The sequence below is a fragment of the Rosa rugosa genome, chromosome 7 (assembly GCF_958449725.1).
Source record: "Rosa rugosa chromosome 7, drRosRugo1.1, whole genome shotgun sequence".
In the NCBI taxonomy this organism is placed as follows: Eukaryota; Viridiplantae; Streptophyta; class Magnoliopsida; order Rosales; family Rosaceae; genus Rosa; species Rosa rugosa.
Genome location: NC_084826.1, coordinates 18729442 through 18801530, shown reverse-complemented (window position 1 = coordinate 18801530; position 72089 = coordinate 18729442). Strand labels below are relative to the sequence as shown.

At 38.4% G+C, this 72089-nt stretch overlaps 2 protein-coding genes and 2 long non-coding RNA genes across 5 annotated transcripts; 2 read left to right on the top strand and 2 right to left on the bottom strand.

Annotated features, from left to right (window-relative positions):
• The first annotated feature begins 11692 nt into the window (after positions 1-11692).
• LOC133723468 (uncharacterized) lies at positions 11693-15685 on the top strand. Of its 2 annotated transcripts, XR_009853059.1 has the most exons (6): positions 11693-12040; positions 12259-12340; positions 12622-12743; positions 13291-13376; positions 15208-15303; positions 15472-15685. It is a non-coding gene; the product is annotated as an uncharacterized LOC133723468 (long non-coding RNA). The 2 variants fall into 2 exon arrangements; XR_009853058.1 differs by lacking the exons at positions 13291-13376; positions 15208-15303; positions 15472-15685 and adding an exon at positions 12970-13213.
• Positions 15686-30495: 14810 nt separating this feature from the next.
• On the top strand, positions 30496-33215 carry LOC133722486 (aluminum-activated malate transporter 8). The gene is made up of 6 exons (XM_062149373.1): positions 30496-31002; positions 31109-31249; positions 31433-31705; positions 31816-31928; positions 32111-32254; positions 32455-33215. Exons 1-6 carry the CDS (start codon positions 30702-30704, stop codon positions 32881-32883), a joined length of 1401 nt encoding a protein of 466 aa, XP_062005357.1. The 5' UTR covers positions 30496-30701; the 3' UTR covers positions 32884-33215.
• An 8624-nt stretch (positions 33216-41839) lies between these two features.
• On the bottom strand, positions 41840-46011 carry LOC133722147 (uncharacterized). Its single transcript, XR_009852501.1, has 8 exons — positions 45561-46011; positions 45236-45470; positions 44990-45112; positions 44223-44280; positions 43850-44061; positions 43294-43410; positions 42988-43048; positions 41840-42198 (listed from the first exon to the last, which is right to left on the bottom strand). It is a non-coding gene; the product is annotated as an uncharacterized LOC133722147 (long non-coding RNA).
• A 15325-nt stretch (positions 46012-61336) lies between these two features.
• On the bottom strand, positions 61337-67036 carry LOC133720307 (digalactosyldiacylglycerol synthase 1, chloroplastic). The gene is made up of 7 exons (XM_062146566.1): positions 66303-67036; positions 65413-65445; positions 64325-64412; positions 63333-63817; positions 62960-63226; positions 62477-62826; positions 61337-62185 (listed from the first exon to the last, which is right to left on the bottom strand). Exons 1-7 carry the CDS (start codon positions 66906-66908, stop codon positions 61651-61653), a joined length of 2364 nt encoding a protein of 787 aa, XP_062002550.1. The 5' UTR covers positions 66909-67036; the 3' UTR covers positions 61337-61650.
• Between the last annotated feature and the right edge of the window lie 5053 nt (positions 67037-72089).

Sequence of the window (72089 nt, the reverse complement as noted above, 5' to 3'; positions counted from 1 at the left end):
CTGCTAAAATAAATAAAAAGCTAAACATGCTCTCCAAAATAGCTAAGGAGCCAAAATAGAGAGTCTGCTAAAGATGCTCAATAAACTATCTCAAATTAGCCAAAATTTTAACTTTTTGTTGAAAAAGTTAGTCCGTTGGAGATGCCCTCAGAAAAGAAAACAATTTTTTGTATATTATAATTATTAGTTTAAAATTGCCGAGGGAAAGGATTAAGGGCTTAAAAAAAAAGGACTAGTTTTTTTTTTTTTTTTTTGAGGGGGGGGGGGGGGGGGAGGAATTAACTCAAATGTGCTAGGTCATCTAACATAACCGAAATAACTGGAGGAATTAACTCAAATGATAGAATCAGCGATCATGTAGGTCAAGCTCAAATTACATGATCCGATGATATCCTTATTTTATTTTTACGTACTTTCTTTCTTTCCAAGTTTACTTGTGTTCGCAAATTTTCTTATATCCCAAGTCAAGCCTCCCATTAAGAGGCCAGTCTCTTGGGATGTAGAATGTACCAGTAGTTTTCGCTTGAGCTATAGTCCAATAATAGTTGAACAAAAATGCCGATCGCGTTCCCCCGGATCACCCTTCAGCACTATACCGCTGTCTGCATAACTGCCATACTTGTTCTCAATGCCAAGGATCCAATAAAGGATTACTGGTATTTCTCCGTCTCTCTCTCTCTATGTCTTCATTAATTATATCTATCTGCTCTTGTATATATATAGGGTTCTGATTACAACATGCATGTATTCTCTCAGGAAAAGAAAGTTTGGTGCTCGTTCTTCATCACATGCCAATGCTATTAGTTCTGCTGCTGTTGTTGCCGATACTGGTGCTGCAGCCGCCACTACTGCTAACAGCTGATTTTTGATTGCTGCGATTTATGGGGAGGAGAAGTACTGTTTCTATAGTTTACGTTCTTTCTAAGAACTATTTAGGATTTTTATAAGAACTATCTAGGAATTTTAATCATTTGTAGTTTTTGACTTATGTTTTTCGATATGCTGCTTTTGTTGGGATCTTAATAGAGAAACAATTGGTTCGTGTAATTTTATGACCCATAGCACTTATTTCTTTTTTTTAGTTCTTTGCTTTTTATTCAGATATGAAATATAATTCATAAGCACGCTATTAAACCAACAATGTTATTTAGACTCCAATCATATCTTAATTAACCAAAAAGATGAAAAACTCTCTTGAGAGGAGGCGCTCTGGCAATTTAGGTCGGAGGGATTGAATTCTTCGATCTCTATTGACCAATCTGATGAGGATGGTGGTGGGGGAGGAATCCTTCGGCATCATGAGTGGACTTTGGTTGGACTAGCTGGCGGTCGAGCTACGGTTTTTGGTGTGCGACCATGGGAGGTCGGCAAAGGCGGACATCTGGTCATGCCGGGTGCGTGCAGCCGGAAAGAATGGGGGTTAGACGTCATGACGACGGCGGCCCCAGATGTTTGGCGAGGCTCAGATCCGATGATGATCGGGGTCGGATTTGAGTCTTGCGGTGGTGGCGACTTCCCTTTCGTTTCGGGTCGTGGGAACGATGAGGACAGTGGTGGTTTACACGGGTGGCGCGTCGAGGTTTGGCGCTGCTGCTGCAAACCTTGGTGGCATGGATTTGGCTGGGGTATTGCGCGCACAGGTGATGGCGACGGAATCAAGTGTGACTACGGTTTTCATGTTGGCGATCCGATTTTTGGCGGCGGCGGCTCCAAGGCTGGCAGCTACTACGCCGGAGGAGGCTGCATTGGCGCAAGTGACGGCGACGAGGCTATGCTTGGGGTGTACAGTTCTCTCCCTTCTCTGGGTGCCCTGAGTAGCATTGGGTGGGCCTGGGCCTTTTCCACTTTTGTTAGGTTTTGTTTTGTTGTTTTTAATTTCCTTTTTTATTTTGTCAAGATGGATGGAGAATCTGCGACATCTCTACTTGCTTAGACGAGATGTCGTCAAGGTTGGTCATGCTATCCGTGCCTATTTAATTTCCCATGGGTAGTGATGACTTTATTTTGGATGCGCTTTTTTGTCAGTTCCACGTGAGCAAGTCGTTATGTAATTCTGCTTAATTATCAAAAAATTGACAGATCGTTATTAAAAATAAAAAAACCATTTAGACTCCAAAAGAAGCTTAAAGTATATGATTGGTCCCAGTTAAACAATGATTAGGCCTTATTATATCCTACAACATTGTCTTGTGAATTAAAGTTGTGATATGCTCAATCAGGGGTTTAAGTATATGATTAGTCCCAGTTAAACAATGATTAGGCCTTATTATATCCTACAACATTGTCTTGTGAATTAAAGTTGTGATATGCTCAATCGGGGGTTTCCTTACTGCTATCTTGGGTTTAATACTTCCATTGGTTCGTATTTGGCGGGTTCCTCTTTGCTGCCTTAAATTTCTTAGTACGTGAATTTTAGCATATTTACAAAAGGTGGAATTGTTTTTCCCAGTATCATCGACTTTCCTCAGCACCTTTTGTTCTATATATTATATACTTTTTTTTTGATGACTGGAAAAAAGCAAACAACTATAAAACAAACCCACAATCTACGCCCCTTCCCAGCTGATCCAAATGGAACGCTGGGGACACTGAGAGGGGCAAGCGAAAAAAAACAAACGGCAAGATTGGAGGATTGATGAGCTAACGCAGCGAGACGATCAGCAACAAAATTAGCTTCGCGATATATATGCCTAAAGATGATGGACTGGAATGGTTGAGCCAACAGCTTAATATCCTCCACAAGGGTTTTGATTCGCCATGACACTTCAGATTTTCCACGAAGGCACTCAATTAACAACTTTGAATCACCTTCAACTAAGATATGCTGATGCTGGTGTAGAAAAGCCGTATGCAGACCTTCTCTGAGGGCGGTGGCTTCAGCTACAAGTACTCTAGTATGACCTAGCTTCTTATTTGCCGCAAACAATGGATTCCCATCAGAATTTCTAATAACAAATCCAATGGCTGTACCATTCTAGACAGAACCATCAAAGTTCAATTTGAACTGGTTCAAATCCGAAGGTTGCCATTGAATGTGAAGAGACTTAAAAATATGATGAGGTCTAAAGTGCGGGTTGGCTTTGCAGTAATATATATTATATACTATATACTTTGTGAACACAAGTTTATTATAGATCAATGTGGGTTTCCTATGCCTCTATTATTTTAGTACGTAGCTAGGAGCTTTTAAGTTGATTTTTACAAAAAAGGAACAATCACAAAGTCAGGCCTGCCCTAACCAAAACAACAGATCATATGTAAAGTTATAAACAGTTGCAATGAGAGCTAGTCATAGACTACATAGTGGCCGGTTCTTTAGTCTTTATCTATCCTCTATGTTTTATGATTTTTTAATATTTTATTTATTTTAAGTGAATTTATTTGGGTGATTTAATTAAGAATTTATTTTGGAACATTTAAGTTTTTATTAGTGTAACTCATGGTGATTTTATTTTGTATTTATTTCTTGTAACTTATGACTTTTGGTTACTACCCTATTAATTAAGAAGTCCTATGAGCCTATAAATACCACAATTTGTTGCATGCATGAACATCTAACCTTTATTGTAATCAGGGGTTTATGCTCAATGTCCCCCCCTGTATTCGACAGTTTCATTAATGAATGTTTGAGGGCAGCCACACCAGCCCTTTATTTCAAAAAAAAAAAAAAAAAAAAAAAAAAAACATCTAACCTTTATATAACAACTTTACGTATAACTACTCAAACAACAATATTCACCTATCAACTTTCTTTCAAATACCCTCTATAGTGTCTTCTGTATTTTTGTGGCCAAAAAAAGGTGTCATTTGGTGAGGTTTAGGTCATTCCTCCAATTTATACAGATTGGTGTGAGCTTTGCAACTTGTTGTTAGGCTGTGTATCCTGCTAGAGATAAGTCAAGAGATTTCTGATGCACCAGTATTATTCCGTATAGGGCTTGAATCTCCTTAAAGAGTGTGAGATACCCAAGCCTCAACATATGTAGATACCTACTAGCATGACTAGTTTGCTATCTCACCAAGCATAATTAACACCCTCTTTGGGACACCCACAAGCCATGGTGAGGCCCAACCGCTACTTGCATCTTGTAGCCCTATGTTCAAGCTACGCTACGGTATCCGGAAGTCACAAATCCGTCGCCAGGAAGCCACCTTTCCGGCCTTGCCAAGTTGCCTCCACAATATGCTTTTCTAGACTAGAATAGTGACTTTGAGTCCCACATCTAAGAAAATGTAAATGAGGGAGCTTCCTTACCCTATAAAAGGAGACTCCTTCCCAATTACTCATCCATCCCATTACATCTTTTGTAATCCCCTTGGGCCACAAGGCTCAACACACTAGTTAAACATTCAAGTGGACGTAGTCTCCCGCTAAGGCGGAGACGAACCACTATACATCTTGTGTCAATCTCTCTCTCTCTCTCTCTCTCTCTCTCTCTCTCTTAAGCTAACTAGAGACCCCCTCGGTCACTAACGTTAACATTGACGCCGTCTGTGGGAAGCCGATACAATGGCTTTGTCACTTACCATACGTTAAGTCAGCTTAACGAGCTCAAAATTTTTTTTCTCTTCCTTTGAATTATCAAGGTTGCTCACTGGGCATCATCTTCTTGGATTGTCATCCGCTCCCAGTGGTTTTACGTTTTATTTTTTGTCCAACAATGTAATCCCATACTTAGCGGTAACACATTTGGCGGCAACACAAAAAATGTATTTGCCCAATCCTTGGCAATAACACAAAAAAACTCTATATTATAATTGAGTCAATCTCATCTACATCTAGGCGCTAGCCATCCTCATTAATGTCTAAGTGGCATGTCTGGCGGCATATCCCATCCTAGTGCCAAAACAAAACAAATTTTAAGGTGCCAATTTACTGTGGACACCCACAAAATCACTTTCGGCACTCATGACGGCAACTTAAGCAAAAGACGTCCATCACGGTCTTCCGCCAACGCCAATCGCCATTGCACGAGTCCACTAGCCCAAGCCAACACCAGCGTCAGAAGACGCATGCACTCCGCCAGGCATCATCTGTCATCATCATCCCATCCTTGGCAGCAACGAACAACGCCGCTGGGTACCACCGCAGAGCACACCACCGCTAGGGGCCTCCGCCGAGCAAGGTACCGCCAGGGGCCATCTCAACGGGGTCGTTAGGCCTTAGATCGATCCTCCAGCGACAGTCCAGTCCGCTAGGCCTGGCTCTAAGCAACTAGTAACGCACAAACACCAGCATCAGGCTCGCTTAGTGCAAGCAAACTTTTTCCGGTCAGCGGCACCGGCAGAAAGCTTTAGCTCTGCCCAGCGTCAGCTCCCCGCGCTAGCAAGCACCGCCAGCGTCAAGCAACTTTGACACAAAAAAAAAAATTTTGAAAAAGTTGGCGGCAAATCTTCTCTGGACACCCAGAGATTTGCTCTGGACACCGGCCACCTCCAAAGCATCATCCTCCGCCAATTCTTCTCCGCTCCGCTGAGCTCCGGTTCCGCCGGACACCAGTTCTGCCGAACTCCTGTTCCGCCGGACTCCAGTTCTGCAACTCAAAACCTCCGCTGAGTTCCAAGTACCGCCGAACTCGGAGCCTCCGCCTAGCTCCAGGTCACCGCCGAGCACCTAATCCTCCGCTCCGCTAGCCATAGATCCTCCGCCCAACTCCTCCGCTTACTGCAGCTCTCGTCCTCCGCTGGTCCTCTCTGTTCCGCCGAACAAGCTCCGCCAAGCGCTACACCTCCGCTGGACTGTTCACCGCTGAGCTTCACCTCCGCCGGCAAAACTCCGCTCAGCCATGTTTCATGACGCTCACTACCGCTGGGCAAGAACCGCTAAACTTCACCGCTTGGAGTTCAACCTCAACAGTCAAACTTGTGCACCGCCAGCCACAAAACATCAAACTGCAATTGATATGGGCATTCAGCCATTCACTAATGCACCTGCCTTCAAGCATGGCCTCGGGCTCTAAACTTTCAGCTTCTACGCTGATCAGAGCTTCAATAAAAGATGAGTTTTTCTCCATCATGCTTTACCTGCGTACTGAGTTATGTACGAACGATTGAACATTGATAATACTGTCCACGCATGCAGTTGTGCTTATGAGATTGCCGCCACACACACTTATCATGCTTTCTATATATTATATACTGATACACATGCAACGCCACGTATCAGCAACACCACGCACCTATATATCTATCTATATATATATATGTTTTACACAACAGCATGATACATGGTTCTAATGCCACCTATCAAATAGCATGATATATTTGACACTTAATCTACCCGTGCAAATGCCACATATATTTATACTTCACATATGCTCCTCATGCACAATTAGCTACCCTCATTAATTACATGTGTAATTAAGCATGCTAGACTAACTCCATGTTTCTTTGAGGACATGTGTCTATCGCTTATCTCAATCATTAATTACATGGCTATCATGTTAGGCATCGGTGTCAAGTAAACAAGACACATATGTGGTTTGCTGTGATACATATATGTTTCTTATGTGACACATAAGGCATATAATAGATAATTGCATGCATGTGCTACGCAAAGAAGCCTATCACAACTTGTTACTTGTCAGCATGTTTAAAACTTCACTTATGTGCATAAGAGCTATCAAGATGAACATAAGCATTCATGCCTCAGTTCTCCTACTGATGTACTGATTATAATGCCATGCTTTACATCATGCGATAATTACTAGCGGATGCATGTTCTAATCCTGCTATGATCACAAGAACTAGTAAATTTCTAACGTATTTATGCAATCATAAATTCAAGCTAGCGTAACACTTGTTTTACACCTCTCATGAGAAGGTCACATTCTCACAGGTCCATAAGTCACAAAATAATCTTATATGTTTCTCTACCAAGTTCAAATTCAAGGACACATATGGTAGAAATGCATACGCATCCATTCTACACTTGGCGTGGTGGATATATTACTTTGTCCATTTTATCAAAGTATATATGCAAGATACTAGTGTTAATTTTACATACTCATGTACTAATCACCTATCTTGTTTCAAGGAAATCCACCTATTTCTATTCGGCATTCAACCTCAACTACAAGTTGACGTGCATTATCGGAACACTTTATCCGCCAAAGCAATGGACCGGCATGATCGGCATAAGATAAGTCACTATCTTATCTTTTACGCTCGTGCAATTAGAGCTATTGCTACGCCTTCACATGCTTTTACTACTCTAAGCATGCCTACGAATATATCACACTTGATATGCTTTTACATGCTTCCATAAACTTTTGAGCATGCCTAAAACATTTCGTAGATTTGGCAACACTTTCTAGGTCTCACATGCTAGATATGTCGTGCTTCACATACCGATCTCAATGATCCTTTAGCATATCTACAATGTTATTAGCATCCACATCACAAGTACATGCTATACACATATGCCATGTTTCTATTTAATTGCAACCAAATTAAATAAACATGGGACGCTCCTACAAAATATTATTACTTGCTCTATGTGTTTATCATTTTTCATTCAATCCAACCGCCAAGCGGTAAGGCAACGCCTCATAATGACAATGACCGCTACGCGGCATTGCAGTCAAGTTTCTCCTCCGAGAAATAATAAAGGGACTAGTTAACACAGCCCACGGCAGCCATTGATCTGGCAGTTAACCCCGACGCTTGGGTACCAAAGATTGGGCTCGCTACCCAACACCCTCTGCTCCGCGCAGCTCCCCTCATCAAACAATTTTCCGACCATCCGGAGGTCTATAGCCAGGAGTGGGGGACTCCTCGCAGGGCCTAGCAGGGGCCCACCCGAAAGGGCAAAATCGTTCGCTCCAACCAATTCTAGATGGACGACGCACTCGCACTAATTATGCTTGATATACGGCACAAAGCTACGCTTTGGTATCAACCCGCAAGAACACCCTCCTTGACTGGGGACTTCGGGGACTTGTACATACAACCCAGCATAATTAGCAACGGTCACGCTCATGCCTCAGGGCATCACCTCGAGCTACCCGTTAACGCCTCAGCGGCACCGCCGAGCTTTCACGCTCTCGCCTCAGCGGCAACCGCCGAGCTTTCGCACTGCCGAGCTTTTCACGCTCTCGCCTCAGCGGCAACCGCCGAGCTTTCTCACCGCCGAGCTTTTCGCGCTCGTGCCTCAGCGGCACCGCCGAGCTTTTCGCGCTCTCGCCTCAGCGGCAACCGCCGAGCTTTTTGCGCTCGTGCCTCAGCGGCACCGCCGAGCTTTTCGCGCTCTCGCCTCAGCGGCAACAGCCGAGCTTTCGCCCTCGTGCCTCAGCAGCACCGCTGACTTTCGCCCTCGTGCATTCCCGGCACCATGAGCTTCCGCTCACGAGCTTACCGCTCATGCCTTCCCGGTACCCCGAGCTTCCGCTCATGCCTTCCCGGCAACCCTTGAGCTTCCGCTCACGAGCTTCCCGCTCATGCCTTCCCGGCACCCCGAGCTTCCGCTCATGCCTTCCCGGCACCCCGAGCTTTCGCTCATGCCTTCCCGGCACCCACGAGCTTCCCGCTCATGCCTTCCCGGCACCCCGAGCTTCCGCTCACGAGCTTACCGCTCATGCCTTCGCGGCACCCCGAGCTTTCCGCTCATGCCTTCCCGGCACCACGAGCTTCCGCTCATGCCTTCCCGGCACCCCGAGCTTTCGCTCATGCCTTCCCGGCACCCACGAGCTTCCCGCTCATGCCTTCCCGGCACCCCGAGCTTCCGCTCACGAGCTTCCCGCTCTTGCCTTCCAGGCAACCCACGAGCTTCCCGCTCATGCCTTCCCGGCACCCCGAGCTTCCCGCTCTTGCCTTCCCGGCAACCCACGAGCTTCCGCTCATGCCTCCCCGGCAACCCTTGAGCTTCCGCTCATGCCTTCCCAGGCAACCCTTGAGCTTTCGCTCATACCTTCCCGGCAACCCACGAGCTCCCCGCTCATGCCTTCCCGGCAATCCTCGAGCTTTACGCTCATGTCTACTCGACACGCCACACGTTAATGGAACATTGAATTTTTCTACCATTTGTCGTTTACCGACCGCGACAAATCAAATTCTTTTCGCGTTCCATTAATACGAGCGAAAACCAAACAGACACAACCATACGCGCGGTCATCGTTCATGAGTTACAAAAGCATACCTTCGCGGCGCTCATGCAACTTGCATCTCACGAGCATAACCCCGTCAAACTCGACCTCGTTCGTTTCCTTGCGCGCGTCACGCATTTATCATATGCAATTCATTTGCTCACACGACCATATGCGCACTATTACGTTCATATATGCCAACGCATATCAGTGGAACTCACATTTGTTGCCCAATGCAACAAGCATTCTACATATGCCTATTTTTTGTCTTTGTTGTGCAGGTTAACGAGTCCCTTCTTGCTTAGGAGTTCGGGGACTTGTAGGGGCTCCGTACCGCCCGTTTACTTATGCTTGGTGACATCATGTGTATAACTCCCCAACCAAGAAGCTCCTCTTACTTGGGGACTTCGGGGACTTGTAGATACCTACTAGCATGACTAGTTTGCTATCTCACCAAGCATAATTAACACCCTCTTTGGGACACCCACAAGCCATGGTGAGGCCCAACCGCTACTTGCATCTTGTAGCCCTATGTTCAAGCTACGCTACGGTATCCGGAAGTCACAAATCCGTCGCCGGGAAGCCACCTTTCCGGCCTTGCCAAGTTGCCTCCACAATATGCTTTTCTAGACTAGAATAGTGACTTTGAGTCCCACATCTAAGAAAATGTAAATGAGGGAGCCTCCTTCCCCTATAAAAGGAGACTCCTTCCCACTTACTCATCCATCCCATTACATCTTTTGTAATCCCCTTGGGCCATAAGGCTCAACATACTAGTTAAACATTCAAGTGGACGTAGTCTCCCGCTAAGGCGGAGACGAACCACTATACATCTCGTGTCAATCTCTCTCTCTCTCTCTCTCTCTCTCTCGCTCACTTAAGCTAACTAGAGACCCCCTCGGTCACTAATGTTAACAACATATTTGTAAACAAGTGTCTCAATTAGAAATGATAATCTCAAAGATATAGCAATAATAACACCTGCAAAGTAAATTTTGTATCTTCCAATAATAATTTTCCTAACGGGAATTTTCGTAAAAATTATCACATGCAGCCTAAGAAGAAAAATATGAAAGAATTAGGTAAATCTCACTAACAAAATAAAGGAAAACCATGCTATGTAAATAAGAACCAATATTCTCCTTCAGAAAATAAGCAACAATATACATGTTGTTATGTTTGTGGTAAAAGCGAGCATGTTGCTCGAAATTGCAATTTTTGAAAACGTGAGGCTATTCCTTGATCAAGATCATATTACTGAAGAATTATATGTGGCAATGATAACTAATATAAACATGGTTCAAAGTATTAAAGGATGATGGGCAGATTCTGGTGCTAATAGGAATGTCTACAACGACAATCTACTTTTCTTCATAAGAAGGCTGGTTTTTAACAGATTATGGGATTTGACCAATATATAAAAAAAGGTGTATTTGTACGAAAATGTCATGTCTGTGATGGCATGTTCAAATTTAATGTTGAAAATAATAACAAAACATTTACTTCAATTTATATACTCTCTTCTTTGAATTTTTGGCATGCACGTTGTCATTTCAATAGTAGATATGTGGAATCATGAAGCTTGAGTTTAATTCCTTTAGTGCAAAAAGATGTTAAAATGTTAGACCTGCAATAAAGCAAAATTACTAGAGGGCCTCACAAAAATGTTGACATGATTACCGAGCTTTTGGAGTTAATTCATATAGTGTGAATTTAGGGGAATTTCAACTCATGGAGGAAACATTTATTTGATCACTTTTATTGATGATCGTTCTTTATTCGATGAAAAATAAAAGTGATGATTTAAATTCAAAGAGTTCCTCCTTGAGATGAAAATCAATTTGGTAGAAAAATTAATCAATTTGACTTGTGGGTATATGAAATTGATCCAATTCTGAATATCTGAGTGTTCTCGGCCATAACAGCTTTGGCATCGCCCAAGACCCGCCAAAAAGACCACCCCAGCTAAGTATTCATTGACGAAGCCTTGCTGGACAACTTGGACTGGGTCCTTTCCTGGTAAAGGGCGCCGGATAGACGGTCGGGTCGAGCGAGAACACGGACCTGAGATTCTCGTATTGGAATCCGAGAATGGCTATGAAGATTGACATGAAGAGGAAGCCGCCGAGTTGGATCGGGAACTGGCTGATTCGGTCGATGAGGAAGAATGTGAACCAGTAGCCAAGGACGGTGGACTAACTATTTAACAAGGTGTAAGGCAAAGTTTCCTCTGGTTTGATTGGTACTTTTGACAAATCATTGTTTTTCAAGAGAGAGAGTATGAATTTTGACCTACTCACTACTACAGAAATCTTAATTCGGGACACCCACTTAATTTTTACAAGGACACTTAATTTAAAAACTGTCTTTATATATCTACTATGACATGATAGGCTGTTTGCCTTTTAATTAAAGCAAAGGCCCTCTCTCCTTGAACCAAAATCAACGTCCTTATACATGTACAAGGACAAAGTAGTGATTGTCTTATAACATTTAAAATGAGCAAAACACGCTGACACTACACTGGGCTTGAGGACTAGAGTTCGATTCCCCTACAGATCCAAAAGAATTGGGAAATTTGAAGACTTTTTACTTCTATCCCCAAAAAACAAAAACCTCTACCAGCGCCAAATCTTCCCTGTTCATCAAAAGTTTCCCTCTACAATTTTTGAGTATCCCCAGATCTTCTCTCTGCAACACTCGAGATTTGTACCCATATGGCAATATACCAAATTCACTTTCCCTCTAATCCTATTCACTCTATCAAACCTAATATTCATATTTGTGGGCAGAAAAGAAAAAACTTGTGTTCCTCTCTGATCATTCGAACACCCATTATCCATCCATCACTGATGTCGTCATCTTTTTCATAGTCCTTCTTCCGCTGTTCTTAAGTGGTTCTGCTATTGCCAAGCCTCCGGGTTACCTCCGCTTTGAGTACGCAAAGTTCTCGCAAGGTATCGAGTTCCCAGTTTCTCTCTTTTTTATTTATTTTTATATAAGTAATTGCTTTGAATCCCTTTCTGGGTTGTTTATCTCTTGGATTTATTCATGATTTGGATTGGGTATTTTGAGTTCGTCTTTACTTTTCTCCATCTTCATTTTAGGTTTTGTTATATTTCATTACTGTTCTGTTTGTTTGGGAGCTGATATTGACTCTGCAATTAATATCTAGAGATGACTTGATTCTTGAGAATTGGTGAACACGCTTAGAAAGATGAAATAGTTTGTGAGATCAATTTTGAACTTGCGTCTTGGTAAGTCTTCTCTTCTCATGGATATATGGCAGCTAAAGACATGTTCTTTTTTTCTTCTATTCTAAGATGATCCATTTAGAAAATTACAATCATCGCGTTAAATTTCACTGCTTCTGGGACAATATTTCAGTTTCAATGTTAGTCATAAGATATCAATCTTATGGAATAGAGTTTAGGGATTTGTTATTTTGTGCAGTTCTAATGGGGTTCTTTGATTTAAAGTAGACATATTCAGCATGGAGTTTTGTGTAAGGTATGAATTTTGTTATTTTGTTACATAGGTTCCTTTTTTGGAATTTGATTGAGGTGTAAAATCAGATTGCAGATACATACTCAGGAAGACGCTTTCATTTTATGTACTGTGCATCTCCTGCGAGACGGCCCAAATAGTATGTTGAAAGAGGTAGGAGTGTTTTCTTCATGCTTTTCTTTTTATTGCTGTAAGCCTGGCTAAGCTGCTGGCTCTTATATTTCTTATGGTGTATGGGATTTGTTTTTTTTTTTTTTTTCTCTATGAATGTCCCAACTACTTCGTTGTATATGACTAAAGAAGTAGGGTTCATGAAATATGGGAAATAAGAATGCACTCTCAGGTCTTGTTGTGTTTTTAAGTCAAAATTTCATGCTAGGATACTGAAAATTTGAGCTAGCTTTTGGCCAAAAATAAAGAAGAGAGGAAGCAAGTCTTTTGTTGATTAATTGCAACGTGTAACTACGTTGACTCATCAAGTTTTCAGAACACATGACATTATAGAGAAGGTTTTGAGTTGCTTTTGCCCAAAAAAGAAAGTAACTATTTGTGAAAGATAAATTCTTGTAACTTCCTCCATACATGTAAATTTTACAATTATTTTTGTAAATAGATAAGTTATGCACGCTTGTTTATGGCCTTATTGTTCTTGAATGTCATATAGTAAGATTATGATTAGTATTGCTGCTTATGATAGCAGGTCGGTGGCATTGAGAGACGCTTGATTTAGATTACGAGAATCTTTCCATAAAATTTTCTGGAGCAAACTTTGATTGGATTGGAAAGGTATGCTAATTCAATATACTATATATACAGTTTACCTGATTGGCTTATAGGCTTTAATATTAGAGGAATTTGATATATGATTGTACATAGTTGATATTTCATCCCTTATTTTTGCCTTACTTGAATTTCAATGTACTTATGCATCTAACCAGATTGTAGCTGGTTTAGTTTAGTTACTACCTGGGATATGAAAAGCCAAATGGGGTTGTAATGCTTCTTGTATCCTCTTTGTATCCCCTTGTTTACTCTCCAATGTAGTAGCTATTCTTTTGGCTTGTAAGCTAGTTCTTTTTGTTGTGCCTCTCTTGTTTACTCTTAAAACAAACCAACTTTAAAATCAAAACTTCATATTGTGGTTAAAACAGCTTTGCTGAATTTTCTGAGAAAGCTGCTGATCTGTTAACTTTGAGCCTTGTGTTGACCTACTTACTGATCTCCAAATGTCATGAAATTTTGATATGTTTCTGTTCTTCTAGTTAAAAAATGATCTAGAAAGTTTCATCTTATTCCGATGTATAATGAATCTTCAGTGATTTTTCTTTTAAGTCTGGTCTGCTTTTGGCAAAGTTCCAGAATTTTTAGTTTACCCTCTGACTTTCTGCTGAGATTTGAACTTCTATTTGAATCATTTATCCTCTGGTCTTTATATATTAAGAACTAGACATTCCAATAATTGTTTCAAAATTTATTTCTTGTCAATTGGTCTTAAAATGAATTTTTGGTGGATTTTCTAAGTTGACTTTGCTGCTGCAATATTTTCCTAAAGACTGACAGTTCAGTCTATTTGCATCCATCTTTTCCCTTACTTCCCGAACTCCAATTTGCTTGAAATTTTAGTATGTTGTACCTTGTTAGGTCAGCTTTCATTCTGGAAAATTTCACGTTCATTGCTGCACAAATGAATTTTTCAAAAATCCCCAAAGCTGAACTGTTGCTGCCTTAAGGTTACACTTTAATTGTGTCAAATTTGGTCTTTTTCTAAATTTCTCTTACTTGAGAACCCCTTAAGTCTCACACCCCCAGGTTTGGGGTGTGAAAAATTGGTATCACATTTCATATATGTTGTTTTCTCACATATATGTATTAATAGATTAATTATAATCATTCAAAACTTGGTCAAATGAAAGAATAAAATAGTTATAACTCCACAGCATATACTGGTCCCCTTACTACTAAGTGTTAGAGTTGGTCTTGTTATTACTAATAATTAGTCTGTTCATTACTTGTCTTAGAATGGATAGAGCTTGGATCAAAATGGATAGAAGATTACCCGAGTATGAGGTTGGGGATGACATGTTCTAAGATTCATTACTTGTCTTAGATTGTTTGTTTCTTTCAGTTTTAGATGTGTTGTTGTAGCACCTGACTGTTGAATCTATCACTGTTATTGTTAGCAAATGCAAATGTGAGATGGATAATAAATGCCAAAATATGCACGGACCATGTTATATAATTGATTTATATATTTTGTTGCTTATATGTGGAATGATCATTTGACAGGAGATGTTCCATTAATGATGTTTGGAAAGTGTTTATACAAGTACACACACCTTATAAGAGAATCTTCTTTTTGAAATGATATTTATCTTACTTGTTTGTGATTAGGAGTAGGGCCTTTTATTCTGATGATTTGTCACACCCCGGTGATTGTGTTATAAAGCAGCCCAATCCAATGACTGATCACCATCTCTCTGCATGTCTATCTTTAACTCATTATTAGGAGAGAAAAAAAAATGATCTGCCTTCTTTTTGGTATTCCATCTATATGTCTATCTCTATCTCATATAGTGATATGCTTACTTATTACAATTTACTTAACTGAACTTTGTAGTGTCCTACTCAAGCTGGAAAAGTGGAATGTGAATATTATGTAATGAAGTTCATGAAAGCAATCATTGAAGATCCAACCATATTAACTAGAAGCAAGGTTAGCTCTTAAATGATCAGACTAGCTAGCATAATTACTATTGCAATTAAATATTGTTTCTATGTTGGTTTTGGTAAAAATAACAAGACTATTATACATGCTTTGCTGGTATTACTTGTGGAAACAAAGAATAAAAGGAAATTTATTGCTTTATATTGATTGTTGCAGTTCAACAACCAAAGTTACAATCAAGAAGAGATAGATGATGTTCGAGTCGAGTGGGCTGACCTTGTTGAAACATTACTCCAAGATGATGTAGAATAGTTTGGTTAGTATATTTTGCAAAGTATATATTAAGCTGAGTTTTTGTGCATGCCCATGTAAAGTTTTAGATCAACTAGGTTTTTGAAAGCACTAGAAGTACATGTAATATGATCTCACCAAGACTCGTGGTTGGTAATGTGTATTTTGGATGCCATGAGGTTTGGGATAATCTGTACACATTGCTGGGAATCTCCATGACAAAAATAGTGCGTCCTAATAATTAATAGAGGACATTTATTTGCCCTTTTTTTTTAAATTCTATAATGTCTACAATGACATTTTTTTTTTGAATTTAAGGACACACATTGCGTGTCCTCGTATGTAATATATATGACATTTTTTTTGCCTTATAAAGACATCTTATGCTAGTCCTCAAATATGTACAATGACATATTTTTTAGCTAAGAGGACATTTTCAAAATGTCCTAGTAAATATTTGAGGACATTTTTTTGAAGATTTAAGGACACTTTAAATGTGTCCTAATAAACTTTACATGACGTTTTTTTGAGTTTTAAGGACGTTTTTGTCGTGTCTTAGTAGACATTAGACGACATTCTTTGAAAGCTACAAGGACGTTTTTTAAGTGTCCTAATAGACATTTTAGGACGTTTTTCAAACGTCCTAAAAAATGACTTACAATGACTCCTTGATAGATGACGTTTTTTTTGCGTGTCATCTAAAGTTTTCAATGACGTTTTTCGAACGTCCTTAAATGCTTTTTTTGTAGTAGTGACTTCTCTTCAGAAAAGAGAGAGAGAGAGTTTGACTAAAGATAAGAGAGGAAGAGACGGATGAGGGTATTTCTGGAATACAACAATATCATTAATTGTAATAATATTATAAAATCAAATGGGAGTGTGGTTTACAATTCGGGGAGTGTAAATTTCACTCCCCAAAACTAAAAGGCTCCGAAGTGATAGAGGGAGATAATATAATTCTTCTGAATTCAATTCTTTTGTTAAATCTTTAGGAGTAATTCATGAATTACTCCCACCTAATTCACTTGTAATCCTATTGGGCCGTAAGACGCAAAACACTAGTTAAAGCTTTCAGGTGGACGTAGTCTCCTACTAAGGCGGGAGGTGGACTACTATATTTCTCGTGTCTCACTTAATTTCTCCCTCACTCTCTCTCTAAAGCTAACTAGAGCCTTCGGTTCTAACGTTAACAACTCTTTCGGTAGTTTATGAGTAAATGGCAATCACAAAAGCAGACATATTAGCAGTGCTCTGCTTCGAATCCTCCGAATCGTGTCTGTCCTGCATAGAAAACCAATTCACAGCAAAGCATATCATCACTCACTGGGTTACCCAAAGCTCCCTAATGACATGAAACCAATCCATGTTTGAACGGATTTGCAATAGTGAGAAACAAAAAGCATTTGTACACAATTGAAATCCAAATTCGTAGAAATGTGGAACTAGAACAAATCTAAATGGGGAACCTTTTAATTGAAATATGAATTGGAATTTAGAAACCCTAAATAATTTCACAAAATTAGAAAATAAAAGCCAAAGCAAAACAAAAATTGGGGATTGCCATTATTGTGGCGGCGGTGGTTCGGCAGCGGAGGCTTATTTGTAGTGGTGGCTGGGATTGAAGGCGAGGCATGGATGGGTTTGAGGAGGAAGAAGATGAGAAGATGGGCAGCTCCGATTTCTTTTTCGGTTCATTGTACTTGACTGCTTCTTCCTCATCATCGTCTTCTATGTTTGGTAGTGGTACGTGGTAGAGAAGGAGGAGAGAATGTTGAGTCACAAATTACTTATGCAATTGTGCCCCATAATTATGAAAATTGATTTGTCTTCCATGATATTTTACTCTTTTTAATCCATTTCCTTTTATTTGTAGGAAACCATGCATTGAGAATAAAATGACCATATTTGAAGCGTGAAATGCGGAGATTTGAAGCTAGGAGAAGAAGACAAGGAGATTGGAAGAAAATTGCAAATCGACTTTTTCGGTGAGCCGCCGCCATTCATGGATGATCTTTTCTCCAGTAAAAGAGGACCATGGTTATGAGAATCTCCCATAACTTGAAATTCAAATATCTCCCTACACTCTGTCCTTTTGTCACCTTGCAAATTTGGGACCATTTGGGGGACAATGGTGTAAGTGTCTTGCACATCTTGCGACCAAGGGGATATACATAGCTGATCAAAGAGAGGCCAAAGCCTTAATATTCATCATTCTTAATTGACTCCATTTTTTCCATCATCTTCATCCTAGCCAAGACCCATTTTCTCTCTAGAGAACATACCACCATTTCCACCACTACTAATACCACAACTCACCTTAGAGATTCCAAATTTCACCATTCTCACCAATATCAAGAGCTTGGAGAAAGGAGAAGGTGGTGACTACCACCACATCATGTTCTTGAAGACCCATCTTCACCACCTCTTCCGGCATCATCAATAGTCACTCTTTACTCCCTATCTCTTTATGTATTTGATGTTTAATAGAATGTTGAAGTTTGTGTATCTAGCTATGTGTGAGTAGTGAACTAGTTGGGGCTAGGGTTGAAAGGCCTAGCCAAACTTGTTTGTATTGATGCTTTTGTTTATAAATTGATGCAAATTCATGTTGTCATTCTCACATGTCAATTCAATAGTTGAATGCATTACTTAGACCTAATCAATTTGAGTTATGTGTTTTCCATGACATGAAGTTTTGCTTAGAGATTGATTACCTTTAGGCAAAAGGGAGCATGAAAGCACACTATGTGTGCATGTGAGGGTAGTGAGCTAAAATCACCTAGAGATAAGATTGGTTTGCTTGCTTGGTTACCTAAATTCTAAGCTTTATGCATTTAGGGGCAAAGGATTAAGACGTATCCGGTAAGAGTTAGCTCTAAACTTATCCGGTTAGAGTTAATAAAATGAAAGGGGTTTAAGCCTTAGTAGTTCTATCCAAATGCTAAGAGGGTAGTTGGACAATTATCTTTGCATCATTCATATTCAATTACTTTAATGCTTGCTTGGGAGGTAAAAGATGAAACCCAATGCCCTAACTCCCATCCATTTGATAACAACTTGTTTAGCTTAGCTTAGTTTACATTACTTGATTTCGTTGTTTCAATTTGAATTGAAACCATTCTCAAAATCAAAATCAAATCTCTACACACCATCTTGCACATACTCACCATGAACTTTGGTTCACCTGTGAGCCTTTGTTTGTGATTGTATATTTGCATATTTTTTCTAGTTTTCCTCAAGATTTTCCCTAGCTAGAGTGGGATTTACCAATCCCTTGTGTACGATATCCCTTACTCTAAACCCCTACTACACTATAACTTGACCCTTTTACTTGAGGGTGACTTCAAAGCTAACAGAGAGCTTGCTGGTGGTGTTAATCGATGGAGTGGGGACATGGCTGGGATTAGTGAGGATTAAGACATTAAATGACGAAAGTGCCCTTCAAAAATTGTCAACTGGCAACCTTAGTAATGGAGCTAACGGCTCTAGATATCAATGTTCGGTCGGGGTCAGAACCTCATGTACCGTTTTGATATTTTTAAAACGTGAGGTACTAAAATATAATGAGCAAAACATCGAGTACCGTATGAATGATTTTTCCTTTTTTTCTCTATCTTTTTCTTCTCACTTCGAAATTTGGCTTTAGCACTTTTGCTATGGTCAAACAAGAAGTTAGTGAAGTGCAAACACAACATTATTTACCAAACATTTTTGTTGGCAACTCTGCGTACCAAACTCGATCAATTGAAGACCAGGTGTTTTTTTCCCCCTTAATCAAGTAAGAAGTCGTGTTAAGGGTCCTTAGCTTCCAAACTTTCCTTAATGACGTTATCCATAAATGGTCTTTTGACTGGCCTGCACTGAACTCCAAAGCTCCAAATAATTAGTGTACTTTTTTATAATTCACCAAACTTCCTGTGTGTTGAAAAACTGTGCTGTATGTATTCTTTGCGATCAATCCCTATCGATGATTCTTGTTATGTTCTATCGTCCAAAAAAAAAAAAAAAATTCTGTTGATGGTTCTTAATTCAGAGCAAACTAATTGGGTTGGTAATACTATTGCGGCTGTACTAGTCTAAATATCTAAACGTACGATTCCATTATTGGTCTTCCCCATTTTTCCTGATCTAGGAAGTAATATAGCTTGATCATCAGATCCAACATATCGTGAGTCGCTTTTAATTGTTAGGTGTAGAGGATGAAATTTACGGGGTGAGTCCAATGTACAAGTAATTTATTGAGGTAGCTAGGTTGAATAAGGAACTGGTTTTCAAAAAATTTCGCCAAATCAAATGATGGCATGGACGTAGTTATTGTGAGTCTTTAATTTGAAATTCATCACATCAGAATTTGTGCGTTACACTCCTACCAACACCATAAACAGAGGAAAGTTCCTTCGCACATTCTTGAACAAGAGACAACCGACCCTATATTAGTATATTCTTCCCTTTCAAAAAAAAAAAAAAAACCGACCCTATATTCTTCATATATTATGACCTTCTGCGAGGAATCTATAGTTGTTTAGGAATGTTCTTCGTATATCCTTGTTGATAATCTTGATAATTGTTACCAAACATTTGCTCTTACTATTTCCAATTGCTTGCCATGCTAGCTAGTAGTGGTATTTTGAGTGGAAGAAATCGTGGAAAACGGAAGGAGACATATGGAGGTTTATGAAGACTATACATGTAACTTTGGATTAAAAAATGGTACATGTAATGTAAAAGCGTTAATTAAGACTTAAGAGGGCCAAAGTCGGACCTGACATGAGGCCCGTGAATCGGCCGTCTTAGGTCCAGTGTCTCATCAGGGCCTAATTTTTTTTTTTGGCTAAATATTAGTTACTACCCTGCGGTTTAGGTCCAAAATCAATTTAGTTCCTGAACTTCTAATTTCATCAAAAATACCCATGCACTTTCAATTTTGATCTAATAGGTCCAATTCGTTAATATTATACTATGGGTTCAACTTATAGTTGGATTATTTGATGAAAAACTTTTTATTTGATAGATTTCTAATAGTGAGACCCACTCCTAAATTGACTATACATGCCTCCTCAACACCACATCATAAAACATAGGCCATATATGAGCCACATCAACAAGTTAAATGACTCAATTATCGGAAGACTAACAGATTGGACCTATTAGATCAAAATTGAAACTACAGGGGTGTTTTTGATAAAATTAGAAGTCCAGGGACTAAATTGATTTTGGACCTAAACCACAAGGTAGTAACCAGTATTTAGCCTTTTTTTTTTTTTTTTTTCTGGGGATATTTAAACAAATTATTAAGTAAATAAAATGTAAGTCTTTTACTAAACAATGAGATTGGTTGCAAATATTTATTCTTTTATGTTACTTAAAGCCTATGTTCGAATCCCCTTTCTATTATGTATTTATTTTTCTTTTTAATTTTTTCAATATTTTTTGGCGATTTTTTTTTTCTATAAAAAAATGTAGGCCCTTTTTTATTTTTCACCTCAAGCCTCAAGATCTCAAGTCCCGGCCTGAAGAGGGCCAATTGACCCTTCTCAACCATAGCTAGCTATGCCTTTCTTGTGAGTTTACTGTTCTTACATATGTGGTTCTCCTTTATGAGAGCATCTTTACCAATGCTAGTCATTCTTTAGTCAAATTTTAGCCGAAGTAGTTAAAAAGTCATTTTGGCTAGCCACTTTAGAAATAAGTCTGCATCAGTTCTCTCTACTTTAACTATATTTAAATTTAAATTATTTATTTAATGAAGAAAAAATAATTTAAATGTAATTATAAATTACAGCTGAAAGGTACGAGAACGACCTCTCTCTCTCTCTCGTTGTTTTATCGGTAGCGGCAAGGCCATAAGTCGAGTTTTTCAGATCGATCTCTTCGATCAATCTCCTACCTCCCTCTATTTGATCCTCTCCATCTTCGCCTTCTACTTTGGTCCAATCCCTTTTCATCTCCTTCTCTCTTTGGCTCCCTCTCATCCAGATTATGGTGGGAGTTAAGGGGTTCTTGCTCTATTCTTGAAGATGCTGGCGCTCCTGGGCGACGTTGAGCACTCAGTGCTGGTCATGGTGTCGTTGTGCAATTGGATTCCGCCAAGCCAAGACAGATTAGATGGCCTATGCTTTATGTCTTGGCTTCTTGATCCCATGTGTGGCTTTGCTCTTGATCACAGGGTAACTAGCGATGGAACGATCATTGGCAGTGGTATGGTGCTTGTGTAGTTCTTCCCAACGCTAAAGCCTGGCTTGCATTTTTGCATGGCGGCTAGGGTTCCTCCTGTGCCCTAAAGTTTCGCTTGGGACTTGTTGACTTGGTAGTGGGAGTTCGGGTCCATCAGTTACTCAGTTTTTTATTTTCAATTTTTTATTTTCCGCATTTCCCTTTTGTTGTTGGGCTTGGAAGTGATAGGTCGAGCCTCGCACAGTGGGTGTATGTTTTTCTTTTTCCTTAGCTTGTTGTATGCTGGACAATAGTGGGGCGTGTCTTTTTAGTATGACTGTGGTCGGCTTAGACGTACCCACTTATTGTTCTGTATATGTGGACTCTAGGAGTTGTAGTGTTTATTTACTTATTACTACTTAGGGGCTTATTTCCAGACTGTGGTTGGCTTCTTGTAACATTTTATTACTGTTCTACCTAAATTTGTCTAATAAAAGTGTTTTCATTTCTTCTCAAAAAAAAAAAAAAATCTGTCTAGTGAAGAGAGTCGGTGAGTTTCTATTAAACGCTAATTTAATGACATACTTTTAGGCCTAACTAATGGCAAGATAGATGGTGCTCAGCAGCCGCAGCTTGAGTTCCTTAGTGATATTTATTTTTAATTAAGCTTGATATATAATCATGAATTTTTAGTGAAAGTTCATTAAAAGTCCCGGAAGATCGAGAGTGATCTTTCCCTTTTCACATTAAAACAAGTACAAGACAACGTTTCCTCCTTATAAAAAAAGAAAGAAAGAAAAAAGTACAAAACAACGTACACGGAAAGTGCAAATACTAAACAAAGGCTAGCTAGCTAGGACAAGAAGGTGCTAGTTTTGGGTTTAATGCTTTGTCTTAATCAAGAAGATTAGTGGTTGAATAGTATTGGGAAAAGTGTAAGAACCACAGTTTTTCTTCCACTCAAAAATACCACTACTAGCCAGAGATTATAGATGTAGGCGCAAAATTAAATCTTAGCTAAATAGGGCTTTTCTCATCACTCATTATATCATGAAACTTGATACGAAATTTGTCACGACACTCGCTCTTTAGAATAAACTAGAAAAGGAACCCGCGCGATGCCGCGGGGTTTTATTGTCAATTGATCTAATTGTAGTAATACATTCTAGCTAGGTTGTTAATGATGAAAAATTATTGTAACGAAAATATTTATCTACGTTGTGAGCTGCGGTTAGTAACGTGCTCATGTAGATAAATAACATTTTAATTCACTCAACAAAAGTGTAAATAGTACAACCAAGTTTTAATAATTTGACAATTCATTGAGTTCTAGAAACTCTTTAACTGATTCTACATGTAGTTGTCTAAGACTATCCGAAAGCTTACGCAAAAGACTCTCTCGATCTATTTTCATGGACAGAACTGTAGTTTCAATCATCTTCATAATATTCTTTTGACTTTAAGAGCAATATTTGGCTTTAATACGTGTTCTTGTCATAAAAAAAAAAAAAACAAAAACAACAACTCCAAAGATTGAAACAGATTCCTTAAGTTGCTATAAATCAATTGGAATTTATATAACTTTCAAGACAAATGATGCCCTAAACAATATCAGCTATGATAATCACCACCCAAAAGGAGGTTTAGCCTCAATGAGTACAAACAAATAAAGGTAACTATTGACAACTCCATCTTATCGATCTTTAGGTACACATCCAAAAATAGCTCTATCAAAGCATGTTTTTTTTGCCAATGCTCTTAGTGCACATATTGTTGCAGAAAAGGACCAAGGTTAATTCAAAGCCATAAAAAATAAACAGATGAAACAGAGGTTACAGAGCACGAATTTGCTCTCCTTTGCAACACATACTTTTTAATAACGTCCCTAAACAGTCATATGCGTATAAACCCACAAATCTAAACCTGTAAATTCAAACACAGTATAACCTTTGATAGTCAAGAACTATCAAAACGCTCAATTTCCTCAACACAACAGTGGACAAAATGATTCAAAGCCTCACTCTTTATGATTAAGTATTTAATTTTGAAGCATCCAATCCTTGACCCATCAAATACACGACCCAGATAGAATTTCAATCAGAAAATTTGAGATCAAAAAAAGAAAAAGAAGAAGAAGAAACCAACAAATTAGATTTTCACAAATACCTTCCACTCGCTTTTCTTTTCCTCCTTCCGCCACTCTCTCTCTCTCTCTCTCTCTCTTCTCCTTCCTTTCCTTCTTCCCCTGTCCACAAATACCCACCAACGTTTTATCACTGATTCACTATTGACCTTGTAAGAGTTGATGTCGGTGTAGATAGGAAGCAAGGACCTGACACTTATGATTATCCACCCAGCAAGAATGGCAAAGATGCAAATTATTACAAAATAAGGACAGAACCGTAGTTTCACATCGGCTCGGCTGGAGCCTCTACTGTTACTCGGCTTAGTAACAGTAACCATCCCACCAACTTTAGTAGTATGTATAATATTAGGATTTAATACAAACCATGTAGGGCATATATGGTAATTAGTTCTAAAAAAGTGTTAAAAGCTCAATGAAGCTGTTCTTAGAATGGTGCCCAAAGATTTACAACATATATGCTCAAAATGTTCGGTCATCGGAGTTCAATAGTGGTGGAGGGCTTTACATGAATTATATTAATTATATCTATTCTGGGATTTGAGAGCATGCCAGCTGCAATGCAACAGTTTCAAAATCTATGATTTCCACAGAATTTTAATTATGCTATGGAGTGAGACGTCTGCTATAGCAAGGAGCATGTTTTTGTGAACGTACAATAAGCAGTAACTTTTAGGTATTAGTGTTTGATAGATATATTCTGCTGCTAAGCCCCAAGGTAGAAGTACGTACAGTTTGCGTATTTCATATTCAAACTATAAGTGGATCCTTATGTTCACTTGCTCTCATAGTCTATTTACGTGGTCAGTCACTAAGTTGGGATGATGAATTCTCACCTCACCCTTTCATAATCAAAATTGTTCATTTTATAAATTATCTATTAAATATCAACACTACAAAAATCATACTGAAGATTGTCTAATCATCTACTTGTATCTAGAAATTGACAATTTGATAACAATCAATCAAATTGTCCATTTGTTTGATAATCTGTTGTAGACCAATATGTATACACATATCAAAGAAATATTTTACAGTAGGGTAGCTTAAGAAAAAAAGAAAATTGTTCATGAACGATACATTTATGTTAGAGTGCGTATCAGTGTTTTGAAATTTGTTTATATTTTCTGCAATTCGTTTTGTAATTATTTGTGAGTGCATGTGTCCATCAGCATCCTAATTATATATATTGTAATTGCACGTCACATGCTTATACCTGTTTTTTTCATGTATGCATGCATGAGTTGAGGATGATTCTAATTTGACTAGCTATCAATGTTGTTATATATTTTGTATACTTAAACGTTATAGATTAAGTCTCTTTAACCAAAAGAAACCTAACCCTAGGTTTTGCTAATCAGTTTTTGTGAGAATTAATATAATATTTAAAAACATTTTATGTGAACAAATACGAGGCTACCAATTAATGTACTCAACTGTTGGTGAATCTACCAACTAATTATCCTCCGTTCAAAGAAAGAAAAAGAAAAAAAAGGGGGATATCTTGGATTTCCGTATTTGAGCAAAGCTATATGCTGGAAAAGTATTTTCCATTTTAATAGAACTAAGAAATGTACGACCACATATCTAGTAATCCAAATATCTAAACCTGAAATCCTGAATTAAAGACAATGGTGGAAATGCTGCTCTGATCGAATAGGGTTCCATGAAGAAAGCTCAAAAATAGATCAGAGAATATAATTTTAAATCGAAAACAATATATTCTAACTGTCCCGCAGTATTCGAATGTGAAGCCCTCAACATTCCAGCAATCGTTATCAGCTAAAATTGAAGGCACGTAAAATAACCAAAATTTTTGGCAACCACTTCATAGTCAATTTCCAACCATTCAATGATTTTCATAGCTATACACACCACTGTATGTAGAACCAGAAGCATTTAGTTAGTGGATAAGGCATACATAGAACTGATATGGGAGTACTCAAGCATTGCCTTTGCTTTGCTGGTTCCCTCTACAAAATATCTATTTGTCGATGCCTCTGTATATCGTTATTGCAAGTTGCTCGAAACTTTGGCAAATTTTTGAGTATGGGTGGAAGTAAAGTGAAAAGAATGTTTCCGTTTTTTTGATAACATAATTCCCCTTTTCTTTAAAATGGGGAGGGGAAAATCACAACACAGCGACATGACTGATAAAAGGTGATGAAGAAATGAAAAAGGGTTGCAGACACACCACACGTACACTTCAAAATTCAAGACATGTTTTAAAGGCATGCATAGAACCCTATATTTGAGTCTAAGTACCTTCACACATATTACGTATTAGCAACCATGTTGATGTACATGATTTGATCAAGCGTATATTTTTTGTTGTTGGTGAAGTATACTAATTAATTTATCCTATTTTAAGAAAGAAATCTCGGATGACAATAATGCGGGAAATAGTCACACCCCCACAAGAGGTATTAAGGAATTTAGGGAATAGAAGGACTTATAACTCACTTATGTAACCCTTGTTTTCTGTTAGTTAATGAGTGTCAAATCGGCCAAGATAATCATGAGCCGGACATTAAAGTTTGGACAATTCTTAGGTTCACCCCTAGGGTGAACGAGCATATTCACCCCCATTGTTGATTAACATACTTTTATTGAATAAATTTATAATCCAACGGTCCATCTCTTAAATTAGCCTTTAAAGATCATCTCTGTAAAAAATCAATCGAATCGGAAATCGTTTAATTATCTAATTGAATCAAACAAATGGATGGTTCTAACAACACTTACTACTATTATGATGAACCGTCCATGTATTTCATAGAAGTGAATAACTAAAAGGTCTTTAATTTGATTGATTTTTTACAGAGCTAATCTTTGTATTACGTTATACAACATGAATGGTTGGATTAGAAAATTATACATTTATTATGCGTTTATTGCAAGAGACAGTGAATATGATTATTCACCCAAGGGGTGAACCTAAGAATTGTCCTTAAAGTTTTATGGATTTTATCGTTGCCATCCACATTTTGATATCTTAAAATATATCATTATTTAACATGGAAATAATTAATATTCTCATGATAACATCCTTGAACCATAGCTCAAACAATAGCTAACCCTAATCCACTAAAATTATACCATTATTGAAATTGGCCCTTAAACAAATTAAGGAAAAAAAATGCTAACATGAGAATAATTAACTGTAAGCATCTGTGGTCATGCATTTTATGGTTAGCATCCAAATTTCGAAATCTTAAATATGGTATGCTGTTTTCTATTAAGGTACGTAGCTAATAATATATAAGGAGCCAGATGATTGAGTCAGATTCTACTAAACTAGTGGTTGCTGATCGACATTACTAGGTCGATGTATGAGTAAGTTTCTTATCAGTTAATTCTAAGATAATCATGTGAGCATACGTACACCATATAACGTGTATTATATGTATTAGAAATGTCATGTAAAGATCAATATTATGTTTTAAATATTCATGTTATATTTCACAGATCACAAAGATGGTATGGTTCCAGGCATGGAAATTAATTTGTAAAAACATGTAAACCTTCGAGTTCTCTCTTCCCTTCAATTGTTCAGCTTTATCCCTTTTTTCTTTGTCATCATGTTGTCACCATGACCCAACGTAATGATCCTACATGTACCTTAAAAACTCATTGCAGAAGTTAGTGTAGTGGTCATGACCTAATAAATCTATCCTTTTCATCACAGCTCAATGAAGACACTAACTTTTGTTGGATTAGAATTAATATTTAATGATCACTACATTCCTTCTATTTGTTTTAATTTTTTTTACACCCAAATCCCCAAATGCCTAAGCTCTTGCTTTAACTGATCTGTTCTATCAAAGAAGTGTAATCGGTAAGGGCACTGATCGATAAATAGATCCCCGTTTCACTTTTGTTTCTATCATTGTTCTCTTTTTCGTGAGCTGCAAACCCTAGCTTTAACCACATAAGACAGTTTAAAAATTAGCATATATAGGCCTCAATATAGCCTCATCATTCTTCCACTTTCTAAGTTAACAAAAGACCTAATAGAATTGAATTTCAACATCTTATTAAACAAAGCTGTAGTGGCATATATGATGAAAGCACATTCCAATTAGAAATAAAATAAAAGCAAATGTAACAGAAGCGAGAATGTTGGCTGGAGTAATGCAAATATTAGTGAGAATCTAATTTAAGCGCCTACAAATTTCAGTAAGTGAAATGTTTAGGACACCTTTTAGAGCTCTTTGTATTGGTTAGTATGTTGTTAATTCTAAACTTCTCTATTTATCACATTTCATCAAACAATTTGCCATTTCATAAATATAATTTGAATGTGATTCAAAACTATTGAGATTAAGGCCAGAGGGTCAGGTGTGGTATTTAGGGAACGCGCCTCACGCGCGGAAAAGAAATCAGAGATCGAGCGTTTCTCTCCCGGCCGAACGCCGGCGGGCCCCCTGTCGCTGCGTTCCGGTCCGGGAGGGGATGAGGATGGAGGCTAGCGGCGAGGCTCTATGGCGGGGATCCGGTTCGGGGGAGGAGTTCGACAGTTCATACTTGGATCGGGGCGGTGCTTCCAGATCGGCTTCTTCTCTCCGTCGATCGTGGGTGGGTGCAGACAGGGTTTCCTGGAAGCGTGGTCCACGGTGGGTGAAGTCTGGTTTGATCTGGGTGTGGATGGATCTGAGTTCGATCTGGGTTTGGGTTTGGACGTGGGTCTGCAGGCGGGGTTCCGTGTTGTTTCTGGGGCAGTTGGAGTGGTTATGGGACACGGATGGCCAGCGGCGAAACGTTGAGGCTCTGCGGCAACTGGGGGCTGGGGGACGGTGGCTGAGATCTCGATCTCAGGGCGTGGGCTGTGCTTGGTTCTGGTTCTGGTTTCGGGCACCGATATGGTTGAAGAAGGGCCTGCACAGTGTCGTGGTGATGCGGCGGTGCAGGGTTGCTGCGCGGTGGGGGCGGTCTGGTGCCGGCGGTTGGCGTTCGATGCTTGCTTGGACGGCTTCTGCTTTGGGCCATTGGGAGAGATGGTGGATGGGCCGGGCTTCGGCTGTTTGGCTTTGCTGCTGTTTTTTATTTTATGCTTGTTTGTTTGTTCCTTTTTCAGTTGCTGCTTTGTCGGTAATAACCTCCAACCGTGTTCCGGTAGGAGGCAGTGGCCTGTGTGCCAGTCTTTGCACCTTGTGTGCCTACTTTGCTCTAGGTAGGCGGCGAGTTCCTTGCACTTGCAAATGGTCGCTGCCTCTTAGTAGCAGAGGGAATTTAAGTGTCACTGGATGTAGTATCCGGTGGCATCATAATGGGAAAGCTGTGCATATGGTAGTTATGCTTTGCTGCAGTCGGGTTGCAGATCAAGTTATCTTTCCGTTGTGTCACCGCTGCGTTAATGCAGTTAAAGCAAATAGAGTCGCCAGTAGTGCGCTCTTTGCTAGTTGGTGCTTTGTTGAGTACAAGCATTTAGTAGACAATCAGGATAGTATTTCAGGATGTTCTACTTACTGTAATCAGGGGTTTAGGCTCAATGTCCCCCCCTTGTATTCGACAGTTTCTTTAATTAAGGCTATCAGGGCTTGAGGGCTGCCGCACCGCCCTTTTCTCAAAAAAAAAAAAATATATATATAATTTGAATATTAAGAATATTTATTTCATAAACCCTTACGGTCATTAGGAAATATGACCTACTACATATGCGGGCGATTCTCAACCATTTATGTACGGGAACTTAATAATTAAATACGCACCAGCCTAATTCTGCTAACTACCTTGAATATGAGTCGGCTACCTGAGTTTAACTCTGAACAATTAGCTCAAGGAAGCTGATGGATTTGAACAGTGGGATACAGTGCACGTCACAGGCTTTGCAGTGATAGCCATCATGCTATTACGTACGGAAATTCGTTTTTGCAAGGTGGAGAGAGAGAGAGAGAGACCTATAAGTTAGCTAGGTTCATACGCATGGAAACTACTAAAGATCTCCACAGTCCACACTCGCAACTTGACCAAAAGCTGTAGGATTTGTAACCATGGGTGGTGAATTACTTGTGCGACTAGTGCCGGCTGAAATTCTTGATTCCTTTATGTTCTGACTCAGTGGAATAGCAATAAACATTAATAAAACAATATACCAGTTATGCGCTGCAGTAGGAGTTTATGCTTCTTACTATAATAATATTACTAGCTTTTAGACATAAGAGTACAATTTTGTATGTAAATGAAAAATTTAATAAACGTAAAATTCTTACCTTGCCTTGAGTGATAGATGTTGATGGAGGCTTCTCGAGATGAAAAAACAGTAGCGGAGATGTTGATTATATACTCAAACATTCCGGGCAAAATCGTAATCATAGAGATAATATCCCTTTGGACACTGTTGGTGCAATCTGGAAGCTTCACAAACTTTCCTTTTGTCTGGATTCTGGATTTGAACTATTTGGCAGTATATAGAAGTGTTCAACATCGACTTGGCAGTATATACAAAATATCTCAGCTGAGGGCAAGACTGTCTTTCCAACCCTCACGAACTGTTCCCTACTGTAGCACAGTGACACAGTGGAACTCATCTTTAATATATGGTCATAAATGTCAGAACCAAGTAAAAGCCTAGTCAGCCACGCCACCATTCTTTGAAGCATACTCTCTCTCTTACTTTCTCATGGAAAATCTTTGTCTCTCGTCCTACAAGAGACACAAAGACGTGTATCCAGTAAACTATTCTTCACTTGCACCAAACTCTCTCTTTATAAATTGAAGCCCGAATGAGCCAACCAACTCATCAAGCTTGCTAGCTCCTTCATTTTCTCTTCCATTCTCCTATCTTTTTAAAGTACTCAGAGCCCAGAAAAGGAAAACCTTGTGGCAAAAGCTTTAGCCATTTCCAGTTGCTAAAGCCATGGAGATCATCAATGATCAGTTAGCCGGAGGTGAACATCGGAAGGCCAGGGTTTTTGAACGTGCTTGGTCTTGGGTTAAGGCCTTGCCGGGAAAGTTAAAAAACAAAGTTACCAAAGTTGCAAAGAACACTATCAAGCTAGGAAAAGATGATCCGAGAAGAGTCATTCACTCTCTGAAAGTGGCTATGGCTCTCACATTGGTATCCTTATTGTACTATTGGAGAGCCCTTTATGATGGTCTTGGGGTTGCAGGAATGTGGGCGGTTCTAACAGTGGTAGTAGTGTTTGAATTCACTGTAGGTAAGTAATTTCAAAAATAATAAATTAATTAATGAACAAATATTTAAGATATGAAATTGTTTTGTTTAATTAATGAACAATACTTATTTTGTTTTCTTTTGTGCAGGTGCAACACTCAACAAGGGTTTAAACAGAAGCTTTGCCACATTACTTGCCGGTGCTCTAGGAATTGGAGCAAATCACTTGGCTGGTCTGTTCGGGGAGCAAGGAGAGCCCATTATCCTAGGCGTCCTTGTCTTCCTACTAGGTACATACATATTTACGCACCCAAAAAAAAAAAAACAATAATGATAACTCATGATCAAAGTTTAAGAATCACTTTGGTTAAGAAAGATCATGATTCTCATTCTCAGAATACAATAAAAAAACAAACTAACTAATAGAAGAAAGCACTAGGCTAATATATGCGAGTTGTTTTACATGGTTGCAGCTGCAGCATCTACATTTTCGAGGTTTTTCCCAAGGATCAAGGCGAGATATGATTATGGGGTGTTGATATTCATACTGACGTTTAGTATGGTAACTGTATCGGGATATCGGGTTGAGGGGCTTTTGGAGATGGCCGATCAAAGACTAGTTACAGTTTTAATAGGTGGAGGAACCTGCATAATCATAGCAATTTTTTTATGTCCAGTATGGGCTGGTGAAGATTTGCACAATCTTATAGCATCCAACATGGACAAGCTTGCAAACTACCTAGAAGGTAAATGCTACCTAAACATCATACACATTGCAAAGATCTGTAACTAACATGTTTAAAGATTAAATATTATTATATTAATAATATGGCCTGGGAATTAATATTCATTATAGGAATTGGAGGAGGTGAATATTTTCAATTGCCTAAGGATGGAAAGTCTACCAAGGTCACAAAAAATGATGGATATAAAAGTGTCCTAAACTCAAAAACCACTGAAGAATCCTGGGTGAGTACTAATTAAGCATCTTTCTCTCCTTCCACTAAATGTCACCTTGAAATGAAAGCCACTAACATCTCTAGCTAGCCAGCTAGCCATTATCTTATATAGAAACAACTTTTGAATATGCCAAAACCTATATGAATATGCTCATATATTTCATGTTATATTGAATATATATACATGTGCAGGCAAATTTTGCAAGATGGGAACCAGGACATGGACGCTTCAAATTTTGTCATCCATGGAAGCAATATTTGAAGATTGGAGCCCTTGTCAGGCAATGTGCTTATCAGATTGATACTCTAAATGGCCACATCAACTCAGATGTACATGTAATATATCAAATCATTATTCTGTTTTTTGGCACTATTCTTACCATACACACTAGTAATGAATATAAAATATTCAATTTGGAACACGAGAAGCTAATCTGAGACTGCTAACAGCATTATCCGCATCTAATCTATTGTGTAATAGATCTACCTCTATGGTGAAGTGACTGATTAATTAATTTATATCATAATCCTTGCAGGTGCCACAAGAATTTCTACAAATAGTTCAAGCCTCGTGCATAACAATGAGTACTGAGTCTGGCAAAGCCCTAAAAGCTTTAGGCACAGCAATCAAAACCATGAAGGACCCGAAATCTGCCTGTCAACATTTGGAGACCTCCAAAAATGCAGTAGAAGACCTTCACATTGCACTGAAAGCTGCATCACTGGAAAATGCAGACATCCTTGCAATTATACCAGCTGCCACAGTTGCTTCAATACTAGTTGAGATTGTCAAATGTGTGGAGAAAATTTCCATGTCAGTTCATGAGCTTTCCCAACAAGCACATTTCAAAGTGGCGGAGCCAACTGTTTCACCAGAGAATAAGCCGCAATTACTTCACAGAGGAAGCATAAACCCTCTACTCTTGGATGATGGTGATGATAGTCAGAACCGGCCCTGGGCATAGGCTCAACAGGCACAGGCCTAGGGCCCCCAGTTTCAAGGGCCCCAAAAAAATATAACTTCTATTAATATATATATATATATGTAAAAAAAAATTATCTGGAATGTATTTTATTGTTTCATCGTTGTACGCCTGTAGCTCTGTACGTGACTTTTGTTCTTCTCTACTGCTGAATCTCTCTCGTTCTCACTTCTCAAACGAAACTTGTCCAGATAATTAAGTCTATCTTGCTCCAATACCATGCCTCTTCGGCTCTTTCTCCTGTTGAGGAGATAGAAGGAGACGAGTTCTTCTTCAGTTGGGTAGAAACGGAAGCCTGTTGTGAGTTCTTGATCCATTATTGAAGTCTTGTTTTATCTGATTATCTGTAGCAGGAGAGGAGTTCTTTTTCAGTTGGGTAGAAGGGGACGAGTTCTTCAATTTTGTATATGGGTGATCATTGATAGTGCCCATGTTGTGATCACAGTAGATGAAATGGGTTCTCAAGAAAATGACAAAAATTCTCATCAGGCGCCAAAAGTCCCAAAACCAAGTGAAGAAGTGTAAATATTTGTCACTCTAACAAGTGATTTGGTGGAGATTAATTGAATACTCAACTTGCATACTTTTATCTGGTTGAGTATAATGATCAACTCTGCTCTCATTTCACAATTAATGTGGGATTTGTTGGGGAGGAGACATATTAAAAAATCCTTCCTCAATTTTTTATATTCCATGATTTGTAACAAATTGTGCCGCTACTCATTCAGTAGAATTAGGCTGAAGAAGATGATGTAGGACGAGATTTTAGCCAATTTTAACCAAAAATCTCGAAAAAAAAAAAGAAGCGTCTTCACATTAAGAATAATAATTTGAATATTGGAAATTGGTATTCAAATAGGCTTCTTAATGATGGAATTAATCATAAATTACTCTTTTGGATATATCGGGATTCTCGAGCAAAATCTTGATTGGGATTCCAAGCTTAATATTCTTTAGTATCTAGGATTTTATTCTCGATTTTTATTTAATCAGGTTTAATTAGGTTTCCTAGTTTTAGTCTACAATAAATTCTTCTTTATGTTTTCTAGTTGTATTAGGTTTATGCTATGTGCCCTATATAAGGCACCTCTTAGATTGTAATTTTCATTCAAGTTATCAATAAAAAAACCAAATATTAGAGAAGTTTCTCTATGTTTCTTACGGCTGTGCCCGTAATTGCTAGTGGATTCTAGCTCATCTCATATGTCTTTCGACGTTTGACGGAGCCTCTTATTATCGTGTTCACGCTTCCCGCATCATTTGGTATCAGAGCGGGTATCGCCCACTTCTTAGCAGACGACGATCCAAGGGAGAAGTTCACTACTACCAACCTCAACGACGCTGGTCGTAGAGTATCTATCAAAGAAAGTTTCGTTGAAGAAGAACATGCCAAGGGATTCGCCCTAGGACAACCTCATCAATCCAAAAAAAAAAAAAAAAAAGGAAAAAAAAAACATGCAACATTGGATATTCACAACGCCGGATTATGACGACTTCCGAACTACATGTGTCATCAAAGACAAGGTATGCTCTGTAATAATTGACAGTGGTCTACGAGAGAACTTTGTAGCAAACAAAGTTGTGGATTATTTTCAATTACCGACAGTGAAGCTGAGTGATTCATATTGGATTCCATTTGGAGAGGATGAATATGCACAAGTAACAGAGGCTTGTAAAGTTCCTGTCTCTATGGAACAATTTTATAAAGAAGAGATTACTTGTCATGTGATTGACATGGATGACACTAATGTGCTTTTTGGAAGACCATGGCATGAAAGCGCCACAGGTGGTTATTGCAAAGACAACACATATTTATTTAGGTGGGAATCGCACAAAATTAAAATCAAGCCTAGAAGGAAGAACATCAAGAATGACCATCCTGAGGTGTGTGAAAATGAACATAAAGAAGCAACTTTGAAGATTGAAGAGAAACTCATTAAGGATAAGGAAGCTGATTCATTCATCACATCGATATCCATGTCATGCATGCCTAATTGTGTTCAAGATCGATCAACCCAAGGAGAAGTCATTGCCCATTCCTTTTCAAGTGGAGGAGTTCAAGTTTCAAGATGCTTATTCTAAACTTGTCTATGGTATTGGATTCATGGTGATACCTTTTAATTTCGAGAATATTGAAGTTGATGGCTTATCATGTTTTATTCCTACTAATGATCGAGCTGCATACAAGAGGAACTCGAGGTCGAGTTCTTTTCAAGTGGAAGAGACTGATGTAGGACGAGATTTTAGCCAATTTCAACCAAAAATCTCAAAAAGAAAGAAGAGTCTTCACATTAAGAAGAATAATTTGAATATTGGAAATTGGTATTCAAATAGGCTTCTTAATGATGGAATTAATCATAAATTACTCTTTTGGATATATCGGGATTCTCAAGCAAAATTTTGATTGGGATTCCAAGCGTAATATTCTTTAGTATCTAGGATTTTATTTTCGATTTTTATTTAATCAGGTTTAATTAGGTTTTCCTAGTTTTAGTCTACAATAAATTCTTCTTTATGTTTTCTAGTTGTATTAGGTTTATGCTATGTGCCCTATATAAGACACCTCTTAGATTGTAATTTTCATTCAAGTTATCAATAAAAAAAACCAAATATTAGAGAAGTTTCTCTATGTTTCTTACGGCTGTGCCCGTAATTGCTAGTGGATTCTAGCTTATCTCATATGGCTTTCGACGTTTGACGGAGTCTCTTACTATCGTGTTCACGCTTCCCGCATCAGAAGAGAACAAAGTACTATTGCTTTTCGCTCAGGTGGACTATGTTGTGTTTCCTACTTGTAGAAAGGTGCTCATCTTATTCTGATTAGTCAAGCCAGAGAGGATAAAACAAAGTTGAATTTGTCTTGATTCATTGTCTTCCTATGTCTGTGAAACATTAAAAATCGAGGTAGATTGCTGGACCATATATAAGACTTAAATTAGGAGGCCTGGATCTCTCCTTCCATTCAATACAGTCTTGCTCTTCTGTTTAGCAGTCAGATTATTCCTAGAAGAAAAAAAAAAAATCGAACCTAGAAACATTCAATAACTACTAATTTTAATGGGTCTTCCACGAAGCAACTGAATGGAAGACAGATTGTCTCACCAGTTCAATTAAGAAAAGAGAGAAGCTAGTCAAAAATTGAGATGGAGAAGATAAATATTTGTGAGAGAATTTTCTGACATATTATTCACAATTATGTTGGGGGTATATATAACAACCATAAATTACTATACAATCAGTCATACTACAAGTTAATACAACCGAATATAGGAAACCTAATCCTACAAGGTAACTACTCAATACATATATTATACTAATGATTCAAATAATGACTCACAAGTTGACACTCACCATCAAGTTAAGACATAAACATCTCAAAGACCCAACTTGTCCAGTGAGTCATAGAACAACTTGCTTTGGTAAGTATATTTGCTAATTGTTTTTCAGTTGGAACAAAATGAAAGGTGATCAACTTTGCATCCAACTTCTCCTTAATGAAGTGTCGATCAACTTCCACATGCTTTGTTCGATCATGTTGCAGAGGATTCTGAGAGATTTCAATTGCAGCTTGATTGTCACAAAATAGCTACATAGCAAACATGAGTTTAAAGCCTAAATCTCGTAGCAAATTACGAAGCCACAAGAGCTCACACACTCCATGTGCCATACCTCTGTATTCAGCTTCAGCACTTGTTCTTGCAACAACCTTCTGCTTCTAGCTTGCTTCTCTAAGTGACAAGGTTAACTCCTAGAAAGGTGAAGTAACTAGATGTAGACTTCCAGTCAGTGATACAGCCAGCCAAATCTTCATCTGTGTAACCACTAACATCAATGTGTTGATGTTTAGAGTGAAAGAGTTCTTTGAAAAATGAAGAAAAGCATAACAATATAGACGAAGCTGGAAAACGAAATAGAATACTGAGGCTTCAATTGTGTTGATTTATTGTCATGCAAGTACATATATATATATATATATATATATATATATATATATATATATATATATATATATATACAGGCCCGTTCCAAAGCGGACGTCCGCACTTTGCTAAAGTGCGGACGGCGACGCAGCGGAGGCTTTCCAGGTGGCGACGGCGGCTCGGGGCTTGGCGGACGGGTCTGGGCAGCGTTCGAGGTTGGAGGAGGTCTGAGTTGCAGGTTCTGGGCAGCAACCCGACCTGCAACTGCAGGTTTTCTGGGCAGCGCTGCAACGACGTCGCCGGCGACTCCACTGACTGCAGACCTCTCCGCCCAACCCCTGGCATCCTTTCGGCAACCCCCGCCGCTCCGTCGCGCCCCGAGCCGAGCTGCAGCAGCGCCGTCTGCACTTTAACGAAAGTGCGGACATCCTCTTTGGAACGCCTCCGTATATATATATATATATATATATATATATATATATATATATATATATATATATATATATATATAACTTTGCTCAGGTGCGGATACCCGCACCTAAGAAAAAAGGTACGGATTTCCAGTTTTGACCCACTTTTCGATCATATTTTCACTTCCTAACCGTTCAGTTTTTAGGTCCTAATGTATAGATAACCTCTACAAAATTTCAGCCAAATTGGTGATCGTTAAGGCATCAAAAACTGCAATTTACACGAACGAACCGAATCTGCCGAACCGGAACCGTTCGTGTACATTGTTGTAAATTGCAGTTTTGGATGCCTTAACGATCACCAATTTGGCTGAAATTTTGCAGAGGTGATCTATACATTAGGACCTAAAAACTGAAACGGTTAAGATGTGAAAATATGATCGAAAAGTGGGTCAAAACCTAAAATTCGTACCTAAGAAAAACTGCGGACGTCCGCAGTGGAGAAGTGCTGTATATATATATATATATATATATATAACTTGAATAAAAAAGTTATAGTTTTACCCTTAACACCCTCCCTCAAGCTGATGGGGATGAAGCTACCATCAGATTGCATTAGAAAAGGGCTAAAGACTTCAGCAGTACAGTAACCTATAATATTGGTTTCATCCGAGATCAATGAGCAGCAGTGATAGGCATCGCTTTAAAGGATAAGAGGCATGTCTATAATGTAGTTTAGTTTGATATGAAAGAGTAGATAAGAGCCGCCAAGTGCCTTGTATCGGAAAAGCTCCAACTAGAGATTAAGGGCTGTAATCATAATCATCCTGATGTTCACCTCTTACACATTGATCATGAAAATCATGGTGATATTCTCTCCTAAAACCTTATCAAGAGATAAACCAGATTCGAAATTTTTGCATGTGTAAAATTGGAATTCATCATTTATTTGCTTTGCATTCCTTGTTGACTATGTAACAAATGTTTGCTTTACTTGATTGTACTCTTGAGCCTACTCAGATGTCATAAAAGGTGCTTGATCTTTTCCAATTCATAGAACATTAACCCTTTTCCAGGTGCTGACTTCAGATATCTCAAAATTCTTACTACAGCATTCATGTGCCTTTCAATTGGATTATGCATAAACTAACTCACAATACTAACTGCATAAGAAACATCAGGTCTAGTGTGTGATAAGTAAATAAGACATCCCACTAACCTTTGGTATTGAGGTTTATCAGTTGGAACCTGATCAGGGTTTTCTGCTAGTTTGTGATTTTGCTCAATCAAAGTATTTTGGACAACAATCCAACATGCACGTTGTTGCCAAGAGATCAAGTACATAATTTCTTTGACATAGGAAGATGTCATCTCTCTCCCTGGCTATCTCAATCCCTAAAAAATATTTCAAGTCTCCCAAATTCTTCATCTCAAATTCTGACACCAACTTCTTTCAAGGCTTCCAAGTTCTGCAAAATCATCCCCTATAATAACCATATCATCCAAATATATGATGAGTACAGTTACCTTCCCCTTTTGGTGTTTTAGGAACAAGGTGTCATCTGAATTGCTTTGCTAATAACCAAAGCATCTCATGGACTGAGTGAATCTGCCGAACCATGCTCGGGGAGACTGTTTGACTCCATAAAGGGAGTTTTTCAATCTGCACACAACATTACAAGGCGTATCAGATACATAATTAGGAGGCAGGTTCATGGACATTTCTTCAGTGATCTCTCCATGAAGGAAGGGTCTTGAAAATCATGATTGACAAACTCTCTCTCCCCCCACCCACACACACACACAATTATCAAAAAAACTTTGATAAGACCATTGAATTGTGTTTGAATCATTTTCTAAAAAGCTTGAAATGCATAAAACACAGCATCCTTAGAGTTAAGCAATGCAACCCAAGACAATCTAGTACAATCATCAATAAAGAGAACAAAATATTGCATTCTAGACATAATGGGTTCTTTGGAACGCCCTACACATCAAAGTGAATAATTTCAAAAGAAATGAACTTTTATTAGAAAGATTCAACGGATAACTAATTCAATGGCAATATTTCGCCAAAACTGAAGTTTCACAATGTAAACAAGACTCATCAATGCCAACAAATAACGAAGGCATAGTTTTACGCATTACACTGAAAGAAGGATGCCTTGAGCGTTTATGTCTTAACCAAACTTTATTCGGCTATCTAGAATTCAAAGTCAAAGACACTAGGACAGTCTTCTTCGTCTTCTCCCCAGCATATGTTTGATCTAGATGAAACAATCTCCCCCTCAGTTACTCCCTGCCGATTAACTTCCTTGTCAGAAAATCCTGAAAAAGAACATACATGGGAAAGAATGTCATAGAGCACAGAGATTAGGCATTCAGTTGAGAAAAAAAAATTAGGTGATGGGATAGGTCAAGCACATATAAGACATTATGCAATACAAGGTGGGTGTGACTCTCATAGATCCAATAATTAGAACAGAAAATGATTCACCATTAGCATTGGTAACAGGTGACACATCAGGGGTGAATAAGTTGATAAAGTATTTCCTATCATATATCATATGGTTTGAAGCACCTAAATCAATAATCCATGTATCTGAACCTACAAAGTTAGAAATTTTCAAAGCCATACCAATCTTACCAGTACCTCTACCAACCATTAAGACTGAAGGATTGCCAACTTTACCTGAGGTATGATCTTGCTCAGTAACACCAAAGTACTCTGAATTCCGAACAAGATGAACAATAGCCTTCCTTCTCCCTCGAGGTCCAGTTGGCTTGGCTCTACTAAAGTATGCAACGGGATACCTAACCAGCTTACAACAATTCTCCTTGGTATGTCCAACCAAATTGCAATGTTAGCGTACTAACCTACCTGAGTTGGTCCCTGATGAAGGACTTTGAGTCATGAGATGAAGTTTTGATGATGGTGTACAGAAGTCAAGTGGTGAACCTTGAGCCTGTTGGGGGCTTAGCTTGAACGGTCAAGCTAGAGATCTCTGAATGGACTGCTTTTGCATTATCCTGCTAAGATTCATCCTTGCGAATGTAAGTAAAAGCCTCAATAAGAGAATGAGGCTCTTGCCTACGAAGCAGTTTTCCCTTCGCACTGTTATGCCTAGCATCCAATCAACTCAGGCAATGGTGCACTAGCTCCAACTCCTTCTCCTTTTGGTACCAAGAAATATCCTCAGCATTCTTCAATTTGTTCGGTAGCTGCTGATCAATGTCGGCCCAAACGTTCTTCAATTGTGTATAGATTACTGAAACAGCTTGCCAATCTTGCTTCATCCTTATTGCCTTGCATAACAACTCATATATCTGAGAGAAGTCATATTCATTCAAGTAAAGATCATTGAGCGTCTTCCAAACTTCTACAAAATTATCATATCTAATGATCAATTAGACCACGTCATCAGTCATTGCCTTGTACAGAATGGAAAGTACAAGACCATCAACTTCTTCCCACTTAACATAGTCGTCACTCTCCTTATCCTCTAGTGCCTTGATGGTACATGTAACATGAGTCATCTTGTGAATTTCACGAAGATGGGCAGAGATCATCTTCTTCCAAGTGAGATAATTGTTAGGCCCGCTCAACTTTGCTCCTCTAAAAGTACCTGAGGAAGAATCCAGGTTTTGAACAAAAACTTCTACCTTCTGAATACCTGCACCGTTGGTACTCCTGTTGGTGTTTGCTCTAAGAGGGGCATAGCTTGGCATGTCATGGTGGAAGAAGAATAGAATGTGCAGTGAAATTAAGACACCAAAGGGTCATCGACTGGTCGAGAGAGATGATTCGACTAGTCGAAATTTTCAAAATTAGGGTTTTGCTGAACAGAACAAGTTGGTAGCAAATACCCGAGAAACCTTCTGAGAAACAATCCAAAACACTGAAAAGTGATAGGAAAAAAAAATGAATCATCTTGAATAGGAGGAAAGAACAATGAAAAGAAAATAAAGAGACAAAGTCCTTTCGGATCTTTGCTCTGATACCAAGTTAAATATCGAAATGGAGAAGATAAATATTTGTGAGAGAATTTTCTGATATATTATTCACACTATATATAACCCTAAAGTACTATACAACCAATTGTACTACAAGTTAGTACAACTGAACACTACACCAAAAACTGCATCACACGACGGTGAAAAAACGTCGTCTGATTTGAAGACTCACCGTCGTCTATCTCGATGTTGTCTGATGAAAAATCAGACGACGGTGAATTCACCGTTGTATGATATAAAGTCAGTCGACGTATATTCCTTAACACCGTTGTCCCAGAACTCGACAGATGTCGGACGCATCCATGCGCAGCACTTGTGTGCAGCAGTTCACACAACAGAATTTGCTTTTATGCCGTTGTGGGTTAAGATTTTCATACAACGGTTTTGTAGTTTGTCTGTTGTGTGATTTAGAGTAAGACAACTGTGTTCTAGTATTTTCTGTTGTATGAGCTTAAAACTAGATGATGTTAGTTATTAAAATCCATTGTGTGATATGACTGATATCTATGAATGCGTTGTGTGGATACCCAAATTCTGAATGGATATAATAGTGATCAATTGGAAGACAAATTGAATGCAAACCATCAAATGATCAATATTTGTACCAAAAGCATTGTGATACATCAATTCATCAAATATTGAATTTAAGGAACATTGTTAAAGCATTCATACATATCATAGACTAAGAAGCTTTTAAGTTTCCTAAGTTTTGCATGATGAAGGAAAGTATAGCTTGGTAGTCCATGCTTGATCTCCCAATGACCCTTGCTTGATCTTACTGTTCTTTTTTTTGGTAGCTCCGGCTCCTCGGGTCTTTCTAGCTCCGGCTCCTTGGGTCTCTCAGGAGCATTGAAAAGAGCAGCCAAAAGTGCTTTTTGTAGATCAAATCTCTCCTTTTCTTTTCTTTTCCAGTAGATTATACTGCATTTGTATTTGAAACCCTCTCTCCATTACTGCAAGAAGACAAACATAGATAAGTAGACTTATGATTGTATAAGTCAAGTACTTTAAGTACTCACCATCTCCTCCCTTCCCCTCTTCGCATAGCAAAGACGGCGATAATAATTAGAAAGTATAACAAAAGTAAGGACAGAACAATTATCTCAAATAAGACAGAGAGGTACTAGGTACTAGAATAGCAATAACTAATTTGTGCTTGACAGATTTCTACCTCTACTCTTAGTTTGCATTTTAATAGTATGTATATTGTATGATGACATAAAAGTAAAGGCTACAGAAATGAGATCCTCTTAACAAGCAGTTTATACAAATCTATGATGTCTTATATCTCCTTAAATCTGACGTTGAGAAACTGATCAGATTTTCCATGCTCAGTAGACAAAACAAAACAAAGAAAGAAAGCCACAAGAGGTGTCAAGAAACTGCCTTTGGGGTAAATTGCTGACCACCTAATCAACTATCCGCAACAAAAAGCACTAAACTCCAGAATTCTAAATGAACTAAAACATAGCTTCAGTATCGTTTCCTCTCAATTCCATTAATCATAACACAAACTCCAAAATGAAACACACATCAATTAAAACTTGACCAAAAAGGCATACAGCATTCCTTGCTGGGTGTGAGACAAGTAACCAAAAGGTCAAGTATATATGAAAACTAATATACTGCTTTTGAAGAAACAAAATGAGGCCTCAAGATGACAAGTATAGAAATTTCTGTCAATAAGAAGGGGAATGCTTCGAGTTCTAAAAATAGTTTATGTACATGAAAGGATCATATACCATTTGAGAACTCATAGCTATGCGATGAAGTCTCAGCCTCCCATGCCTTCCATCCTCGAATCTGTGGAAAGAAACATTCAGCAATTATTGAAGATATATTAGATGCAAAGTTTATTAATTTTTTGGATGGTAAGGATCCCTAAATATTGTTTAACATGGATCGAGGACCCAACCAGTTCATCAAGTTCGCATCATAAACTCATATTTCCATATAATCAATGATAGAGACTTTACTTATCTATGCATATGGACCTTTGATTACTAAGAAGACACACAGAAAAACATGCAAAAGTAGACTTTTCATACCTTTAGCCTCCCAAGAAGCATTGTGATAGCACTGTATGCTACGTGAAAGACAGCCAAGAAGAATATGAGGATGTGCAATTGGTGCAATCCATTAATAGAGATCAGTGGCTCAAAACCCTGGTAACAAGAATCAGATAAGTTAACATCCGATAAGAGCATAGTTGCTTGTTGTTAGTTGTAATTTGGAAAATCTTCAACTTAATTATATGGGATATAGTAGCATGCTTGATAAAACATATAAAAAATTAATTAATTAACTAAAAAAAAAAAGGACTGAAGGCAGGAAAAGAAACTTTGATCTCTGAAGTACAGGCAGTCCAACTGAGCCTAATGTAGCAGACTCAGGACCTCAGTTTGTGAGAGCAAAGAACAAGCCACTGGACCCACCCTTGGGTTCAGATAAAATGAATTGTTCTATCCATATGTGACTCACAAATTCAATTGCTAAAGAAAGAAGATACATGCTTGGACATCTCATTTGCATAATCAACAGAATGATGCTCTCTACTGTCAATCAAATGGTCAAGTTTAGTGGTGAAGAATAGGGCACACTTACACTATTGCATGAAGTAGTAGTTGCAGCAGCTAAAAATCGGCGGTCAGTCGATAAGAGTCTTCTGCGACTTGTTGATTCTTCATCTTCCGAAGCAGTTGAAGATTGACTACATGGCAGCATAGTGTATGCAACCTTAAGCGGAATACAGATTTTGGCAATGTAACTTTGACCGAAGGTCAGGATTAGTGAAATAAAACCCAGAATCATGAGCTCTGCAACAATTTCATCACAAGTCAAATGTGTATCCATAGTTTGCTATTTCAGACAAAGATTCAATTCCAAAATAGTGAGAAAAGTTGGTTTAAGCTTTGAATCACTTTAAAGCATCCTTTGTGATGAACATGATTATGAGTAAATGTGAAGTGCATCTTACCCGCTTTAACCTTCTCCAGAGCTTCAAACAGACCTCTCTTGTGCCTCTCCGAAAGCCACTGCATTGAAATTGTTTCTTTTAATGAAAAGAACCCTCATAAAGTGACATTGCCCATATTAAGACAATGTTCATTACATTTACAGCACACCAATTTCCTCATATCAAGAAATGAATGGAATTGAAATCATCAATCTCATAACAAGAGACAGGGATGACAACGAACAAGAAACAGGGATGAAAAGAAAGAACTGTGTAAAATGAAGAAAATTCAACATTGATATTTGCTCGGTTATCATTTCATCTAGAATCCCAGCACTGAGGCACTTTCTTTTCATCCAAACAACTCAAGAAGTCATTACCAAGTCAAAATGATCATACAAAAGAAACAGAATTTCCCAAAATATTATTTTGCTGGAATTCACAGCCTCCATCGTATGAAAGAAACTATAGTCTATTGTAATTGCTTCTACATAGAAAGACAAAAAGACAGAATTCTTGACTAAATTGGGGACCAAAATGGTCACCCCCGCATGATCAGGAGAGCACACAAGAGTCAAACCACCAATTATAATAGGCTCAGAAAAACTTGAATTGCGATCCACGATTCTGCATTAATCACTTACACTAAAAACTAAAAAACGCAACACTAATGAGCAAAAGGGTATTAAAAGAAACCGATTTGAAGTAGAAACTAAGAAACCGCAGAACGAATGAGTAAAAGGGTATTCAAGAAACCGATTTGTAGTTACAGAGAGAGAGATTAGTACCGTTCCAACTTTGTGCAGGACCTTCTCCAAAATCAAAGAGATGATGATGATAACAGCACAGACTCCGGCGACGGCCCAAGTAGGCGTCCGGTCCAGCTTACCCCTTGAAGATCTCTATGGTGTCTGCATCCAATTTAGGCAATAATCAATACATAATCCAGAACATCAATCACTTCCACCTTAGAATTAACACAATGTAATAGAGGGTTACTGCCAAAACAAGAACAAAGAAATCGAAACTATTACTTCTTAACGACAAAGAGAAAGCTTTCAACAGCCCCGGAACGAGCTGGAGAACGAGTCGAGGTCTTCGATGGTGACTATGCCAAAACCCAAAAATGTTGTTGCGGAATGAATCTGTTTCTGCATGTCGAGGTCTTCGAAGGCGATGACGAGAGGCTCGAGATCCTTCGGAATGAGCTGGAGAACAAGTCGAGTCACAGATGGCTAGACCCAACCCCCAATTCCATAGCAGAGAACACTACGCCGACGAAAACCCACTCAATCAAAACAGCGAAGCATTAGGAAAAAGGGGAAAATCTAGGGTTTTGAGATGGAGAGAGAAGAGTACCTGACGGCGAGGGGGTTAACGGAGTGGCGACAACGTGCGGGGAGAGGGAGGAGAAGCGCTTGGCGAAGTGGGTGGAAGCGGCAGGGAGTAGTGATCGGCTGTTGCGGCAGAGGGGGTGGCCGGATGGTCGGAGAATTGGACTGTGGTGATGGGTTCTGAGAGCAGAAGAAGAAAAGCGAGAGAATCGGAAGATGAAGAAGAGACGAGTGGTGGAGGAAAGAGAGGAGCGAAGGAGAGGGATTTAGAGGGTTGAAATTAAGTGTGGAATTGGAAACTGGGGAGAGAGGGCCGAGAGAGGTTTCACGAGACAGAGAGCTTTCGCGGAGGACTGAGAGATTCACAAGAGAGATCGAGGTTTCACTAGAGAGCTTCGGGGAGGCTATTCGAGAGAGAGGGTTGAGAGTCTTTGTATGTCGTGCTAGGTTTTGTTTTCCTTCTCTCTTTGTTTTCTTTGCACCACATGTGGCATGGCAATTAAACCTAGAAAAAAATTGTCAAAGTTACTCACACAACAGAAACCTCACCCATCTGTCGTCTGAGAGTCGCACTAAAAATCAAAATGTGAAATCATGGAGGGAAACATGGCGCCTACAGCATTTTAGCTCAAAATGTTGCCGCCCAATTCCAATTTCACACAACAGAAAATCTTAATTCTTAATTCTGTTGTATAATTTCCACAACTTGCACTAGCTAGGCCTATCTTAGGGAAGACATTCAAGCAAGCTTCCTCAAACTTTGGTGCTCAGTTTTTCAATCATACAACGGAAATAGTGAAATCCGTTGTACTTAGTACCCCAAATTTCAATGTTTCAAGAGGCAACCAAGACTCCAAAGTGGAGGGAAATCTGCCGCTAAATTTTTTAAGACTCAGACGACGGACAATACTTAATTTCGTTGTGTAATGTAGTTCTGATAAAAAAGTTATCACTTTATTGGCATTCACACAACAGAACATCACTAATACCGTTGTACAATCGAGTTTACTTAAACACACAACGGATGATTTCTGTTACGTTGTGTGATTAGTGTTGTGTGATGCAGTTTTTGGTGTAGTGGAATATAGGAAACCTAATCCTATAAGGTAACTACGTACTATATATATATATATATATATATATATATATATATATATATTATATTCTCCTAATCCTAATAATGACTCATAAGTCAACAAAATTTATATAAGGACCCTAAGAAGAACAATTTTAGGGTTTCGTATAAAAATTACTTTCTATAGGCAAGCGCTCCCTTATAGACTTCAAGGAAAATATCCTATGATGAACAAACCTTTTAGAACTTTGGCTTTAGCAATTTAATTCGTTTGTGAGAAATGAATGCGCAACATAGTTAGTTAAAACAAGTATTATATGCGTATAAAATTTCAATACGCATATAATTAAAAAGAGGGCTAAATACAAATTACTACCCTGTGGTTTAGGTCCAAAATCAATTCAGTCCCTGAACTTCTAATTTCATCAAAAACACCCCTGCACTTTCAATTTTGATCTAATAGGTCCAATTTGTTAGTTTTCCGACAATTGAGTTATTTAACTTGTTAATGTGGATCATATATGGCCTATGTTTTATGATGTGGTGTCAAGGTGGTCTGCATTGTCAATTTAGGAGTGAGTCCTACTATTAAAAATAAATAGTTTTTCAACAAATAATCCAACTATTTGAAAGAATATTAACGAATTGGACCTATTAGATCAAAATTGAAAGTGCAGGGGTGTTTTTGATGAAATTAGAAGTCCAGGGACTGAATTGATTTTGGACCTAAACCACAGGGTACTAACTAGTATTTAGCCCTTAAAAAGACTTCAGTACGGCGTATTGTAATTCTAGAGTCAGTATTTTTTGCGTATTCTTAAGGTCAACCTTTGTATATACATTTTATACGCATATCCGTTATACTGAGTAAAAATACTTGGAAGTTGGAAAAAACAAACAAACAAACAAACAAACCTGAAACCATAGTTAGTTAAAACGCATATTATACGTGTACAAAACTTCAATACACGTATATTTGAAAAAAATTCAGTACGGGGTATTGTAATTCAAGTGCCTGATTGCATTATACTTGAGTGACATATCATTTTCTTCATGTTTTATCACATTTCATAAATGATATAAAGTGAAAGCAAGAGTTGGGAGTAGATTAGCAGTTATTTTCTTACAAAAAATAGTGTTTTTTATATTCGTATTTTTGAACCCTTTTTTTTACTAGTTGCCGAATTATACACATATAATTCAAACTTGAAAATTTTCAGTATTGCTTCTTTTTTTTTACCTAATATTTGACCGTATCATAATCAGGTTAACCGAATAATACATGTATGTTTTTTTGCCGAATTATACACGTTCAATTTTTTACCAACGTAGCAGGAACATTTCCCACGAGTCCAAAACAGTAGAAGAAATCTCAAAAAGTTTAGATAATGATTGGAATTTCTAATGAGGATGCTTTCTTTGAAACATTTTCCTGATAAGGACAAAAAATACCTAGAGGTCAGTAAAGTATTTACTGTGGCCTAGTAGAATTTGTTGAGGGTCCAATTTTTTTTTTTTTTTTTGAGATGAAAGAGGTCAAAACTTTATTGAAGAGAAACTAAGTTAAAGATTACAAAGTTCAACATCTATTACAAATGTAAGGAAAGGAGGAACTGAAGAAAAATTAAAACAATGGCCAACACTACTAGAGTGCGCTGCCAACATATCTGCAGCAGTATTGGCTTCCCTACGCACATGGACTATGCGGACATTAGGCATATTGGCTATCAGTATCTTCAAATCATCATAAACTCGGCCTAGCAGAGAAGCATTAGCTCCATCAGTACCAGTAAGCTGCCTTTGAACAATTAAGTAGTCAGTTTCCAAAACTACAGGTTGCACAACCTGTTCCAGTATAAAATCAATAGCACACTCGCAAGCTAGGAGTTCAACATGTTCTGCAGACAACAAGCTCGACATTGGCCTTCCCAAATAAGCAGCTAAAAACTGCCCTGAATCATCTCTCATAACCAAACCAATGCCTCATGTCTTAGACTGCAAATCAAAGGCACCATCGACGTTTATTTTAACACAACCAGCTGGGGGACATCTCCAATTTATAGCTCTACCACTGTGCCTAGAGCCTAGCTGCCCCTATGTGTTATGAAAAATATAATCCTTGAGTCTAGATGTAGAAAATAGTACCACATGCATCACAAGCATTTTTGGATTTTTCTTTTCAAACCCTATCATTCCTCTCTTTCCATATACCCCGTAACAAGAACATTAACATAGCAAAATAAGAAGAGTCTAACCTCTCAGTACAGTACTTTAGCCATTCCAACACAGTAAATCCATCTGTCTCCAACGTGAAACACACTTGCCTAAGGTAGGCATTCAACCCAATAACTTCTCTTGAATAAGAGTTGTCACGACATAAATGCAAAGTTGTTTCATCCGTACTATTACATAACATACAATTATAGGAATCAAGTTGTACGTGTTTAGATGCTAACATGACCCTAGTGTTTGGACCCAAAATGAGCATTTTGGCCTGACAAGGCACGTCTTGGAGAAATTGAGCCAATGTCAGTGGCTCAAGCTATATATTGTCGACAAGTTCGAAATATATATATTTAGAGGCTAAATAAAGCCTACTATGGAAGCATGAAAAGTCAACTTTAGCACATTTTCCTACTTCGGCTAGGAGAAACCAAGCTAAACAGAATGAGCGGCCGCCTGACCAAATGAACTCAAAATGAGCTGAAACTCTGCAGATCCATTCTAGACAGCCCAATGATCATTTCTTATGAAGAGTACCAGAGCTAGTTTTGAGTGGAAGGCCTTCAAACAATCAGTCCAATTTTCTGCAGAAGCAAAACTGGAAAACTGGACCTGTAAGAGGTCCAGCAGCGTTTCCGGCCCAACCACATGGAAGAAAGCTCTGAAAATTTGCCACAATGATCTACACTCATTGTGGATCATTTTATGTGAAGAGGTCGAAGGCCCATTTTGAGTTCTTGGTGGAGATATAGCTGCAGCAAAATTGGAGCAGTAAGTGCTTAAACCTAACATTCCATTAGTGTTTTAAGTGCTTAAACCTAACATTCCATTATGAGTTGTTTAAGGCCAAATAGTGTTGCTTGGTAGCCTATATATAGAGGCTACAACAAGTATCAAAAAACAACAACACAATTCAAAACATCTCTAAGATGATCTAAGTTCTCTCTAGAGCAACCTCTCTAAGAGCAACTCCTCTCCTTCTCTTTCTCTTATCGGTGATCACACTCCTAGTCCTAGTCTTCTCAGAAGCCGACTTTCAGTGCCACCAAACCCTCTGTCAACGTACTTCGGTCCTAGTCTCCTCGGGAGCCGACGGTAGTGCCGCGACCAAAGGAACAACAACACAATTCAACAACATCTCTAAGATGATCTAAGTTCTCTCTAGAGCAACCTCTCTAAGAGCAACTCCTCTCCTTCTCTCTCTTATCGGTGATCACACTCCTAGTCCTAGTCTTCTCAGAAGCCGACTTTCAGTGCCACCAAACCCTCTGTCAACGTGCTTCGGTCCTAGTCTCCTCGGGAGCCGACGGTAGTGTCGCGACCACAACGGTTACAGAACCAGCCAAGCAAGGGTAACTCCCTAGCAACCCAGCCAAGCTAAAGTCACGCTTTAGCAAGTTCTCTCTACTTCCCAGTGGTTCTCGCTCTGCTCGATCTACAACATCGAGTATCGATTGTGATTTTCAAGAAGCTCAGCAAAAGTCCTCGCCACGAGGCATAAAGAATCCCACGACGAGGTTGGTGCTCTCCTCGTCTACAATCGCTTGATAGAAGTCAGGTCAAGGGACACCCCCGACGACCGCACCCGAACGGTGCTGGCACGCCCGCGCATAAAAGAGACTGTTGACCAGCTGCAACAGAATTGGAGCCAAACACCTAGTATGTAGTATGTTATGACAAATCTTCCAAACATTGACTTTGGCTGTGCTTGGAATCTTTGCATGTCATATCTTCTTCCAGAAACTAATAATAGTATTCTTCAAAACAGTTGACTGTCCCACAGAATTTGAGAAAGCATACCGGTATGCCGTTTTGACTGTAAAACATCCTTTATTTTCCAACCTCCAGATCACTCTATCTTCCACTATCCGGTTGGATAAAGGAACAGCAAGCACTGCTTCAGCCTCAGTATCACTAAGCATGTCTCAAATTTTCTCCGCATTCCACACACTTGGTGCATTCATTAACTCATTTACTGTTAGAGACAAATTCCTCATAGGTAAAACATCTTATAGAGTATAACCATGCAAGCTAGGGATCCAAGCATCAGTCCAAACTCTAACAAATTGCCCTGTACCAACCTGCCAATAAGAGCCCGATTTCAACAGCTCTCTAGTTGCAAAAATACTCCTCTAAGAAAAAGATGGAGTATATATTATGAGCTGAAGCATCCCAAAAAGATCCTTCAGGAAAGTAACGAGCTTTGTAAATTCTAGCAATCAACGAAGAAAGATTAGAAATGACTCGCCAAGCCTGCTTTGCCAAAATTTCCAACATTTCCAAGTTGAAATCTGATAAGCTTCTGAATCCTAGCCACCCTCTTCTTTTGGATGACATAGTGCATCCCAAGCTTTCCAATGAATTTTTCTCTTATCATCAGTACTTCCCCACCAAAATCTACCACACATTTGCTCCAAGTCCTTACAAACTCATAGCATAGTTTGGGAGAGATTGCGCCACTACTCTTATCAAGATGTCCTTTCCTGCACCACTCAACAACTTCCCTTGCCAACTCTTAAGTTTCTTGGCTAGGTTGTCTTTAATAAACTGAAAGGTCGCTGTTTTCTTACGACCTACGTAAGTAGGTAATCCTAGATATCTCTCATGTGAATCCACAACTTCTACCTCCAAGAGAGAAGACACTTCATCTTGCATCACTTGATCAACATTTTTTGCTGAAACACTACTTAACTCTTATTAAAATTTACAAGCTACCCTAAAGCCCTCCCATACGTTTCAATCACATCTTGAATTTCATAACAAGCATCAAGGGAGGCCTCTGCATACAGCATGCTATCATCCGTGAATAGTAAATGGTTTACTGAGGGAGCATCAGAACAAACCTCAATACCAGGTAATAATCCATGAGCTTGCTTTTGCTGTAAGAGTGCTGAAAAGCCTTCTACCCCAATTAAGAGCAAGTATGGTGAGAGAGGATCCCCTTGTCTCAAGCCTCTACTAGGAATAACAAAGCCTCTAGGCTTGCCTCTGATTAGAAAGGAAAATCTCACCGAGGTCACACATTGCATCACCAACTCAATCCAAACATGAGCAAAACCAAATCTTTCCATGACTTTCCTGAGAAAAAGCCACTCCATTCTGTCATATGCTTTACTCAAGTCTAACTTCAATGCCATCCAACCATCTTGACCCCTCTCTTTTGTTGTGTACAAAATGTGCAATCTCATTTGCAACCAAAATATTATCCATTATCAATCTGCCTGGGACAAAAGCACTTTGAAACGGTGAAATAATGAGGGAAGAATCATCTTAAGTCTATTTGTAATAGCCTTTGAATGAATCTTGTAGATTACATTGCATAGAGCAGTAGGCCTCAAATCAGACATATGCTCAAGATTCACCTCTGGAATTAAACAAATATGAGTGAAGTTCACCTGCTTCAGCATATGACCCGTATGTAGAAAATTCTAAACTACCTCTGTAACATCTTGCCCAATGGTATTCCAATAGTGTTGAAAAAATAGAAGGGACATCTCGTCTAGTCCTTGTGACTTTATTGGATACATTTGGAACAAAGCTTCACGTATCTCTTCTGCTGTATACAGTTTGCAAAGCTGGGAGTTTCTATTTTGTGTCACACAAGGTTGAATAGCTACTAAAGTCTGATTCATTGCTTCCATATCCATTGGGGAAGCAGTAAACGTTTTTGTAAAATACGAAGACACTATCTGCTCCATACCCTCATCATCATCTACCCAATTACCATGTTCATCATAAAGACCATGAATTACATTCTTCCGCTTCTGATTAGCAGCCTTACGGTGGAAAAATCCCATGTTACAGTCTCCCTCCTTCAACCAAGTTACCTTAGCTCTTTGTTTCCAAAAAGCCTCCTCCTCCGAAAGCAAAACATGCAGCTTGTCCGTAAGAGTCTTCTTCTCTTCCTGTATTACCTTAGTCACAGAAGCATTTATCAACTCTTCTAGCCTAGATCAAACGCCCATCATTTGCTGATGTCAAACCCGAAATGTAGTCTTCTGCCATTTATCTAGAGCTATATGAGTATGAGAAATTTTCTTGGTAACTTGGAACATGGGCACATGGGCACCCCAGAAAAGTTTGCCTGCCATTTCTCTCGAACGAGAGGATCACATTCACCATGTTGAAGCCAAAAAGATTCAAACCTGAACCTGTGATGTCGAGGCCTTTTTGGTATTGGAACCATGCTAGCATGGAGTATAATTGGTACATGGTCCGATTCTGAAGGAGGAAGGTGAACTACCTTCGAATATCTGAAGATATCACACCATGTAGGAGTGCAGACTGCTCAATTAAGTCTCAAATGGGTTTCCGACTTCCACCACGTTGCTCTAGCCTCTTGAAACCCTAGGTCCAGTAGATCATAGTATCCCAAAGCCTCTCGAAAACCTCTCATTTGCCTCTCAGCTCTTGGAGGACCATCAATCTTCTCGTCGTTGTTCAAGATCTGGTCGAAATCTCTGATGACAACCCATGGAAGAGAATCAAGGTCACCAAGATCCTTCAACAACTGCCAAGATTTATCGTGTTCCGCCGTATGCCCATAGCCATAAAAGCCCGTCATTCGCCATAGCGGCTCACCGGGCTTCCTCTCACCTATGTGTCGATATGATGCGCCGACCATGTTCGCACTTGAACATCGATCTCCGCACACCAAAACAACCCCAGACGCCCCTCCTGCACTTCGCTTAGAACTTCCTTACAATTAGAAAAACCCTAGCGACATATGCAAGGCTTGGAAATCCTCCTTCTTGCTAATCTTTGTCTCACATAAGAAGACGATTTGGGGTCTGTTTTGGGTAATCAAATCCTTCAACGCCAGTACAGTTGCATTGTTGCAGATTCCTCTGCAATTCCAGCTGAGAATATCCATTGGTATGGTAATCTGAAACTTTCTTCCTAAAACCCTAGAAAGCAAACCCTAAGAGCAACTCCAACAGGTTCCCTATAATTTTTGTATTACAGGGAGGCAAAAATCAAACCTTTAGCCTCTTTTTCTTCTCTAACTCCAACAGATTCCCTATTTTAGAGTTTGCTGTAAATATAGGGAATTTGGTTTTCTCTTTCCTCACTTTCCCTAAAATATGGATAGTTATAGGGAATCTGTTGGAGCAAAAGAGGCTTATTTTTCCCTAAAGTAGAGAAAAATCAAAATATAGGGAATCTGTTGGAGTTACTCTAATAGAGCTTGGTCAGAGAGAAATTAAGGAAAACTTTTACGTTGGGGGTCTAAATATGTTTATTGGGGTCAGAAAAAATTTTATTAGGGATTTATTAGTTTAATTCACCACCCAATGTAATGTTGTGATCCAAACAATCTAATTTTGGAATTCATTCAAACATCATCAAAAGAAAAGAAAAAACTTATAGAATATCCAAATTATCATTATATTAACATACAAACATATTATTTTTACAAAACAACCACATAATTCCTCAATGTGTCTGTCTCACTTTACTAGGGTTACGTTTGGCAAGCACTTATCCATAACATCTTTCAGGTTTTCAATGACGAAGCTGGCTCCTTCCTTGTTTGGTGATTCTTGGTTAGAGATAGCATGGATATATTGCCTCTCTCTTCTCATAATGATTTTTCTTGTGAAACGTTATGGTTCTCCACAGTTTAGGTCTTGTCTAGGTGTCAGGCTTTGACATTTGTAATTGACTTCACTGATCTATTCCTCGCTAGTGCATCATGATCATCTACCTGGTTGTTTGGTTGGATAAGCTGGTGTTAGTGGAGACAGCAATGAGTTGCGGAAGTGTAGATTATTCAATTGGCGCTCTTGTTCATTAGCTTATAGTTTTTGTGGTATGAGATTTTGGGTGGTTATGATGGTTTTCGCGGTGGAGGATCTTTGGTGTGGTATGTGAAGATGCCATGAAAACTACAAGAGTTGTGGTGATCATTTTTTTTCTTCGTCAACATAGTTTTGGGTGGTGGACTAGTTTGTGAGTGACTCATGTCATAGATGATAGAGCTCTACAATAATATTCAGTCTTGGAGGATTGTCGTGTTGACGGCGAAGAAGGTCTAGAACAAGTGTTATCATTGTTAAGATGCATCCTTTTCTGGCATAAGATTGCCCTATAAGGAAATTAGGACTTTGGTCTCAAGCTATATATCCTTTGTCACAGCCCAATCAGTATAGCAAGATATTGCCCTCTTTCAGTCCCGCACTCATGGTTTTGTTGTTAGGTTCCCACCCAAAAAGCGTCTTGCTATAGGGAGGTGAATCTGCACATAAAAAGAACATCACTTCCTCTCCCCCAGGCAATTTGGAATCTCATAATTTAGGGCCTGATGCCCTTATCGGCACACTTCCTGCCAGGGAGTGGCTCTGATACCATTTTGTCATATCCTAGTTTGCATAGCAATATATTGTCCGCTTTGGGCCCCACCCTCACTGATTGTTCTTGGGCTCCCACCCAAAACGAGTATTCCTATGAGGAGGTGAGTCAGCACTTATAAAGCACATCACCTCCTTTCCCCCGAGCGATGTGGGATCTGACATCCTTACCTTAGGAGGAATCATTAACTTGGAACTCAAGATACATGTATCAGTCCTTGTCATAGGAGCAATCATTAACTTCAAGCCCAAAGAAACCAAATACGGTGGACTTGCTGAAGAAAGGGAAAAAAAATCTCCTACACCTAAGATCCCCAAGACTATGTTTGTAATGATCCCTACATTAATTTTGAACGGGGTGGGCTATTCTAACTCATCTTCTATGTTTAGGTGAAATGAAACATAAAGCTTTGTCCTGAATTCATTGTCTTTACTTGTTGATTCTAGAGTTCTGCACTTTCTAAACTTGTTACGTTCAAAAATAGGTGAAGACTTGAAGTTACTCAAGTAATGTTTGTTATTGTCATGCTCAAAAACATATATCGCATATAATCTTCGCTTTTATACTACGATATTTCCCCAACTAAAAAATTAAAAATTAAAACCCATTTTTTCTATTTAGGAATTTAAATGATTATGATAGTAAATTAACGGGATAGGAAACATTCAATAAGCGATTCGTTTAGTTCTTTTTTATAGATATAATTTTTATCTTTTCTCCCTGAGATAGAAAAGTAAGTTTCCTCCCTATTCGGCGGCGAGCCCTGACGTAATCATCGAACGGGCCATAGTCGACTCCATGTGGGTCCGGTGTGAGATCGCGGTGGCAGTCTGTGAGGTGAGGGAGGAAGAGATCGTTGCAGTTGGCAAGTTTTGGTCTGTTCCTCATTGGCATAGTCGGCGGGTTCGGAGGTGACCAGGAGGTGAAGCTTTCACGGTGGCTTGGCTTAGGGCTGATCGGAATGAGCTGATCCGAGTTGGGTCTCAGGGATCCGATCTAAGCCAATTTGGGATGCATCTTAGGGATCCGTGTTGGTTCACGGGGATTCATGGCTCAATGGAGTAGCTCCTTTGCTTGGATCCGATTTGGGATGATGCCTCTCCATAGCGCGACAAAGATGGTGGATTGATGTTGGCGATCCAGAGAAAGTAATAAGGAGGCGTAGAGGAGGATCTGTCGGCGGTGGTGCTAGGATTGGGCGAGCTGGCGGCTTGTGGTGTTCCTCTATCCTGGGTTGAGGCTTGGGCCTTCTTTTTATGCCTTGCTGGGGCTGGTTTTTTCATTTCTATTGTTAGTTTTATTCATTTTAGTTGGTTAGTGTTGTCGCGCTTTTGGCGTGTAATAATTCCCTGCATATTTCTTGTAGGGCTAGTCAGGCTTAATGTTTGTGTATGCACTCTAAGTGTCTAGTTTGGCCTAGCGAGTCGATGATCCATTGTTAAATGGTCGCTACCTCTTAGTGGCAGGATGAAACTAAGTGTGGTCGGTTTTGTTCTCTGGAGGAAACATAGTAAGAAAGATGTGAGTTTGGTAATAATACTTCGTTGTAATTTAGTTTATCTTTCTGGTATGTCACCACTTTGTCAAAACTATTATAGTACATTGTCGAGCACTCTTTGCTAATTGGTGCTAGTTAGAATACATGTATTTTGTAGATACTCATGATATTATTTCGGGATGTTCTCTAAATGCTTATTATAAGCAGGAGTTTAGGCTTAATGTCCGCCCTTTGTATTCGGCAGTTTCATTAATCAACACTTGAAGACAGCCGCACTAATCGTTACAACAAATATATATATATATATATATATATATATATACAGATCCTATCCAGAGCGAGGCCTCGCTATGAAATTAAAGTGCGAGGTTGGAGCTTAGGGTCACTTTTCAGTCGCATATCCACATCTCAACCGTTCAGTTTTTAGGTACTAATATATAGATCATCTATGCAAAATTTCAGCCAAATTGATGATCTTTAAGGTATCTAACTCGCTTAAACCAATGGACGAACTGAATCTGTCAAACCTGAATCGTACTAGTTTTAAGGCAGTTATCAATGCCTTAACGACTATCAATTTAGCTGAAATTTTGCAGAGATGATCTATACATTAGTACCTAAAAACTGAACGGTCAAGATGTGGATACGCGACCGAAAAGTGACCCTAAACTCCAACCTCGCACTTTAATTTCAGAGCGAGACCTCGCTCTGGATAGGATCTGTATATATATATATATATATATATATATATATATAGGGCCCTTCTAATGAGGGATTCCTTTTTTGGTCTTTTCTAGGGATAGGGCATTAGACCAACTTCTCGATCATATTTTGGCATCTCAACCGTTCAGTTTTTAGGTCCTAATATGTAGATCACTCCTGCAAATTTTCAGCCAAATTGATTATCATTAAGGCATTCAAAACTGCGATTTAAGATCATAAGTATGAATGGTTCAGGTTTGACAAATTTGGTTCGACTGAACGGTTGAGATGCCCAAATGTGATCGAAAAGTTGATCTGATGCCCTATCCCTAGAAAATACCAAAAAAAGGGATCCCTTAGTGGAAGGGTCATATATATATATCCGCACCTAAGCAAAAGGTGCGGATTTCCAGTTTTTCCCCACTTTCCGATCATATTTTCACATCTTAACCGTTCAGTTTTTAGATGCTAATGTATAGATCACTTCTGAAAATTTTCAGCCAATTTGATTATCGTTAAGGCATCCAAAACTGCAATTTACCATTATAAACACGAACAGTTCCGGTTCGACATATTCGGTTCGTTCGTGTAAATTGCAGTTTTGGATGCCTTAATGATCATCAAATTGGCTGAAATTTTATAGAGATGATCTATACATTAGGATCTAAAAACTGAACGGTTAAGATGTGAAAATATGATTGAAAAGTGGGTAAAAATGGAAAATCCGTACGTTTTGCTTAAGTGCGGATATCCACACATGAGCAAGGTTGTGTGTGTGTGTGTGTGTGTGTGTGTGTGTATATATATATATATATATATATATATATATATATAAAAGAAAGACGGAAAGTGAACCAGTACATCCACATGCAGAATTATGAGAGTTCATCGAGTTATGAACATATTCAAAAGAAATGACTAGTGCCTTAATAGCTCACTGCTAACTTTGAGCTCTCCTATACATGTACGAATATGGTGTGGTTGGACTAGAAATATATAGATTGTTAAACCTCCACTAAATTTCTATAGATTGCATTAACTTTGGAAATAGTGAAAACAAACAAACTGCGGCTAAAGTTAAAATGTGTGCGTTGATTTATCTTTGGGTACATGAGCTTTAAAACCCTGGCCGATCGAGGAAGAAACACCTGGGTGCAAAACAAAAATGGCTAGGGTGGGTGCTAACTGGTGAATAAGTGCTAACTAGGCAGGAGGAACCGAGGACGAAGAAAGGAAAAGGCAATCCCAATTCCCAGAGACCACAGCATATATATACTGTGGTTGAATGACCTCTGATTAATTGGCACTTTTGTTTTTTTTTTCTTTGGCAAGGGAATAATTGGCTCTTAACTTAGCCATTTACGACGAAACTTGGCAATCCTGAATTTATTTGAACACGAAAAGCACTTGGCAGTAAACAAGGTTCTAGGAGCCTAGTACTAAGGGCCTGTGGCATATGTTATCGATTATCCAAGTAAAATCGAGTAGTTTTAAGAATATATATTTGTACTTTGTGGATTAGGAAACGTGTTCATTAGTTTCATTAAAACATGTACTAAGAGAATTTCATAATGTTGGGAGCATTAGTTGTTTCACACTTTCATGCAAGTTGGTATTGTACCTCTCTCCTTAAGAGAGTAGAGGGTATTAATTTAGGTATTGTTCATCAAGGCTTCATCCTATTTCTTTTAGAATTGATCCTTTATATTCAACATGCAGTTTTTTTTTAGGTTAATTAACTTATCATTTTGGGTTGGAGAATCCACTATATCTAGCTTCTTGATGCATGCTGAGTTCTAGATACAACAAGACACTAAATCAATCAACAATGATATAGTCAGGCAAACTAATCCTTTCAATTCAATATAAGAAGGATGAATTAATATATACAAGAAACTAAATCTTTGTTAATGGTATACAAAATCATATCAATTTCGATCTCTTTAATTGCCATACTCCAATTAATGAACACATTAAAGTACGTGTTGATAATGAATACATCGATCAACATGCACGTGAACTCTAATTTCCATCCTTAATTATATGTGAAGTGCTTCACACACTAGCTACAAAAGATTCCTTAAGCGGGATCTATATGTGGTCAGTGATCACTAGAAAGATTATTTAAGTTTTCTTTCAGTATTACATATGAATCTGCCCTAACTAGCTAGTTCAATCAAAAAGGTTCAATTCCATTTGCCTCTCTGCAACTTGCTTAACTTTTTATAACGAATATTGACAAAACTGGGTAGTTGGATAAAAACAGACCTCCTCCACTTATGAACTCCATGCTTCATTCCTCATTAGGAAAAGGCCTAAAGACAAATGTATATATTGCTGAAGATACCCCGACGTACAGAACGAATATACGTCAGATAGAATACTACCCATTACCGAATTGAAAATCGCTACCCAACAAAAGGGAAACAAAGTCTTATAAACAACTAAAAGGGAAAAGAGAGAGGTGAACAATCAGCTAGGGTTTAGGGTTCAGCATGTGATTGACTTATGTTATTATATTATTTACTTTGCATAGGTAGCAGAGGAAGCAGTGGCTGCAATCCCACAGCTAAAAGTCACATAATATAGAAAGCTGAACTTTCCAATGGCGTTGCAGAAGGGAATAATCTGTTCAGTGCTTGCTCAGAGATCGATGATCAACTGGTCTTCTTCTTTGTCCCACATTATAGCACTCACTGACCGACTGCAATCTCATAGCTTAAACTGGCAAACCACAATGGAGTTAAAAACATGCCAGTGTCACTAATGAGCTTTATGCAATATTGTAAACCCAGAGATGATTTGTTTTTTTTTTTTTTTTCTTGAAAGGAACATAAAAAGGGAATTTATTTATTTTAATATCATTTCAGTATACACCCATGAATACAGGTCAGATGCATAAGAACCACCGAACCAATAACGTGGTGGTGATTTGTACCCAAAAAAAAAACAAAAAATTAACGTGGTGGTGATGTGGGAGGCTTTTTCAACTATTTAAAATTTTAAATGAAAACATTGTTTGATGATGATCATATGATCTTGTGGCTGACACGAAAAGCAACTCTGTTACAACCCAGGTACTGAGCATAGGTCGATCCTCTTCAAGACTTTCTATGATCATTTCATCCAATGACCTTTCTTACAAAGCATTATAAAGATTGGATTTGTATTTAACTATTTATATATTTGTTCTTGACAAAGTTGACGAGGTCGGTTCCAATATCAACTGAAACTGTCCCAGAAACTTCCAGTACTTTAGCTTTTCTACATGCCCAAGAGTCACTGTTCACTAAGGAAATGGGAATCACATGAAGAATGAGTAGTACATTTTAATAGTCACTTACACGGTTACTTTTTAATTCTATTTTACTTTTGAGTTTGGTCATTATGAACTCACTTCAGTGTAGATTTATTAGTTAATGGGGGCATGTGCACCACACGTAGAACACTAGGTGTGTAGCCGGCCATGCACTCAATCCTGGGTTTCTTTATAGAGGCGGTTCAATCTTTCTTGTTGCCTTTCCGAATCCCATGCTTGTTATTAGATGTCACTGTAAAACTGGTTTGTCTGGAAATATACGTACTCGTACTCTTTCACCGCAGCGTGCATTACGTGCCATTGCTCGCTGGCTAGCTTCTATTTGTCTAGATGTAATCTAAGCGGGTTCAAATGCTTGATTTGCTAAGATAAGTAACTTGTCCTTGAGAAAATGGAACTATTGAACTGGGTACTTGAATTTTAATCCGATTACTAGTTGGTTTTCAGCGAGTCTAGATAATGGGAGTGCCTAACCAGTCACCCAGTCTATATCTGAATAAAAAGACAGTATCTGACTACCATATAAAAGATTTTTTGCGTCATTAGGGTTTATATACATCACATGAAGTGTCAAAGTCCTATTACACTAGGCTGTGAAAATGTAAATATGACAATATTGTGCAAAACCACAAGTCAAATGCCAAATTGAACCAATCCATAAACAGTAAATGGGATTCAAGAAGTTATTCCAGCTTTTAGCCGACATCTTCATCAGTTCAGCAGAGCTTTGCCGTGCAACTTCATAATGAATAACTATATACTGGCAATTATTTCCTATAGATTAACATGAGACCGCAAAACTTGGATCTGGCTATCTACAAAAATATGTGCTTAATGCATACTGATGTAGAAAAGAAACCAGCCTTCTACCTAAGCATAGCACGCTCCTAAGATACCAGGTATTAGTATTATACACAGGGATTACTGATGGAGTGCTAATCTACTTATTACCAGCCATAAATAGGGTTTTCAACCTGAGGAGGCAAGAGACGGAGATCTTTACAATGTTGCTTGTCGTAGTCACGGGTTCCAGGGGTTGCCCCAGTGCATAATCTAAGGAATTCATTCCCGGTGAGGCAATAATGGGCAAATGCCAATCCTCCATCAACCATACCTGATAAGCTAGGCATAGATGCAGACTTTGAGACCCCCTTTCCCTTACCTCTGCTTGATCTTGCACCATTCTTTTCCGTATCCAGGACTTTATCCATCTCAGAATACTCCATGAATCTCTGTGTAGCTGCTTCCCATGAAAGATTAAATCTTTGCTCTGGAGTAAGGGGCTGAGGGTCATTTTCCATTGCTTCCTTTACTTTGGCAACAAAGTCCTCAGATGTTTCATAAGTCAAGCAATTAGGAAATGATCTGAAAAACTGATTTGATGGATGGTCCGCACAAATAACAAATTTTCCCATGGCAAGCGCCTCAGCAGTAGCCGTGCACAGCACATCACTAACACTGGGATTTATGAAGACTTTGTACCTTCAAGAAAATAAGGAACATTATTAACATGACAGAAGAAGAAAGGTGAGTGGGGTTGAGATGGTGAATGGAAAAACATGTGTTAGTCTGTTCTTTTTTCCCTGAAATTTAGTCTAAACACAAACTTGGGCAGCTTAGTCATTGAACTAGTATTCTTGGAATGTCTTTTCCAATCAACCCTCTTTACATGCAGAACTAGGAAAGTCAGGAAATTGAGAAGTTGAGATTCAATGGATCCTCGGCAAAAGAAAAAAGATAAAAGTTGGGAAGCTGAAATTCATAGATCCTTACCCGTGAAGAGAATCATCAGCATGGTCCCTCCCTTTTAGAAAGTTCAGATTCAAATCCAAACTCTTAGCTGTACTCTGGACTTCATTGGCATCCTCTCCATTCCCATACACATCCACTTTGAAGCCATCAAGGTCACTCTTGTGCTTTGCCAACAAATCTATCAATTCGCGGTATCCCTTCGCCCAGACCATCTTTCCCAAGAAATATGCTCCTTTTGAGAATGTTTTCTCTCCAGTTTCCTTTTCTGCAGCCACCTTCTCTCCAATTTTTAAGAACTTAGGATTCACGCCATGAACATTGCAGATCACAGACTTAGGTAAATCCTGTGTGGCAGCTGAAAGGCGAAGAACCTAGATAAAAATCATGAGCAATTTAGTTAGTGAATGACAAAAAGCATTCTAATGAACTTAGCAGAAACCAGGTACAACATATTCAAATTTAAATTGCACATGTTCATCAGATAGCCAATGAATGGGCTCCTACCTTGTCGCAATATGCTCTTGTAACCCAATTGTTTATGTGCTTCACAAAGAATGCTTGAAGAGCTCCATTCTTCTCTCTCTTGATATATTCCAAGTAATTTGTATGAACAACACCAACAACATGGTTAAACTTATCGGTCCATCGCCTGCCATGATGGTACCAATTCAGGTGTTCTGGTTCTTCCAGGATAGCAATGTCAGCCTCTTTGGACGGAATGAACTGAGAAGTGTCTCCAGCAGGTAAAATGCTTCGCCTTTCTTTGGAAAACTAATAATATAGCAAGATAATGAATCAGATAAGAATTTAAGAATAACAACCATAATTGATATGATCAAATATGAAGTGGCACGAACAGAGCCATAAATGTAATTACCTTCCCTGGATAAAAGGAGATCTTAAAGTCAGCCTTAAAGCCAATCCTTTCCTCAAGCCAGTTACGGATATAAATTTCCTGCTCTTCTGGTGAAGTAAAAGTGATATTGCTAGGATACACAAGTTCTTGATCTGATGCGCAAAGCCATGGAACTAACAGGGTAACATTTTGTTTTGCAGTCTGAGCAAGATACGCAGCTCGAAAAAGTGGATTCACTGCTGTTCCTGTCATCCAAGGAAGACTAGCAGTTGTGACTATAGCAACATGCCGTTTCTGGTCTGATGGGTCATGCTTTGCATGGTCTGTCCAAAATCCACCATCGTAAGAATGCCCTGTACTTTGCAGGACAGAAGCTATCCTTAAATCTAATTCATCATTAACGTTTTCACCCTCTAGAACAGATGACTCTCCGGAAGAAGGGGAGTTCAACAGAAAGTAATTCTTGCGTTTACTATACAAGCTTTCCACTAATTTCTCACATACATCTGCATTCATTTTCAGAAAACCACAAAACTTCAGCTATATTGTCATATACATAAGTCCATAAAAATATAGAATACAAATCAAGTCGATAAGAAATCTAAAAAGAAAACTGTGATAGTCTTTTCTTGCCAACAGGAAATATCTGTGTGACCTGCCAAGCAATTTAAACTTTTCTACTTTGCTCTTATTTATTCTTGAGGGGATTTATCGTTAATTATACTTCTTCCGAGTAAGATTCATGTTCATGATAACTTATACTTCTTCCCAGTAAGATTCATGTTCATGATAACTTTGTCAACCAAGATGTGTTCAGAACTGGGTTTGCTGCATGTTATATCGTTTCAACAGTCCAACCAAAGTTTGAACTTATGCAGTCAATTACTTACCAACAAATACATTAACACGCCATGAAGCTCTACTATTTATATAACTACATAATATAAACAAATCAGAAAAATGTCAAAGCATTTTTGCAGTAACAGCTTTAAACGGAACTTAAAAATAAGTACCTTTTCTAATGCCAAGTTGATCCAGAAATGGCTCAGATTGCCTAACCAAACTTGCCAAAAGTTCCGCCGCATCCAGTGGAGGTACAGCCTGTATCATGCATAGGAGATGAACTTAGTACAGCAAATTACCTACTTACCAATTTTTCAGAAAATAACCAACCACAGAAATCTCCTTATACTATGTCTATTAGCAATTCCGATCTTTAAAATAATAAACAAAATAAAATAACAGAAATCCCACTTCCATAAAGAGCATATTCTAAACTTATGGGCAGGGTTTGCCACACACACATTCTTAGTATTATGTGGACACAAATATGAAGTCCAACAAAATCACCAAGTTTTAGTATTCACTTGTTCATATGATAAGATTGCCATCCCCAGTATGGTATAATTTTACAGAATATGAGCACCACAGTTTGCAACAACGAGACATCTTAATTTTTAAAAAACAAAAGGGCACATTGAGTGCAATGAAATTCCGACACGGAAAACTAGTTGAGTTCTCAGTGTTTTGGAACACTAGTATTAGGTGTCATATCACACCAAGATGCGTGTGTAATCATGGCGAATTCTACAATATATTAACATATGACATACATACAATTACCAGTTTTAGGATTTAATTACTCAAATGAGAACCTATTTTACTCTAACGATGACCTTGTTTACCTTAAAGAGGACTTTTTCTAGTTACCACATTTACCACATGAGTCCTCAAAGTGGTAAATATTACATGAAACATGACATGTATGAGAAATATTAAAAGCACCATAGCTTTACCCATGTAATCATCTTTTTGGGTGAAATGTCAAATACAAGCACCAATCCTTATCCTAGCCAACACCTACACTAAAAGAGCCTCTAAATAAGACTTAGGTGGGTTCTGATTTCCAGCACAAACTGCAAGAAATAATCACTCCGAGAAACTTTTGCATCTTCATTACTCTACTGAATTATAACTCAGAAAACACTAATATGCCAAAGCAGCCAGATATGAAATACAAATTAAAATATACAAGATAATAAATAACAAAAAAAGGATACCCAAATGACAAAAAAAGAAATTATGCTGCGTAGATACAAACCTGTGACTCCTGAGAATCCTTGTAAACTGATTTCTGAAAACAGAAAAAGAAAATACTGAAGTGATAAGAATATGTACTGCTCACATATGACCACATAACAATAAATACACATTGATCACGGAAACACGCACAAAGTAACTGAAAGAAGTAAGATATCTACTGAAAGAAACACATACTCAAAACAGTCGTATACTCGACAGTTCATTTACCAAAGACAGTACACCTTTCGGATGAGAAACACTATAACTGAAGTTGAGGGTAACTATGTCATGTTGTCAATTGGTGCACAGGTTGCACTTCAGAATGATATTGGAGTGCAAGCTTATATGCATAACAAGAATTAGCCCAAGGCTATTGACATCCTTGTTCCAGCCAAGCGAAGTTGGAATCCACATAGAAATCTTCCAAAATGAATGTAAAGTTTTTTTTTTCAAACATTCAGAATTATACACAAACGATTTTATTTTATTCCTATTTGGTACAGACTTCAGTGATTAGTTTGTCAAAAGTTCTATCTTATACCTCAGGTTCTAAGAACATTCGTTCCCTCAGTCTCTCAGTTTGGGCAACCCAATAAACTCCCCAAGATATGCACAAGGACACAGCTACATTTCATATGCTTTGCAATGTTTTGACTTTTGTTTCGCTACCCAAACACAACAGCATCACCTATATGAGATAGCAAACTGATTCACATGCATTTGCAGATATGATTTTTTTTATATTTTTTGTTCTTTTGATTCAATTTTCCTACCAACTTATAAGCAAGAACATTTCAGCCAAGACAAGGTGAACATACAAAGACTAGAATAGAGCAATTGAAACCAAAATTGCACAGCTCACAAATTCAATTGCTACAAAGATTCGAACGAAGCAAAGAGAGAACATACCAAGCTGGACTTGACCTTCTCCACAAACTCACTGTTCTTAAACCCACCGAGAAATTCACGCTTCTCAAACTCTTTCAATCTCGTCTTCAACACTCGAATTGGCTCCCAATCCCTACTGGACTGTTTCTCCTCATCATCGCCGTCTCTCTTCCACTCTCCCCAAAACTCACTAAACTTCAAACTCCTCCTCCTCCTAATCCTATCAAACTCCGCCATCCCTTCCCTGCCCTCCACCTCCGACACTATAGCATTCTTTATCGCCGACAAATCAATCCGAATCGTCGACCTCGGGGTCCATTTCTCCAGCACCTTCTTGCTGAAATCCGGCGACGAGTACGCCCTCCGAATCTCCACCAGCTTCGGCTGCAGCTTCTTCACGAAGTCAATCTCCGTCGGCCGCGACAGCGACGAAGACGACCGGATTGCGGTCGCCGAGTTGAACAAGTTCTCGAGCTCGCGGTCGAAGGAAGTCGCCAAGTTCTTGAACGAGTTGGCTCGGTCCTTCATCAATTGGAGATCCGCGTCCGCCGAGTCCTTCACTTCCCTCCACCCCTTCGATATGAACGAGAACGCGTTCGACGTCGACGCTTGTCCGTCTCCGGCCATGGCCGAGTTCGCAGCTAGGGTTTTGACTGAGAGAGAGAAAAAGCTTTTGGTTTTTTTTTCGCGGGTAAGAGAGAGCCTTATATGGATTGGGATTCGTGAATCTTCTCCTCTAACCTCGAAGCTTATTAGCGAAGCCCCAAAGCCAGAAAAGAAGAAAACACACAAAACAGGTGGGGCGCTCAGAAATTAACGGTTGGAAATGCGGGATTTTCTCTTTTCGGAAAAAGACTGTACACGTGTCTACCACGTGGCAATTTCGGATATTGGGTGGGGAATATTCTGGAGGAAGGAATATGATGCTGGAGGTGGAAAGGGTGGAGAGGGCTGAGGGTTGGGATTTCGAGGTGCACGTGGCGAGTATTGGTTGGTGGGAATTGGCTTCGGGGGCCTATATTTTTTGTCTGGGTGCTTGAAGTCTTGAACCCATGATGAGTAGTGCCGGACGCCGATAAAGTTGTGTGGAAATTTCTAACCTGGACTCGGTACGGGAACACGCTTCTCGCGGAAATTTGGTAACAGACAAGATTCTAATATAATTTTGAAGAGGGAGATTTAGGCTTCTAATTTTACAATTCACACTCTATATTTTATTTATTAATATATTAAATTTTAGTTTGTCTGTAGTGTGGATCATAAAAATACGACGTTAAAATATTAAAAAGTAAAATACATAGTGTAAATTATAAAATATGGAGTGAAATATAATTTTGGTTTTTAAAAACTCATCATTAATAACTTTTAATTATTAATTTAAATATTAGAAGAGTATTGGACGAGATTAGTGCATGCATTGTCTTGAATAAAGATATTCACACTCGTTTTTCTTTAAAAAAAAAAAAATACAAAATTACACACTTTATTGTGTTTTAATTAACAATAAGTGTTTTAATTAACACTTATTGTTTCAAAAATAATTTATCCGGCAGGACCTTATAAGACTAGCTAGCTAGTAACTTGTCTCTCTAAAGAAGTTACGTAACAAATATACCTTCATCTATTGATCGAAGTGTAGGATGATGTACTTGCTCAAACATTTGATCGAAGTTGTAGTTTGCACGACTCGAGAATGCGCTCTAAAAAGTACATGAGAAGCATTTCAGTGTGCAAGGAATGAGAAAAACTGCTTCCTCAATACCAAATAAGTGAATAACGTGTGAAATCATCTAATCTGGCTAGCTTGAAATTTCAAAAGGAAAACGAAAGTAACGCAACAGCAATTCCAATTCCAACAACCATCAATTCAGCTTCGTCCTTTTGCTGCATGTGCTTGAATTGACCCTGCTTCCAGATATGGCTATATGCAAATTTCTACGTAGAAAAGTTTCGAATCATCTACTACGTACAAGAAGAAGACTCTTCTCAAACATAGGCACCTCTGAAAATCAAATGATGAATGAGTGGTTTTGCTGGTCTTCCTATGATTTGTGGACTGCTGTAAATGTGAACCCACCGTTGTTTGTCCCCCTGTGTTTTTCACCGTGCATGTCACATCGGAGTATATTAATATACTCTCTCCTTATGAGAATATATAGGGGGGATACATATTTACATATTCCATCAAATCACTAGTGGACCTGAGAATTTGGTTACCTCATATATGATGCCAGAGTGCCAGACTTTGGGCTCATTATGGCTCTTGATGATCCTTGAATAGCTGCATGAATAACTAGGCAACATAGCAGTCGTGTATTAGTTGTCCCCTTATGTCGACTGTGCTTAGCTGCTGTTTCTACTTCGTGAGACTAGAGATTGATTAGCTCAACTAGGTTGTAACGGTTTGGGAAATTCTACGATTCATGTAAACCATGGCTATGTTGAGTCAACGGTCGTCACTGAAAAGTCGACTATCAATGGTGTTGTTAGAAGATGGACATGTGGCACACATCTAATGGTGGTATTAAGTGGATCCAGCTCCTCTAAATTTACGTTGTCTAAAGTTACGTGAATTTCGTAAAATCACAATCTTTCATATAATCTAGGGAACAAAATGTGGTCATGTCAACTTTTAGGTTTTTTTTTTCTCCCAACCATTTTTAACTCTGCCGTCAACATTAACTTCATCTCCCCAAAAAAATGTTAACAAACGCGGATGAATTGTCCGTGAAATCTAGATTTCATGAAATTTTTTACAAACTGGATCAATTGCTCTACAGAATTGTAATATCTTATTCTTTGAACAGTTTTCCTCTCTTTCAGTCCCCCTACAAGATCAAATAGGTGTTCCGATTTGAATAGTATAGAAAAATTTATTTAGTTTTGTTTCTGCTCGAAGAAAGAATTTGATTTGAAAATTATATATCCATTCAATCACAAAGTGATTTTGACTTTGGACCCATGCCTCTACTCCATTTTCATATATAAGAGAGGGAAAATTTCGCAAACAGTACACCAAGTAAAGGCCACTAATAATTCTTATACATAAAGTTCCAAACCAAACATTTCGGTACACGAAATCTGAAACTCTACCCACTATCAGTACACGACGTTAATTTTTGACACCAAAATGTCCATTATGCCCTCAGTTCTTTTTTTTTTTTAATAAATTTTTTTTCCTTCGCTTTTTCTGTTATTTTTTTTCCTTCGTTTTTTCTGTTATTTTTTTTCCTTCGTTTTTATCTCTTTCTTCTTCCTTCTTCCGGGCTCACTCCCTCGCTTCCAACGCCGCCCTTGCCCTCCAATTGGTGAGATTTATGGTCCTACAGCTTATATTTGTAACTCAACCAATATTTAGTCATGTGAAAAGAAAGAAAGAGATAAAAACGAAGGGAAAAAAAAAGAAGGAAGAAAAAAAAATAACAGAAAAAACGAAGGAAAAAAAATAACAGAAAAAACGAAAGAAAAAAAAATTTATTAAAAAAAAAAAGAACTGAGGGCATAATGGACATTTTGGTGTCAAAAATTGACGTCGTGTACTGATAGTGGGTCGAGTTTCAGATTTCGTGTACCGAAATGTTTGGTTTGGAACTTTATGTATAAGAATTATTAGTGGTCTTTACTTGGTGTACTGTTTGCGAAATTTTCCCTATAAGAGATGACGGGTTTCTAATTGGCCTTGTGATCATTAATTATTAGACATCGATTTGCTTTTATGCAGCCTATTTATGAATGTTCAATCATCTTTTGTTTTAATGATTCTATACTGATGTATGCCAAACTTCATCCGAAAGATGAGAATTCATCTGTAGTGGAAATTAGTACCCAGAGCCCATAAAATTGAAGGAGTCTTAGTTTCATCTTCAAGTAACAGAGTATAAACTTATTAAAAAAGCAATTATAACATTCTGAATAATTTCATTCTCGTATCAATGGAAGATCTCCATTGAAGAACATAACTAAGAGGCTAAGAGTCGAGATAAACAGCTTAAGTTAACGTCAATTAGTAGAGAAGATTATAAAAACCCATAGGGATCTATATTAGTTGACATGGTCGCATTTTTGTCCATTAGATTAGATTGTGATTTTATGAAATTTACGTAACTCTAGACAATGTAACTTTAGAGCAGCCGGATTCGTATTAAGTGATTTTGTATGGATAGGGTCTTACATGTATCAGTGAGTTATAGTTGAGCATTTTTATAGTTATCATCTCTCCAAGTTTCATGTGAAGGATTTTTTTCGCAACTTATTGTATCAAATGATACAATTTCGTCTTCTTTAGTAATGCTTCATTCAAGCTTTAATTGATATGACTCTCTGCTCGCGCATTTGATTGATACTGCATTTTTGGACCTTGATGTAAAATAATCCTTAGAAATAGCATATCACTGTCAAACACAGATATATCAAACAGAGGCCAATGATTCCGGAATATTTACTTGATGAAGAAGATGTCATTGTGTCGATGCCGATAACTTGATCTTCTGCCTTTCTCCAATACTCTCTATAATGGGGATAGTATATTGCTTGTGTGTATTGTGAAGGCAGAGACCATGTTATTTATAGGAGACAATGCTTAAGGATCCTTACCCATTGAGGAATCCTAATTGCATATGGTTAGTCTCTAATCTGCAAACATTACCAGATATTATGCTCATGTGAATATTACTTCACATCTTAATTAGATTTCCACATATTACAATATTTATTCACTTTCCTAATTGTAATATGATCCGGATAGCAGTCAATGTATAAACTTTAATTCTTGTTCTTAAGTAAACTTTAAATGCATGTGCTTGATGAATTCTGTGTTATATGCAAGTCCAAATAAAAGCTTACACTTGAGAGCTAGGGATGTTAGCATTTACGTGAACTGCATTTTGGGCAAAATTTTCTATTTTTACCAACCATTATGATTTCATACAAAGGATATGACTAGGGCTGCCACATGGTTTGGTAATTACCAAACCGACCCAATACCAACCGATACTTTAGGTTTGGTAAACCGACTTTTTGGTAACTGAGATCGATAAAACCGAAATCGAAAATTACCGAAAAAGTTGGTTTGGTTTTGGTAAATACCGAATTTACCGATTATTTAAATATTAGCTTTATATACTATGGTTTTCAATACACATACATTACTCAATAGTATGAACATAAAATTTTCTATTTTTTATATATTAAGAAATAAACATAAAATTTTTCATAATAGTATGAACATTACTCAATATACTACATTAATTAATAGTACATGTATTTTGAGTAACCTAGTCCAAAATGGTTAAATAACCTAGTTTTATTGAAAATGGCTAAAATTTGATGTCATATATACAAAAGAAAGCTATGATTAGTAGATGAATACGAAGTTTACGGTTATAAAATTGAAAAACCTAATTTTGTTCATTCTAATTTATATTACAAAGAATTAGTTGGTCTAAAGTTGGTAATACCGAAAACCGAAATACCGAATTTGGTAGATATGATTAAAAACCAAAAATTTTGGTTGGTAATTGGTAGCTCAATTTTGAAACCGAAAGCTTTGGTTTTGAAGTTGGTAATACCTATAACCGATTCGAACCGACCAAGTGACAGCCCTATTTCATACCCAAGTGGTTGTGGGGGGATGTTAAGGGTAGATTGAAAATTTCACCAGTATTAGATAAAGTCATGTAAATAGTATTGCAACTCCGTAATTTTTTTATCAAATGTATGTAGTTCAGTACACCAAATCGCTTTTCCTCTCTTCTCAATGGTTGTTTCTTTCTTCATCTTCTTCATTCCAAATTTCATTGTCTGGGGCTC

Excerpts from the sequence above, each read along its gene's own strand:
- LOC133720307 (XM_062146566.1), bottom strand. The coding sequence starts at position 66,908 with ATGGCCGGAGACGGACAAGCGTCGACGTCGAACGCGTTCTCGTTCATA. Across the intron at positions 63,227-63,332 it reads TCTCCTTTTATCCAGGGAAG|TTTTCCAAAGAAAGGCGAAG; the intron begins GTAATTACATTT and ends CTATATTATTAG. Across the intron at positions 62,186-62,476 it reads GCTGATGATTCTCTTCACGG|GTACAAAGTCTTCATAAATC; the intron begins GTAAGGATCTAT and ends ATTTTCTTGAAG.
- LOC133722486 (XM_062149373.1), top strand. The coding sequence starts at position 30,702 with ATGGAGATCATCAATGATCAGTTAGCCGGAGGTGAACATCGGAAGGCC. Across the intron at positions 31,250-31,432 it reads CGTCCTTGTCTTCCTACTAG|CTGCAGCATCTACATTTTCG; the intron begins GTACATACATAT and ends ACATGGTTGCAG. Across the intron at positions 31,706-31,815 it reads GCTTGCAAACTACCTAGAAG|GAATTGGAGGAGGTGAATAT; the intron begins GTAAATGCTACC and ends TATTCATTATAG.